General features: G+C 39.0%; 2 protein-coding genes and 1 pseudogene across 5 annotated transcripts in view; 1 reads left to right on the forward strand and 2 right to left on the reverse strand.

Annotated features, from left to right (window-relative positions):
- CD274 (CD274 molecule) overlaps nt 1-4,669 on the reverse strand; it is a 19,031-nt gene extending 14,362 nt beyond the window's left edge. For 2 of the 4 annotated variants that reach the window (XM_019664727.1, XM_019664726.1), the window contains exon 1: nt 4,569-4,665. The gene's annotated coding sequence lies outside the window, so the exon portion shown is untranslated. Of the gene's footprint in view, nt 1-2,254; nt 2,296-4,568 lie in introns of those variants that run through there. The other 2 variants (XM_019664723.1, XM_019664725.1) reach the window with 2 other exon arrangements.
- A 13,666-nt stretch (nt 4,670-18,335) lies between these two features.
- Nucleotides 18,336-60,472, forward strand: PLGRKT (plasminogen receptor with a C-terminal lysine). The gene is made up of 5 exons (XM_019664715.1): nt 18,336-18,554; nt 21,803-21,889; nt 57,077-57,207; nt 57,774-57,883; nt 60,087-60,472. The coding sequence occupies exons 2-5, from the start codon at nt 21,809-21,811 to the stop codon at nt 60,206-60,208; spliced, it is 444 nt and encodes a 147-aa protein (XP_019520260.1). The 5' UTR covers nt 18,336-18,554; nt 21,803-21,808; the 3' UTR covers nt 60,209-60,472.
- On the reverse strand, nt 36,890-37,850 carry LOC109394558 (tubulin epsilon chain pseudogene; annotated as a pseudogene).
- Nucleotides 60,473-65,994: the final 5,522 nt, after the last annotated feature.

Consider the following 65,994-nt stretch of genomic DNA (forward strand, 5'->3'; position numbering starts at 1 on the left):
TCTCTTGTGTTATACATACATTTATACACTTTGAGAAGTTAGTTTTCCCTCTTTGCGTCTGTTTGACCTCTGTATACATTTAAAAACTCACAAAGGATCAGCTAATCAATGGTACACCTATAGAAGGCAAAAGATTAATGCTCCTAATACATAGCTCCTAAAAATCAATACGAAAACCACACACAACCCAACAGGAAAATAAGCAAAAGGTTCTAACACACAGTTCAGCGAATAAGAACTACAACTGACATCTAAACACAGGAAAGAATGCTCAATCTAACCAAGGTATTGGTTATAAGGTATGAATTTAAGGCATGAAATTCCATTTTTCACTTATTGGCCAAAATTATAGAGTTCTAATATTTAGGATTTTTGAGGATATGAATAAATGGATTTTCTCATCCACTGTGGTAGGAATATGAAGCTGTATAACCTTTTTTGGAGGGCAACTTGGTAATTTCTATTAAAAATTTAAATGTACAAGTATATGTCATATCAGCTTTCACTTCCTCTTCTAGAAATATGTCCTACAAAAACAAAAACACATACATATAACAATATATATACAGGGATAGCATTGCTAATATTAGTCCCAAACTAAGAATACCCTAGATAACCTAAGTGGTTAATAAATTTTAGTATATTCATACAATGTAATACCATTAGGGACAGAATTAAGTACATATATATGTATTGATTTTGCAGAGGTGTAAAAAGTAAGTTGCAGAACAGTATATGTAGCAGAAATCCACTTTTGTCAAAAATATTTGTGTGTGTTTAAACATGCATGTCCAGAAAAATCCATATCAAGATGCTGATAGTAATTATCTGTAGGAGTGAAATTAGAGGGAGGCTAGGTAGGTTTTCACCCCTCTATAGTGTTTTAAAAGGAAGAAACAACAAGAGAAAAGAAAAAAAGGAGAGATTGTTAAGTGATTTCTTTAGAGTTTTTCTGTGTCCTAAATTTTCAAACAAATGGATGTTTTACTTTTATTATCATAAAAGCAAAATTTAATGAACCAACTTGCCAAGTTGCAGAGTATTTGGTAGACACAATAGTATAGTGGAAAGAACACCAGAATCCCAAACATCTGAACTGAGGTAGAATAATATTTGTTTATTTTTATGTTTTTCTTCATTATTAAAGCAGTAAACATATTACAGAAAATGAGAAAAGAAGGGAAAAACCACCCACTATTCTATTACTTAAACCCAGGTAATTCTTGGAAACAGTTTTTGTCAAAATGGGGTTAAGGGGCAGGTTGCTACTATCTTGTGGGTAGAGGCCAGGGATGCTGCTAAACATCCTACAATGCAGAGAAAGCCCCACAGCAGACATATTCTGGCCCAAAATGTCAATACTGCTAATGCTGAGAAACCTTGCAACCACTGTGAGCATTTTAGAATATAGTTTTCTTCCAGTCTTTCCCTCCTATGAATCTTTTAAAAAGTAATTATAACCTTGTTATACATTTAACACTCATTTTTTTCATTTACTATTATGACAAATATTTTCCATTTTACTGCATGATATTTGTAACTAACGTATTTAGTAGTCCCATAATGTTTAGCACCTCTACTGTGAGGTATAAAATTGTTTCCAGTTTTTAAAATGTCAAGTGTTTTGTGTATTCAGCAAATATTTGTTAATATATTAACAAATATAGTCTGTGCCAGGCCCCAGACTAGGCCCTCAGGATAGATTTCCCTAAGTGGAATTATTGATCAAGGAGAAAGAACATTTTCCTGGTTCTTGATTCATGTGGGTAATTGGTACCAGTTACACTGGATCTTTATCCAGCACTAGGTATTGTTTTGAAAACATTTTTTTCTAATTTGATTATTTAAAAAGTACAACTTGAAAAAAAATAGTAGCCTATTATTAGCACAAGAAGTAATCAATGGGATTAAGAAATACAAATTAATCATGGGGATGTAACGTAGGGAATATAATTAATAATATGGTATTAACTATGTATAGTGCCAGGTGGGTACTAGACTAGTCAGAGGGATCACTTCTTAAATTATAGAAATGTCTAACCACTATGCTGTACACCTGAAATGAATATAAAATAATAATGAATGTCAGCTGTAATTGAAAAATTAAAAAAAGGGGAGAAAGTCACAGGGAATAAGAGGTTCAAATCTCCAGGCATAAAACAAATAAGTCATGGGGATGTAATGTACAGCATAGGGAATATAGTCAATAATATTGTGATAGCATGGTACAGTGTTAGATGATTGCTGGACTTACCATGGTGATCACTTCTTTAGGTATATAAATGTTGAATAACTATGGTATACACCTGAAATTAATATAGTATTGTATGTTAGCTATATTTTAATTAAAATCTTAAAAAATTTTTTTTACAGTTAAAACTTGAATTTTTCATGTATATTGATTGTTTTAGTTTTTTGTGAATTATCTGATCATTTTTTGGCCTATTTACTGGTTTCTTACCAACCTGTATGAATGAATCCTTCATGTCCATGTCCGTATACATATACAAAAAGGGTTAAATAAAATGAGTCATTATCCTCTTGCTAGTGTAAGGTGCATAATATTTATTTTTCCTTATTGTCTGCGCCATAGATGGGGAGAAGGTTGGCCTTCAGGCCTGTGAGAACACAAAGGTTGTTGAAATGGGGCTGCTGCAGCAGCTCCCTCTGGCTGTCCTTTCTTTGGGCTAGAATTGACATTGCACAATTATAAAATACGAATGTGATATTATAAACACAAATACAATTATTGGGCAGACGACAACTTAACACATTGAGGACCGGTGATGCAGATTTGCGTGTATACATTAAGGGGGAATGTTTCCAGAGGTATCACACTCTCAAGTACTACGCACTACTAGGGTCTTTGGTGAGTATTTCCTGAAAATTTCAGTTCACAAAAATAGTTAGCAAATTTGTTATAAATTTTTAAAGAAACACAGTATAAAAGTTGATTTAAATGGTTTAAACCCCAGGAACATGCATTTAAACAATTTAAATGCCCTGTCCTCAATATTTAAGAAACCCCTAACTCCAAGCAAAGAACTGCTAAATAAATCAGAGGGGCATTAAATCCACTCATGGATCACAAGTAATTTTGCCAATGTGTATCTGAATTTCCAGACAAGAACTGAGACATTCAAAGAGCAAGGAAATATGAACTAGGGAAGAAGTGATGGGTCATTCAGGATGGTGAAGCTGGTTTGTCCCTGGGGGAACCCAGTGTAATACTATGGAGCTCATACTATTCTATCTCCCAAGGGTAGAAAGGATAAGAGGAAGAGACAGGGAAAGAATTCAAGTTTTGTTTCTCAAAAGTAGGAGCAAGGCGTGTCTTGATATCTTCTGGCTTAGGGTTTCCTCTCATTTTTACTCAATGTATATGAACTATGATTTGATTTCAAAAAAATATTCTTAGGGTTTGATAAAGTATCTGCAAGTGAATTGAAAACTGGCCCCATTAATAGATCAAGAGGGTTGATCTATTAAATCTCTACTAAACTATCAAGCTGGACTAAACCCTGTGCCCAAACTCCTTTCCCTCAGCAACCCTGAGACACACTGGTAATTGCCCAGGTGGGGGCCTCAATTCCCCATGGTATCTCTGGGGCTTCCTCTCAGATTGCACTCTAATTGCTGTCCTGTCACCTCTGCCTATCCTCTTCCACTGAAAAAGGCAAATTTTTTTTCTTCAAAGTATCATGGTTCTTAAAAACTGCCAATGTGAACTGGCACAATCTTTCTGGAAGGCAATTTTCAATTTGTATCAAAAGGCCTTTAAAATATTAAGACTCTTTGACTAAGTAGTTATGTTTCTAAGAGTTTACCTGAAGGAAATAATCAGCAATGTCCCAGAGAATTATATGTAATAATGTTCAGTGAATGGCTAAGATGGTGAACCACTATAAATAACCTTTATGCCCAGCATGGGGGATTAATTTTATTTGGCTATCCAACACCATGGAATACTATTTTAGGTGCAAAAAAACAAGGTGGAACAATAATTCTTTAAGTACTCCCTATGATATAAAACAACCCCAAATAGTACTTTGACATAAGCCAAGGTCAATGTGTTTAAGAAATGTCTTAACTTTTTTAATTATTTTTTTATTTTTTTATGTTCTTCTCTTCCTCCTTCAGGACTCCTTTAGGTCCCCAGGGCAGATAGAGCAAGGAACTCAGGTTCCAGTGTCCTGGATCTTACAGCAGGAAAGGACCTTAGGAGATGCAGCAGGTGTGCTGATTTACGCAGAGCACACAGCCAGCGAGGATGGATGTGGATCCAGATGTCCAGAATTCCTGCCTAGAAATCTACCCATAGACCCACTACCAGCCTCAGGATCATATTTATGAACGCTCACAAACATATACTTACAAGATTAACATTACACAAAACTGAATCCCGCCTAGAGAAAAGCCAAACGTGTTATCTATTCACCATCGAGCTTCCCTGCTCTTCTCTCCATCTCAAAGAAAGGGACTACAGACTGTACATTTTTAAAGTGCCGAGGGAGATGGCCAGAGATTCCGACCAGAGGGTGAATCCTAGGGTAAAGAACGCTCCCTACCTGCGGATGGGGAGACTCGCGGAGGCTGGCGAAGCTGCGTCCGGGACTGAGATGAGGACGCGCGGCGCGTGCTCAAATTATGAACTCGCCTCGCTGAAGTGAGGTCCCGCCCACGCCCGGAGAGTCCGGTCCCTGATTAGTTGGCTGATAAGCTTCCTCTTTGTGCCTCTAAGCTTCTGTTTTGGGAAATAGTGGATTTAGGTCCTTGGAATTAAAAAAATCAGATAAAACCAAAAGTGAAACTTAACCCCTGCGGTTTCCCGTAAATGAGCCCTATAAAAGAAAAGCTTCAATCATTAAATCAATGTCTCATGTGTTTTAAACACAGGTTTAAAACAAAGTAACGTCTGAAGTCATCAGAAAGATTTCAGATGTTGGTACTACCTTCTGAATCCAGACACCTTAAATTCTGCCATCAGGTTTCCTCCCTTTTCGATAAAAGCTTTTACAAGAATATAGAACATCTTGACATAACTTGATATAATTCTGCAACATAAATTAGAAAGTAAAAGTACAGGGTAATACGGCTTTGGTTTTTATTCTAGAAAGAAGATGTGTCTATAATAGGAAATACATTTTTAAATGGTCTATTGGAGACTTCCTCAGAGTTCCTCGACATAAAGAAACTTAAATTGCTTCGTCATTAAAAGAACTTCTCATCATGAGTTACACTTAGGAATGCCGGCTTATCTTGGATCCAGTTGGAGTAAGTAGCACATTACATTATGAAGGTTGAGATAACACTTACCAATGGATGGGCTCAAACTGAAACTATGTGACTTACACAGAGGGTGGTGGGATAATTTACTTAAGCATTTCCTACTATTGGCTTCTAGGTGCTTGCCTTTTTCTCCCTTCCCCTCCTTCCTTCTTCCTTCTTTCCTGTAATTTTAAATTGACATGTTGAACTGTTCCTTATTTGCCTTTCCTGCTTATTCATTTCAAAAGCAGGGTAAAATAATGCATAATGAATGAATATGGAGATGCCCATTAGCTTGATTGTGGCATTTGCTTCCCAAGTAAGAATTTTCACATTCTCTGAATGAAATAGGGCCTGATTGGGATCCCCCACAAAAGAGGACTTGCAATTTCCTTGGCTTCCCCTCTTCCTGCCCTAGAGCTTAACAATTGATCAATGCCCTCCCCTGCAGTTTGAGCTTGGAATGTCCTCTCTCCCAGTTCCTGAGTTTGGAATATTCCCTGTCCAGTTCCTTGCTTTAGATAATTACCCTGAAACTTATGCTTGCTTACTGATCACAATACCCCATGTTACTGATCACACTACCCCATGCTTACTCATTACAATCTCTATGGCCTAGCATTGTTTTCAGGTTGCTGTCATCACTGCTCCTGGGTTGATGACCAAGGTAGAGAGCCACATTGCCTGAGGGAAGGCTCTATGCAGACCCCCGGAACCATCACGTGGCCTCTGGAAGAATGTTCAGATTTTCCCTTAAATATCCCAGGCTGGTCTGAGAATGTTATGGCAGTTTTTGGAGGTGTTAACCCGCTGCCTTCTCAGACCACTGGTGCTCTGATAATAAATGCTTATTCCATGACCCAACTCCTGTGTCGGTCTATTGGCTGAGCGGCGCAGGCCGCATGAACCCCGGACTCATTCGGTGTCCAGTTTCAAGGATAGCACATATTTTTATTTTTTAAACTTGAAAAATTACTGAGGATGATAATGCCTTAAAAATCTGGTGGGAACATGAAATTCTCTTTGGCCTCAGTAAAATTGTAATAGAGTTGGAGATTCAGCTCTTTTACCCCTTATTGCAAATCTCTTTTTTGATGCCACATAATGGAATAGAGCAGTGTTTCCCCAAATTTAATTCCTCTGATACTTTCTATTTAATCTATTTCATTTTTCCAAAAATGATGGTCATGACCTGCTAGTGTGGTCATGACTATCAAGTCAGGAAAAACTGACTCTAGAGCTACCTATCATTAATTAGCTAAGTAATCCTCAGCAAATAATTTACTAAATAGTCAAGACTAAGTAATATCCTCTTAGATGGTCTCTATGTTTTTTTTTAAACTGGGGGGATATTTCGTTTTGTTTGTTTTATCAATGCAATGTTCGGTTCTACACAATGATTAATAGGAAATGCAGGAGGCAAATGGAATTTGCCTTTCTCTAAAGTTGTTGATGGGAATGGAAGATTTTGGGGGCTCAGTGATTTACATATTAGTAATCTGAGGATTTCTGATCTTGTTCATCTCACCCACATGTTTCCACCCTTCAGCCATTCATTTTCCTATACAGTTTATCAAGCTTCTTAATGAAGTTTTTGATATACTCTAGAAATAGAAAAACTGGATGTGTTCAGAAAAAGAGATTTTTATCCCTTAAAAAATATATGGAAATCAAAATTGCCGGGGGGAGGAGGGGCATTAGTCCTGAAACCTTGTGTGGGTTTTGTGATTTGGGCAAAGTGGGTGGAAAAGTGCTGAGATAGGAGAAGAGCAGTTGGAAGCCAGAGCTAAAGAACTAGACATGCTGATCATTTCTAGTATCGCTATTTCCCATTTATGCCCCTCTTATTTTGTTCATTGTTAGGGGTATAAACTCATTACTGCTGATGGTGATGTTTCTGAGTGTTTCTCAGTGTCACTTGCATCATAAGTGACTTGTGGTGGGTGGTTAAATAAGATTTCATGGCTCTAACATGACCTGTTGAATCCAGTTCTCTGGAGGCCTATATTTCAACACCAACCTAAGGTGATTCATGAGCACACTGAAGTTTTAAAAATTGATTGTGTAATGTTTAAAGAAAGAATGAACCAGTTCTTTGCAAGTGCAGTAATAACTCCCCTTTCTCCATCTAATTTGGCTGATTGGTATCAATACCACCCTTCACTCTTCCTCTGCCCATTCCACTTCCACTTTTGCCTCTAAAACAAGAGAGATGATCCTTGTCTGTCCTGATCTTAGAAGGAGGATAGATTGCAGGGTTTTACAACTGGGGCTAAGGTGATGCTAGCAATTTTCCAATGAAGAAGCAATTTCCAGTAAACATTCTTAATCATCAAAAACAGGATACAATAAAGATACTTAAAACAAAAAAATATTGACAAACTGCTTTGTATAAAATGCATTATTATTATTATATAAAGACAATACCCAGATTTGTCCCCATGTTCTAGTTTTGATTGTGTAGGTTTGTCAACTACTGCCCTATGTTATACCCATTTCTATCTTTCTGTCCCTATCCACCGACTCCCATGTTCTGTTTCCTCTACCTTTGCCGTCACTTCATACCCCCATAGGCTTCACGGAGTGGAATACTTTGCCCTGGTTATACAATACAACTGTTTAAGATACAGGAGTAATTAACATGTGTGGATGGCCAGGGGATAGCAGTTGTCATCACTTAACACCCATGCTCAGATGCCTCTTTCATTTACACTGTATTTATTTGTCTCCTTCCTTCCTATCCTGAGCTGGGGAAAAGCTGGCCAGGTGAAGAGCTCTTATCTTCAAAGGGCAGCTCCTAGGCTATGGGTAGTTTTAAACAAAGATGAGGCCTCCAACAATGCCCCCTGTCCTCAAGGAATTCATAAACCCAGACATAAATAATTATGAGTTGGAAGTCCAAGATGGTGGAGTAGATAAACACTGTGCCTGTTTCCTTCCATGACCAAATTAAAATTACAACTAAATTATAGAAAAATCAACCTGGAGAACCATCTGTAGAATGGCCAAACAGAAGTTTTATAAAGAAGCAGCCACATTGAGGCTGGTAGATGGGGCAGAGACGCGAAATGGGCTGGTCCCAAACCTCCATGTGGTAGTTGAAAACTGGGAGGGATATCTCAGCCATGGAGGTTCCCTCTCAGAAGAGTGAGGGGTCCCAGCTCCACACTGGCCTCCCCAGTCCAGAGTACTGGTGCTGGGAAGAGAAGCCCACATAACATCTGGCTGAGAAAAACAGTGAGAATTCTGACTATTTGGGTGGGATGGAAGGCAGCAGGAAACCCAGGCTTTCTCTTAAAGGGCCTGCGCACAAACTCTCTCACTCCCAGGCACTCACCTTGGGCTCCAGCAGAGGAACAGTAACTCAGGGGTTATCAAATATATATGGGATCGGGGGGGGGGGGCATTCCAAGTTGTATTCCTTCCGCATGAGGGCTGGAGGACAGTCAGCATTTTCCCTGTGACGGGTTCTACTGCCATATAGTTGGCAAGCAGGTGCCATCTTTCCTGCATTAAGCCCTCCCCCTATGCTTACAGCCAAATCTGAATGTGATTGGTCTCGTGAGCTCCACTGCTGACTCACTGAGGAATCCTACTCCACCCAACACCCGAGGCACTTTCTCTAAAAGCAACCAGCCCCACCCACAATACAGTCTTTCTTAGAAAACTCTCAAGAGTACAACAGACCCCAGGCCGGCATTGACTGGCCTCGGTGTGCTCTGAGGCTTTTGCTGAGTAGCTTCAGGCTCAGTGGTAGCACCAAATAAGAATCTACATTAACCTGGTGACCACAACTCTTCCCACAGATCACTTTGTAGCTCCTACCAGGTAGTCCCCAGCCAGTCACAGGCAGTGGGTGATCTAGACCTGCACCAGAGCCCCTCCCAAGAGGACCCAGAACTGATACACTTGGAGGTTGGCTTCAGACCCCAGCAGAACACCGCCCAATTAGCCCCACAAGCGACATTCATGAAGGGTGGTCTCAATAGGCACAAAAGCCTGCTGGGGCAAATCCCACTGAGTGGAGTAACCCCCCGCACAGCAGGCTGTAAGCTGTGGATGTGGCCAAACCCCAAAGTCATGTGGCCAAACCCCAAAGCCAATCAGCCTGAGAGTCAATCTCACCCACTGATGTGCCAATAGCAACGAAGGATCAACTGTAACAGCAGGACACACACAATCCACACAAGGGATACTCCTGTAGCACCTGGCTCAGGTGATCAGGGAGACTGAGCCACTGGGCCCCAAAGGGTACCTATGACATAAGGCCACCTGACCAAAACTGGGGAAATGTAACAGATCTACCTAATACATAGAAACAAACGGAGAGGCCGTCAAAATGAGGAAACAAAGAAATACATCCCAAATAAAAGAACAGGAGAAAACTCCAGAAAAAGAACTAAACAAAATGAAGGCAACTAACCTACCAGATACAGAGTTCAAAACAATGATTATCAGGATGCTCAAGGAACATAGTGAGAACTTCAACAAAGAGATAGCAAGCATAAAAAAGGACATAAAAATCATGAAAAAGAACTAATCAGAGTGAAGAATACAATAATGAAGAATGCATTAGAAGCAATCACTAGCCGAATAAATGAAGCAGAGGGTTAAATCAACGATTTGGAAGACAATGTAACAGAAAAAACATCCAATTGGAACAGCAAAAACAAAAATCCAAAAAAATGAGGATAGTTTAAGAGACCTCTGGGACAACATCAAGTGTAACAACATTTGCATCATAGGGGTAACAGAAGGAGAAGAGAGAGAGCAAGGGATTGAAAATCCATTTGAAGAAATGATAACTGAAAAGTTTCCTAACCTGGCAAAGGACATAGATATACAAGGCCAGGAAACACAGAGTGTCCCAAACAAGATAAACCCGAACAGGCCCACATCAAGACACATTATTATTAAAATGCCAAGGTTAAAGACAAAGAGAGGATTCTAAAAGCAGCAAGAGAAAGACAACTAGTAATTTATAAGGGAGCTCCCATAAGATTGTCAGCTGATTTCTCAACAGAAACTTTGCTGGCCAGAAGGGATTGGCACAAAATATTCAATATGATGAAAAGCAAGGACCTACAACCAAGATTACTACACCCAGCTAAGCTGTCATTTAGAATAAAAGGACAGATAAAGAGCTGCTCAGACAAGGAAAAAGCTAAAGAAGTTTATCACCACCAAACCAGTATTACAAGAAATGTTAGAGGAACTTCTTTAAGATGAAAAAAAAAAGATCAAAATTATGAATAATAAAATGGCAATAACTACATATCTATCCACAATCACTTTAGATGTAAATGGATTAAATGTTCCACTCAAAAGACATAGGAGGGCTGAATAGATAAGAAGACAAGAACCTTACATATGCTGCCTACAAGAGGCTCACTTCAGATTGAAAGACACACACAGATGAAGTGTAAAGGGATGGGAAAAGATATTTCATGAAAATGGAAATGAAAACAAATAAACAAACAAACAAAAAGCTGGGGTAGCAACACTTATACCAGACAAAACAGACTTTAAAACAAAGGCTATAACAAGAGACAAAGAAGGACCCAGTAATCCCACTTCAGGGTATTTATCTGAAGAAACCCAAACCCTAATTCGAGGGGATGTGTGCATCCATGCTTGGATGTTCATTACAGCATTGTTTACAATGGCCAAGATGTGGAGGCAGCCTACATGTCTGTCAATGGAAGAATGGATAAAGAGGAGGTGGTACATATATACAATGGAATATTTCTTGGCCAGGGAAGGGAATGGGTTCTTGCCATCTGTAGCCACATTGATGGACCTGGGGGGAATTGTGCTGAATGGAGTGTCAGACAGAGAAAGACAGATGCAATGAGGTTTTTTTTTTTTGTATATGGAATCTAAAGAACAAAATAAGCAAACAAAACAGAAACGAACTCATAGATACAGAGAACATTTTGGTGGTTGCCAGATGGGAGGCGGGTTGGGGATGAGTGAAAAAGGGGAAGGGATTAAGTACAAATTGGTTGCTACACAGTAACAACCATGGGGATGTAGGGTATAGCATAATGAATGTAGTCAAGAATATTGTAATAACTATGTATGGTATCAGATGGGTACTAGACTTGTTGGGGTGACAGATGGGAGCAGGTTGGGGGCAGGGTGTAAAAGATGAAGGGAATAAGAAGTACAAAAGTACAAACTGCTAGTTATAAAATAGTTATGGGGATGTAAAGTAAAGCATAGGGAATATAATCAATAATATGGTAATAACTATGTATAGTGCCAGGTGTGTACTGGTCGGGGGATAATTTCTTAAATTATACAAATGTCTAACCACTATGCTGTACACCTGAAATTAATATAAAATAATATTGAATGTCAACTGTAATTGAAGAATTAAAAAGGGGGGTAAAGGTGAAGGAGAATAAGAGGTTCAAATCTCCAGGCATAAAACAAATACGTTATGGGTATATAATGTACAGCATAGGGAGTATAGTCAATAATATTGTGATAGAGTGGTACAGTGTCAGATGATTGCTGGACTTATCATGGTGATTACTTCTTTAGGTATATAAATGTTGAATAACTATGGTGTACACCTGAAACTAATATAATGTTGTATATTAGCTATATTTTAATAGAAATCTTTAGAAAATAATAATAATTATGACTTGGATAAATGCTGTGGGAATTTGAGAACACTCTATGGTAAATAATTTAAATTCAAGGAATCTCAATAAATGAACTAAAGGCCATTAAAATAGAGTCTGCAATTGACAGATACCCTTTCGGAGGATTCTGGGAAATATTTTATTGATTTAATATCCTAAAACTAAAAATACCTAATGTGGAAAAATGAAACAGTCCCCTTGTGAGTCATTTCACTGTTTTAAGCTTGTGAATTAGTTCAAATACCTCTTGTGGAACTGCCTCCAAAAGTATCATTTTACACTCACACATGGTTTTAAACCAAGAACAATATGAGTTCTGAAAGTCTAAAAGATCTTCAAAACCCCTACCTTGAATGGAACAATTGAGTAAGTGGTTATTTAAAGACCAATTACATAATCGCATCCAGGTGAATGGACTTGAGAACCTAAGTAATTTGCCACTCATGATTATAGACGCATCATAAAAGAATGAGTTGTTTTTTCTTTTCCACATCTTTTCCTGAAAGGATATCAAGGCCTTCCTGCTCTAAGAGAGAGAGAGTTCAAGCATAAACTAATAAACAGAAATTTCTGAAAAGTCCTATTTAAAATAAAAAAGAAAAGAAAGGTGGGACAATATGGTAGAATGGCTGGACGTGAGGCTTGTTTAGTTACGGTGGCCAGGGGAGGCCTCTCTAAGAGGTGGTATTTGAGAAATCAATTATGAAGACAACCATGCAGAGATCTGCAGAAAGAGCATTCCTGGCAGAAGGGTCAACAGGTGCCAAGACAATAGGGAGGGAACAGTTAGCAGTTTCTAAGGATGGAGAGCAGGTCACTGTGGCTGGAGAGTAAAGGGAGGGGTGATGGGTCAGATCATGTCATGAAGGGCCTTGAGGACCAAGAGAAGAGGGTTGGACTCTAATTGCAGTGAAAAACCACTAGATGAGTTAAAGCAGTTACTTGGTGGATGTTCCAAAAATGTCACTCTGGCTGTGGTCTGAAGAATCGAGTATAGAAGGGCCAGCATGGAAGGTGGGAGACCTTTAGGAGCTGTTGCTATAAACCACTTTTTGGAAGTAGAACTAACATGACTTGATGATGGATATTAGTAGTAAGGGAGTAAAGGGAATCAAGGATGATATATGTGTTTTAATACGTTATTCCAGAGTAGGATATTATAGCCAGAGTTTCAGGCTTTCACAATATTTATGAGTTCTTTAAATTAAGGAAGTCTAAAAATGAAACAAAAACTCTCTTGATCCTGTTTCTGGAACTTGCTGTTAATCAGGCTGCAACATGGCTGGTCCAGTTCACTTTCTAGCAAAAGCTGAAGAAATTCACAGGGATCCACGGATGAGAGAAGGTTTTCAGTTATGCCTAGAGCATTCTTTTGACGAGGTTCGCAGAGGGACAGCCTCAGAGGCTGACAAATGCCATCAGCTAAGGCATTAAGGGGTATGTGTGAACTCTGGGGATGAACTATTTTACTTTCTTACAGAATATGGCAGAGTTGAGAGTTAAGAGGAAAAGTGTGGGTTTTATTCTTGCTTGTGCATGAACAAACCAAGCAAAAACATGTGAATTAGAGACTAGAGTTATAGGCATCTATAGACAGGTGAAGGCCCCCAACCCAGAAATTCCTGCTGATTTTGTGCTAATTGGAGATGACAAAGCAAAAGAGCAGACCATAGCAGCATGTTAAGAGATAGGATAGTGACACCCTGGCTTCAAACATTAAGGTAGACATGGGAAGTCAGAAGAATTGTGGGCATGTTTCTATCCCTTAACATCCCCCAAACCCAAACCCAATAATCCAATAAGCAGTTTCCCCAAGCCCAGTGAGAGCTAGCCTAGATTTGGGTTGGAAAAAGGTAATCCTAGTTTGCTTCTGGTGTAGTAGGGTTGGTCTCAAGCAAAATCATTGGGTATCCATCACATATCACACTGTACTTCATGTACAGTCCCCATTTGCTTCATTTTGTTAAAGGGGATAATTAATGCTGTAACCAACCACACAAATTTTAGCTCAGTTAATATATCCTTTTTCATGTGTTCTTGGAGGGCAAAAGGAAGATGGGGGGTTGGCATGGGGTAGAATAAACTCTAACATTGACACACTCATTCCCAGGTTTGCTTCGGAGAACCTGGACGGCCATTGCCAGGACAAGCTGTACAGTACTTCCAGGGATGTTTGCCATAAAAGGAGGAGAAAAAGAATAAATACTGAGGTCTGGGTATGGTCTTTTGGTGTCCCTGGCTGGCACAAAAAGATGTTGTGTCTTGTGAACAGTTGTGAGAGGGAATACATAACAAGGTAGTTCGTTTCATTCATCAGAGTTCAGGGACTGTTTTCCATTTTTTAAAAAAGGCATTCAGGGTAGGAGACCAGGCTGAATTTCTTAGGGGTGCAGGAGGCTGGGAGTCACAAGCTGAGAATAGAGTCATGTGAGTTGCATGGGCTGTAGAGGAGGAAGTTCACAGAGTGCTAGTCTAGTGGTATGGAGGCCTCAAGGTTGAAAAGGAGGAGAAATAGAAGCAGTTACTCTGAGTGGAAAAAATTTGGAATGAGAGAAATATCTAGGGAAGATTTTCTTGTTCAATATGCTGCATAGAACATTTGCAGAGACTCCTTAGGAAAGCTTAAATATTATTCTTCAATGCTTCAGCAGTCAGTTTCTGTTTTCTTAGAATGCTATTACATGCTTGGACCGAACCATGTGAAGCCTCAGTTTTATTTAGGTTACACTCTGAAATATAATACTCCCCTGCTCGAGAAAAGCTTTCCTTGACATCGCTGCCCCCCTTAAATTACTGTCATCTCTGATTCTTCCATTTCAATGGCAAACCTCAACAAACTGTAGCATCACTTTTTTTCACCTATTAAATTAACAAAACAAAATGCAATAATTATGGTAAAGGTACAAATAGCAGTAATAGTAAAACCTATAGCACTTTTTTTAAACATAGCATTTTTAATGTCAGAACTTTGTATTGGTGATTTACATATATGTATTAGCTCATTTCAATTTTACAACAATCCTATGAGAAAGATGCTATTATTGCCCCTATTTTAGAGATATGGATACTGAAGCACCGAGTTTAAGTAACTGATGTAAGCTTACTCATCTAGGAAGTGGCACAACTGAATTTCACACACAGTACTCTGTTCCAGTGTCTGTGCTAACTACTGTATAAGTGTATGGTGAAATTAGTATCCTTATTTACTCCTTGTGGTATTGTTTATTTGTTTAACCTCAAAAAGTTAAATATAGAGCTACCATATGACTCAGTAATTCCACTCCTATATATATATATATATATATATACCCAAGAGAACTGAAAACATATGTAAAAAACTTGTCCGCCAATGTTCATAGCAGCATTATTCACAAGTGCAAGAAAATTGGGAACAATCCAGATGTCCACCAATTTTGAATGGGTAAACGAAATGTATTACGTCCACACATTAGAAAATTATTCAGGCATAAACAGGAATGAAGTCCTGAAACATGCTATAACTTGGATGAAACCTGAAAACCTTACGTTATGTGAAAGAAGCCAGATACGAAAGGCCATATATTTATGATTCTTTTTATATGAAATGTCTAGAATAGGTGAATATATTGAGACAAAAAGCAGATTAGTAGTTGCCCAAGGCTAGGGGAATAGGGAAGAATGGGGTGACCGCTAAGGGTACAGGGTTTCTTTTGGGGGTGATGAAAATGTTATGGAATTAGAAGTGATCATTTTACAACATTTTGAATATACTAAAAGACACTAAATTACACACTTTAAAATGGTGAATTTTATGGTATGTGAATTACATTTCAATTAAAAAATTTTTAGGCAGGAAGAGAACAAGATCTCAAGTCCTCTGCTATCATATTACACTGCCACATGGTGTCACTGTTGAGGAATGGACAAAGTCCAGACAAGGCTTGTAGAAGCTCAGTGATGCTCTGATGGTTCAGATTGCGCCCAGGCTACAAGTGTGTTCCATGATTTAAGTGTAAGTTTAAAATTCAGACCATGTTCCCAGATTGTGGGCAAAGCCATTCCACAATATTAACACTGCAGGGCTTCTAGCTTCAGCTCCACACACTGTGCAACAACTTGTCCTCCATCACAGACTGAAGTTTTTGGCTAACTCTAGTTCCCATATTAATGGAGAAATTCACACTCCTGCCAAAGCATCTGTCAAAAAGTAATACCTCTTAAACTTTCAAAAACTTTGTTTTTCAAAAAACTACTTTACTGATACACAGGAAAATATTGAATAATTTTCCTTTCCTGAGGTAGGAGACTTTCAATGAGTTGAGGATTTTACATCAATTCCCTCTAAAATAATTTATACTATTTAATCCAATATTTCCAGGCAAAATATTAAAATGCTATATGTACGAAGATGGTCATATGATGTTATTGACAGTAGCAAAAAAAAAAATCAGAAATACCCAACAATGGAAATTTTACTAATATTTCCTGACAGTCTTACACCTGTTAAAAATGGTACATATGAATGCCATTTCATATTTAACAACATGAAAATCCTTGTATCATGATGCAAAATGATAAAAAAGCACCTATTTGTATGTATGTGTAAAAACATACACACATACATTCACAAATTCATACAATTAGAATAATGCACATACCAGTAAATGTTACATTCATTTGATAATGAAATAAATTCTTTTAATCCTCTTACCCCACAGTCTATAAAATGTGTTCAATATCTATACCAAGATTTATCTCAATTACCAGGCTATAGATATATATATATATTCTCATGGTCACTTTTCTCATTTATACTTTAAAATTGTGAACAATATCACCCAAACAAGAGTATTTATAACGTATGTGAACAACTAAACCATCAAGTTGAGGTTAAGAACCATCAAGTTGAAAGTCTTGGTGTAATTAACAGTGAGAAGCCCATACCATCTCTAGGCTAAAGAGCAAGGGAGGAAAACATTTCCAGAGCTCCGTGAACTAGAGCCACTGTAGCCCTGGCCAAGAGCTACAGTTGTGGAGGGTCACAGCCACTGCCAGATCCTCAACCCAAAACAGAGAAGAATGGATAAAACATACCCTGCCTCTCTTTCCTCTTACCTCCAATCTCCTGTGGATGCCTCCATTGTTTAAACCTAAATGGAAACCCGCAGAGAGCCCAGGTGATGTTTTCCAAAAAGGTCAGCTTCTGAGGTCAAGAATAGAGCTGGGAAGGGAGGAAGGTGGATACAAGGGAAGGCAAATAGAAAACCCGGGCAGTCTACCTGCTTTGCCACCTAGGATTTATTCTTGCCCTTTGCTCAGATGAAGAGAAGCTCATCCCTTACACATGTGAGAATCACAGAGTCCTACCAACCACCATATTGCTTTGAGGTGATTTCAATTTGGGCATACTGTGACCTAGAAACTAAATATAATATTTGTTTCCACCAGTACTCTTCATACTAAGTAACAGGGAAAGAGGGGCAGGGAAAAAAATAATCAGTCAATGTTTTATATACAGAGTTATAATAGTCCTTGCCCCTACAGCTTGTTGCTAGGCTAAAATTGATAATCACAGCTTCCGACTTCATTCACTTATGTTTCCCTTGCCCTATGCAGTACCTTGGTACATTATGATTTTTTACCTGGTCTGGTGATGCAACACTTTAATTTCTGCGTGGTCTGAAATTTAAGTGGTCCTGACTTTATCAGGTTACTGCAGTTATCCAATGGTCATTATTATTGCAGATGGGAATATTAAGACGTGCCAAGTGAATCTCTGGATGTCATGCACAGCTCTCCTTGTCCTCCTATAGCTGGAACCCAATTCCCCGTCCATAATTGGGATGTTTTCCTAATTCTATCACTTTGAGGTACCAAAATAATCAGGGGGCAATTTCAGTTTCCAATTCAATAGAAACATAGCTGGACCCTCTAGTGGAAGCATTTCTTCCGTTTGAACTAGGACTTCCGAAAAATGACAAACCCAAGGTTGTAGACAAGGTGTGCTGGATATTTTCCATTTGTGTTTGCCCCTAGGAAATTGACCTTTATAGACTGCATGCATGGACCTGTCTCCTCCCTCTTTTGGCTTCCTGTCCACTCTCAACATTAAACCTATTCTGCAAGTAGAAAAGCCCTTAAAAATGTTTATAACTGGATTATATGTCTAACCTCTCATGGGACACATTCTCTTCCCCGAAACAGAACCAGCAATGGTGGTTAATAATCATTTCTGGAGAATGGCAGCTCATTCAAGTTTCATTAAAGTCTATCGAGGCTTGGCGCGGAGCAGAAGCATGGATTCTTACACACGTAGGTTACTGATAAAGCTCACTGTGGCCTTTAACTGAACATGTCGTTCTGCTTCCTCTTCCTCCTCAAAATCTCACAGCTGAGTCGCTGCGGTTTTGAATGTGCCCTTTTGACCCGCCCCTCCCAGGCTCCTGGTAGAAAAACACCGTAGGCTTAGGTGAGGAGAGCGGGCTCTTTAAAAAAAGTCAAGGGCTGCGCTGATTGGCTGAGGATCGGAATCCACTGTCACGGCTAGCTAATCTGGGAGGCGAGGCCGGGTTCCTGACGCTGTCTAAAGGATCCCAAGCCTGAAGGCCTCTGCCACCATTACCCAGTCCTCGCGTCTCCGCCGCCCGCTACCGAGTGAGTGAGCACCAGCCATGGGGGGCCGGGCCGGAAGCAGGCGGGTGGAGAGGGCGGGTCCGCGCGGCTGCAGCTGCGGCTCCGGGCTCCGGGCTCGGGTGCCGGGCGTGCAGGGCCGCGCTGGGCGCATGCTCCTTGTGAGCGCACGCCCTTGGCCTTCCTGCTCGTAGTGCTGACAAGTATCACCAACCTCTGTTCGGAAAGAGGCCGTTGGTTCCAGTGGCAAGGTCTCATGGCCTTTCCCGTAACATTGTAATCGAGTTGGGAAAGGAGACAGCATTGTCAACGGAAATCAGCATACTATGCAGGAAATACCCAAGTTACAGTAATTGGGTCCTGGGAATGCGGGTGGAGTTAAATTAGGGAAAGGCTCCCGGAAGCTGTAGGTTTCGGTTGGAATTTGCAGGGGAAGTGAGCTAGTTTGAATGGAATACGACATCTTGAAAATGTTAGTAACTATGCAACCAGTCATAAATGTACAATAGATAGTCAATGTGTAATTTGGTCAGGAATGAGTCAGCGCAGAAATTTGGAGGACAGAGATGAATCATAGGATATCCAGGTTCTCAGGGGTGACCGGAGGAAGGCTGCCAGGAACTTGCAGCCCCAACACTCCTTAGAAATACCCCATTCCCATTGTAATGTATAGCACAGCTGAGGCAAGACTGCAGCATTAAAGAGCACTTTTTAAGGTCTCAGGAGTAATCAAAGGAGAAGTGAAGGCAGCAGGGACTCAAATCAGCATTCTCAGTTCTTTGAGACACAATAGCGTCTAAATTGCGACATTTGTCACCAACAATAAAAGTGTTGAAATTTTCAAAAGACTTAGCTTATACAATAGAGTGAATTCAAAGCTATCCTATTGCAAGATCACTTCTTGCTTCTTTTGTTTTTTTCCAGATTTACTGGGAAATAATTGACATACATCACCATATACATTTAAGGTGTACAGCCTGATGTATTGACTCACATGTACTGTGAAATGACTACTACAATAGGTTCAGCTAACATCTACCATCTCATACAGGTGCAATAAAAAGAAAAGAAAGGAGAGAACAGTTTTTCTCCTTGTGATGAGAACTATTAGGATTAACTCTTAATAACTTCCCTACTTACCATACAGCAGTATTAACTATAGTCATCATTTCTGATATATATTTTGCGAGTGGGAGAGAGAAGACTGAGACTATTCTGGACACCCTAAGGAACCTCCCAGACTTTGGAAAACGGCTTTGTTAGTAGGGGGAAGATTGAAAATACTAAACTCCAGTGTGTAGTTTACAAGGTGTGGTGCACTCATTTTCAGGTGTGATCTCCCCTGAGGACCACAGGGAAGCTCTACTCCCTGGTTGGGCTTCTACCTTTAACCCTTGGGAACATTCCCTAACACATCCAAACTACAATCCAGACCCAAGAGAGCAAGGCCCAGAAAGAGATAAGCCTAAATCCTAATTTTTCAGTTACTGTTCCCTAGATGGCTGACATGAGGACTCTTCCTGCACTTCAGGGGAGATCCCACCCCTGAATAAATAGGAGCACTATAAGAGACATAGCTCTGTGACACACACACACACACACACACACACACACACACACACACACACACACAGAGAGAGAGAGAGAGAGAGAGAGAAAGAGAATGAATGGGATTAGAGGACAATTGTTTTCCTTATAAATGTTTGCAGTATATGTAAAACTTCAATTATCCACTCCTATATGCAGAAGAAAAATAAGAACTGGCAAGTGGCCTGAGCTATGTTTCTCTTATGTCACTTATTGCTTTCTGCACACTTTTATGGGAAAGAGACACCATGGAGACTGCCAAGATGGATAATATATTGCTTCTGCCTTTCTGGTCTGGGGCTGTCTGAATTTGTAGAAAGGAGAAAACTTATGCTAATCTCCCCACTCTCAGTGGGTGGCCTCCGGCTCCTGTCACAGGATGGAGTGGGGGCAGTGGCAGAGAGGGAGAGAAACCTCATGACCTCCCAGGCCTATCCAGGGCCTCTTCTTGCTGGTGAGTGATTTGGCCTCCTGTGCCCAACACTAAAGCTGACTCTGATCAGAGGCCCTAGTAATTCCAGGGTGCATCTTTGGGCCAGAATCCATGAAAGCCGCTGATCTGGCTTGTAGTTCCCACTCACCTGGAACGCCATTAACAGGGCTGACCCATTCCACCTGGCATGACAATGTGCTCGCCCCCTTCCCAATTAGCCAGAACCCAAATTTTCCTGAGAAGGATATGGAAAATACGAGCTTCCTACAGAATACTGTGAACCATGAGTAGAAAGCATTAAGACTGGCCACTCTGACACAAGGTTCACACCCTACTCAACAGCCTACCAAAGAGAATCAGCGACACTGTTGAGGAGGGCAGAGCAGTTGTTAACTTTTGAGTTTTGCATTCTTTTGAAAGTAAAAGCAACAAATGAAGGTCTTCTATACCTACCGGATTGGATTAAGAACAAAAAAATGGAGTTCTGGCCCATCTAGAGTTGACAGCCCACTTAAGAACTTCATAAGTAAGATAAATAAGATAGGCAGCACCATATATTCATTTAAAAATTGTATTTCTCAGGATATTTAATTATCCTTGTTTTCCCCTTTTGAGAATGCCAGTAGTAGCTTGAGGAGAACAAAGGTGAGGCTAGAGGAGGATGGCCAAGGGATGTCAGCAGTGGGTGGATGGAAATAGCGCATGTGTAGGAGAGGGGCAGGGATTACAGGAAGAGAATTGATACAGTGACCTTGAGAAATCTGAAGCTTCCTAAACCACAATGCAAGGAGCACAGAGAAACCTGTCCTCTAGGTGCACAATGCATCTTCTCAGAAACAAAGTTTCTCTCATCTAACTGGACAGAAGGATGGAGAGTGTCCACCCTGGCCCTCACAAAAGAGAGGGTTTTTTCCATTTGTTTGTTTTCAAGTATTCAGTTCTTCAATATTTACAGTAGGAAGCAAAATCAGGAGACATGGGGAATATGCTTATAGAGCAGAGGATTTTGGAAGTCATCCAGTTCAATCAGCGGGCTTTGGGCAAGTAAATGATAGCCAGGCCAGTTAAATTTGCCCAAGATCAGACAGCTAGTTAGGAGCGAGGACTAGAATCCTTGCTGTGTTGCCAGGTCAGAGATTTTTTTTTTTTTTTTAACATTGCCATAACCTCACAATAGCCCAACTCAGAGCATATGAGGATGCATGTAGAACATATTGTTTTAATTAAGCTTCTTTGACTTTTTACATTTTAGGTCACGATGGGGTTTATATTTTCAAAATCTATGAATGAAAACATGAAAAACCAACAGGAGTTCATGCTTATGAATGCTCGACTTCAGGTACATTTTTAAATAGTTAAGCTTTTATGCTGTTACATTGGTTAAGGTTTCTAATACGTGTTCCAGCAGTATGTTCTCTTTGACCCCAAAAGGTAAAATGCTCTTAGGGTTCCATCCTCAAAGCCAAGATGAAATGGATTATTAATTATCTAGTAAATGGGCTCGTTTAAATCTCCAATGCAGATACTTGTGTAAAAATCGCCATCCTATAAAGGAACAACTGCTTAGAGTGTAGGATAGGCAGAATGCTGCCCCCCCTCCCCCAAAAGATACCTACATCCTGATCCCCTGTGAATGCGTTTTCCTTACATGGCAAAAGGGACTTTGCAATGGGGTTAAGTTAAGGAACTTGAGATGGAGAAGATCCTGAATTATCTGGATGGGCCCAATGTAATCACAAAGGTCCTTATAAAGGAAAGAGGGAGGCCAAAGGGCTGTGGGGGTTGGGTGGGTGGGGGGGAGAGATTTGCAAATGCTATGCTGCTGGCTTTGAAGATGGAGCAGTAAAGGACCACGAGCCAAGAATTCAGGCGGCCTCTAGAAAATGGAAAAGGATACAGATTCTCTCCTAGAGCCTCCAGAAGGAACTCAGTCCCAGCAGCTCATTTTGGACTTCTGACCTCCAGAACCATAAGATAATAAATCTATGTTGTTTTAAGCCACTGAGTTTGATAATCTGTTACATAGCAATAGGAAATTTAAATAAACAGTATGTAAACTTGACACTGGATTTATACATAGGTTGGATAGGAAAGATCAAAGCAAAGAAGAAAACTGTTTAATTGTCTAATATACATGGTCAAAATTATTTTAAAATGTATGTCAAAATCAAATGTTAAAAGTTTCACAGGCATTATCTTCCTAAGATTTCAAACAAAGGTCTCTGGGCCTCTGTCATTCATTATGGCCCTAGGATAGAAAGATCTACTCTGAGGCAGTCTAATGAGTGGTTAAAAGTGAGGACTGAAGCCAGATTGCCTGGGTTTGAATCCCATCTCTACTCCTGACTAACTGTATGACTCGTGCCTCAGTCTCCTAATCTATAAACTGGAGGTGATAGTAACCCTTTTAGAGGGTTGTTCTGAGGAGTAAAGGTGGTAGAATATAGAAAGTATATAGAACAATGCCTCAAGTCTTTAGAATAATGTCTCTCTGTTAGTTTTGCTGTTGTTATTATTGCTATTAAAGAGTGATAAGAGTGTCTTATGCAGGATAATGATGTCTTTTGGGGGAATGGAACAACTGAAAGAATGGGCAACTGAATTATTGTAACAGAACAAAGTGACCTAGGGGAGACCAAACATTAGGCATATAAACCAGCCAAGAATGTCACATACTCAGAGAGTCCTTGCCTAAGACCTTCGGAAACTACATGGCTTTTACTCTTACATCATTCCCTGTGAAGTCAGAGCCTGTGAAGGATCTGGGATTTTACCCTATTTGCAAGCTAACAAACCAGCCTGTTACTATTTCATGGACGCTGGCAGAACACAGGAGACACCTATGTTAGAGACAGAGGACTTGATTACTCATAGCACAGCAAGCAGCGTAAGCATGAGGCTGGTGTCAACTCCCCATGCCCTTCAAGTCCCACAGAGGGGACAAAGATGGGTTTAAATTGGTGCTGTGCCTTCAGTGGATTTGTGGCACCATTGAGGAACACTGGGCTTGGAGAACCTACTGCTTTTCTAGCGAATGGTGAGCTGGTGGGATTGGGGAGGGTTACCTACTTTCTCAAAGTTGTTCACTGCAAGCACAACCCAGAGAAATGGCCTGAGCAATGAGCAGTCTGGGCACTGCATTCTTGGCCGACCCAGCAAGAATGTGCTGGGACATTCGGGGCCTCTGGCGAATTGCCCCACCTGCCACCCTGCCCCTCAGCCCAAATGACCAGAGCTTTGAGAACAGCCCTGACTTCTGCGACCACCATAGCTGACGCTGAGGTCAAACCGTCAGGAGCACTATCAGCAACATCAGTTTTCAGCTTAGCTGAATCAAAGGTGAAGCCGGCCCAGGCATTTCAGAGAATCTCTGTGAATCGAAGGCCCTGTTGAGCCAGTAGCTTTGCTTCAGGTGGCAGAGTGGGGGATAAAGTTTTTCCCAAAGGGTTAGCTACTACTTTATGCAAATTTGCGATGTCAGTAGGGCCAGGCCATCCATGCCCTCAAATACATTTTAATTTGACCAGCAAATGGGCACTTTCCTTATAGTTGTCTTGTCCTAGACAGCCCACCCCAAAATGGGGATGTCAAGCCTGAGAGACACAAGACCTCCATGGGTCAGGTGTTCATTTTTAACAAGAACTCAGTAGTAAACAAACAGCTGCCTTACATTTTTGAAGGGGGCATGTTACAGGTTGAATTTTGACACACATCCCCACCAAATTCATATGTTAAAGTTCCAACTCCCACTACCTTAGAATGTGACCTTATTTGGAGACAGAATCTTTACAGTGGTAATTAAGTGACAATGAGATCATTAGGGTGGGCCCTAATCCAACATGGCTTGTGTCCTTATCAAAGGTGGAAATTTGGACACAGCAACACTCGTATAGGAAGAACACCATGTGAATATGAAATTGGCCATTTACAAACCAAGGAGAGAGGCCTGAACAGATCCTTCCCTCAAAGCCCTCGCAAGGAACCAACTCTGTTGACACCTTAATTTTGGACTTCCAGCCTCCAGAACTGAGACAATACATTTCCTTTGCTTAAGCTATTAAGTTTTGTGGTACCGTACTTTGCTACGGCAGCTCTAGAAACTAATATAGGATGTAGGTGGTGCTTGTGTCCGGCAGGTGGCGCTGCTGTACTTAGCAATGGCCTCTGGAGACTGGCTGTGATTTTTGTTTTTTTTTTCTCTGGGATTCTATATTGTTTCTATTAGAACAGCTGGAAGGGGTCAGGGAATCCCTGAATGGAGAGTGTCCTCTCAGCACTATGAATATTGGGTTGTCGGAAAAGTCATGACGTATTTTTTCTGTTTTTCGTTGCAAAAATGCGTCATGACTTTTCCGACAACCCAATACAATATAAGCAGGTAACACATCCATTTCATTATACATTTATACACAGGGGACACAACTGCAGTATCCTAAAGCAGCTCAAAAGCCACTTTAGTTTCCTTTCCTTACTGCAAACTTTGTTCGAACCCCATCAGTTGAATTCCGGTGATTTTTCTTCTGTATGGGAACACAGACCAAAGAGTTTAACAGAGGTGCTTCAGGGGTTATTTTTACAGTTTCAGGAATTATGCTGTCTCTCAGCTGGGGGAAACTGGGGAGTACAAAGGGGTGAGGGCAGCTTTTTGTCCTGTGGCTCCTTATCGCAGAATTGCTGCTGCTTCCTCCCCTGGGCACCCCTGGCCTCTAGAGAGCACTGGGGTTCAGGGGCATCATTCTTTTAGCCTCTGCTGGTGCTATTGCTCTGCCCTGTGTCCATGTTAAGAAATGTCCAAAACTGTAGAGAATTTTTATGAGTTTAGTTGAGCCAAATTGATGACATATGCCAGGAAACAAAATCGCAACAGATTGAGAAAATGCTCCAGAGAATGACAGTTTTGCAGCTTATTTTATATATTAAAATAAGAGGCAAGTAAGGAGAGTTATGTGCAATCCATTGGTAATAGATTAAAGAGTGGTAAAAAGCAAAGCAGGGATATCTCTGGGATTAGATAAAAAAAGTTAAAATGGAAAAACACATACTTCTTTTACATTGTTGGGCACAAGATAGTTAATAATTAACATTGCAGCACACAGAGATGGTATGCGTGGAACAAGATAACAGTGAGGGGCTCTGTGGCTTCATGCTCTGGTGCAGCGGCTGTGCCGTGAGGGGCTATAAAAGATTATTCTGAAATTTCAAAGGCATGTTATCTGAGATGCAAAAAGATAATAGAAAGAAACTACAGGCTTAGGATGTGACTACCCACCATGACCCACTTTTAGTTAGGAATTTTTTTGTTCAGACCATCCTGTGTGGTTACTTTCGGTCTCTGAGTTTGTAGGGCCCACCATGCAGGCTCCCCTGAGCTTGTCAGGGTTAGTATGAGGCCCCTTTTTCATCCACATATGTATCCTCAGCACTTTGGGCCAGCCTGGTGCTTAGCTCACCCTCCAGCCGTAAGGGACCAAGTAGACTTGGGTACCTCCACCCCACAGAGTCATAAACATTTCAATCCCTCCTCTCCCCTCCCTGATGTTCCCCAGCACACCCAGCCTTCTTCCCTGAAGCAGCTGAAGTTGGGGGAGAGATGGAGGGAGAGAACAGCTCGGTGCCAGTAAGCAAGCCTTTGCATCTACTCTCAGTCTCAAGGGGCCTCCCACCACTAGGTTCTGATGTTTTCAGTCTGCCCAAAGTTCTGTAACCTCAATGCTGACACCATTGTTTCAGCTTTGTGGATGCCCTGACCCATCCGCTGCAGCCATATTGCCTATCTCTTGTCGGGTGTGTGGCTTGCTGCCCCACTGTCATGGTAACATGCTTCCTTCTCCCACCCCAGAGGAGCATATGCCACAGCCAAAGCACCAGCTGGATGGCCTGTTTCGACCCTATCTTTTGTTGCTCAGCCTCATTTAACACATAGGACAGTGAGAGACCCTTATTCTACCCTCCCACCCTCACCACCACCTAGGCGAGAGCATTTCCTACCAGATTTCAGAGCGTCTTCTCACATCCAATAACCTGCCAGTGAGGGCTCTTGTCCTTCCTCTTTCAGAATGCCGTGTCTCTATCAGCATCCTATCTTTGTCACCAAAACAGGCAGGCCCTGTGAAGGGTCTGGGATTTTTCCCTGTTTGCAAGTTAACCAATTAGCCCGTTAGTGTTTCATGGATGCTGGCAGCATGAAAATGAGGTATTTTCTATGCACCCCAAACCCCATGGAAGAGATGGAGGTGTGCCTACTAGGACACCGAGGTGGATGCAGTGGGTTTCTGACTTAATCGAGGAACAGTGAGCTGTGGAATCTACTACTTTTATGATGAGTGGTCAACAAGTGGAAGAGATATTATTTCATCCCTCAAACACAAGCCTGAGAAATGGCCCAGGTGACGAGAAGTCAGGGGCTGCGTTCATGGCCTACCCAGCAAGAAAGTACAAGAGTGCTCAGGGCCAGTGTCGATTGATTCTCCCAACATATGTGTCGGTTAAGATGATTAGTTTTTCCTTGTTGATCGTATACTTTATTACTTATCTTCTAATTTCAAGCAAGGAGACAAAGAATATATATAATAGAACATCATGGTTGAAGCAGCTTTCCAACCCTAAAGCGACTTGAGTCCTGATCCTAACTGGGGAAGCCTAAGGAGAAACACACTCCTCCACAGCCGTTTTGGGAGATTGACTTGGTCCTTGAATGTTCCCCATTCAAAGGAATTAAACTTCGAGCATCATTCTTAGGGTTTAGAGCTATTCTTCTTTTTGAAAAACAAAAAAGCATCATGAAATATTTGATACATACACGAGAATATATTTATAAATTTTGAAGCATAATAAAATGAACACCAATGACCCCCATCACTAAATTGAAGAATTATGTTCTCACAATACCCCTGAAGCGACCTATGGGTTCCTCCTGACATGTTAAGTGAACACAAGCAACTAAAGCTGGGCTGAAATTCACCTCATGTCGCAGAGCCCCGAGGACTGAGCAGGACTCTACAAATGGAAGGAATGGGCCACTAAGGTGGAAGACAACATGTCTTTGTAAGTTCTTCAAAGGGAAGATTTTTTAAAATCCTGATTGAAATACCATGCCTACTAATATCTCTAACATACTATGATCTTTGGCTCTTTTCCTCAATAGATGGCCCCTCAATAAAAAGGGTAAATAGAAGAAATAAAGCAAGAAAATACAGTGTTTGCTTTATAAAGAGTCTTGTAACAAAGAACCCAAAACGTAGAGTAGGTAGTGAAGAGGAGAGGAAAGCAGCCAACTCTATATCTGTAGGTAGGAGGATAAGCAACTGGGAGTTGGCTTAAGAACTAGAAGTATCAGGGGACTTAGCCAGGAAGTGCCTTGAAAAAAAGAGGTAGAATTATCAACACAAGTTCACCGACAATGGGGGCTACAAGGAAGGCTTGTATTTACAATCATCTTGTGCTTGGATTTACAGTCATCTTCCCATTCCCCACTATCTGTTCTTAGCCTCCCTGTAGCTCTCCCCTATAAATCATTCTCCTAAGTTTCATTTTTTTATTGTGGTAAAATACACATAATATAAAATTCACCATTTTAAGGTGTACAATTTAGTGACATTTAGTACATTTACATTGCTGTGCAACCATTACTACTATTTAACTCCATAATATTTTCATCACCCCAAAAGGAAACTCCGTCCCCATTAAGTAGTCACTTCCCACCTTCCCACTTCCCCCAGCCCCTGGCAACCGCTACGCTGCTTTCTGCCTCTGTGGATTTGCCTATTCTGGACATCTCATATAAATGAATCATATCACATATGGTCTTTTGCATCTGACTTCTTTCACATTGCATAATCTTTCCAGGATTCATCTATATTGTAGCATGTATCAGTATTTCATTCCTATTTATGGCTAAATAACATTACGTTGTATGATACACCACATTTTATTTATCCATTCATTGGTTCATGGACATTACAGTTTTTGGTTTTTTTTTTTTCACCTTTGGCTATTGAGAATATTGCTGCTATGGAAATTCTTGTACAAGTTTTTGTTCGAACATTTGCTTTTCAGTTCTTTTGAGTATATACATACCTAGAAGTGGAATTGCTAGATCATATGATATTTTTATGTTGAACTAACTGAGGAAACCACCAAAAATGTTCAAGATGATGCCAACCTGTGGGACTTTCTCTACCAAAGTTGGAATAGATGGAAATATTTAACTGTATCATGAAGAGTTAGGTCTAAATTCAAAGAATATAATGAGTTACTTGATTTTTAAAGAGACTATTAAAAACATTCAGTAAGTCTCTTTAAATGTGGGATAAGACATTAACATGTCTGGAATCACTTACAGGAGTTAATGAAAATAACCCTTAAGACTTAATTTTCTGTACACTATATTTAGGAATGGTAGGAAATGAAAGTAAAATAACAAAGGTCATTAATTATTAATGATAGTAATAATAATTACTATTTAAAGGTACCACAGGCACTTACTTCTATAAAGGTAAACAAATAACAAAGAAAGGTCAGACACCAAGTCAATTCTTTGCTTCCTAGCCCTTGCAAGTTTCCAGGACCCTTTCTTTTCTTTTTTTTTCAATTAAAGTTTATTGGGGTAGCAATTGTTAGTTAAGTTACATATGTTTCAGGTGTACAATTCTGTAATACATCATCTATATATCACATTGTGTGTTCACCACCCAGAGTCAGTTCTCCTTCCATCACCATATATTTGATCCTGTTTACCCTCCTCTACCACCCTCCTCTCCCCTTACTCTCTGGTAACCACTGAACGATTGTCTGTGTCTATGACTTTTTGTTTTTTTGTTTGTCTTGCTCCTTTATTGCTTTTGTTTTATATCCCACATATGTGAAATCATATGGTCCAGGACCTTTTCTACACTCAATTCTCCAAGGGGAACACACTGGTTTTAGATTTGTTCACAAATTTAAATGAGATCAATAAATCCAATTGTAGCCTGTCAGAAAGATTTTCTTTTTCTCCTTCAACTATAATTTTATTTTCATAAATCTGATCAGTAAATTTTAATTCATTTTTAGTTCTCGATGGCTTGAGCCAAGGTGGGGGGTGTCACTTATTTATTAACTGATACAGCATTTACTGAATGCCTAGTATATATAGAGTTTGGGGCACAAAACTATTAATTAAAAAGTGATCCTATAGCTTTAATAATTATTTTTGTTTTCTCTATAAATCTTCATAATAAATACATACACACTCACCCTCCTTATTCCAAAAAGAATTCCCAGTAGACTAGCTGTTAAAATCTTTAGACTTCTCCCATGTGTCTGTTTCTACTTCATTTTCTTCTCTAAGATAATTAAGAATGTAGGGCAGCAGAGAGAGGAGGATTTTAGACAGAAATAGTAGCCTCTATAAACATGATTAATATGTAACATAAGGAGAACATTCCAAAGTGTCATTATTCTTGAATAAATGTACTAAATGGAGAATAATTATGAATCCACATTTTAAGAAATGTTTTAGTTGAAATAATTTTAGATTTGCAGGAAAGTTGCAAACTAGTACAGAGAGTTTACATATACCCTTTGTCTAGCTTCCTCCGATGTTAAACAATTTACAATGATCAATACCAGGAAATTAGTATTAGTACAATACTATTAACTAAATTATTAACGTTTTTAAAATTTCATCAATTTTTCTCTTAATGTCCCTTTTATGTTCCAGGATCCAACCCAAGATCTTGCATTGCATTTAATTGTTATCTCCTCCACTCTGTGACAAGTTCCTGATTCTTTCCTTGGCTTTCATGATAAGTACTTTTGATAAGTACTGGTCAGTTATTTGATCGTTCTCTCACTTTGGATTTTTCCAATGTTTTATCATGATTAGATTGAGGTTGTGCATTTTTAACATATTATTCCTAAACCACAGAATGCTGTTGTATCTTTGCAACTGCATCATATCAGAGAACATTTGATGATATGTCTTATTTCTGGTGATGTTAACCTTGATCTCTTGACTAAGGTGGTTTCCACCAGGTTTCTCTCGTTACATAAACTTACTTTTCTTTTCTAACTGATAAAATATCTTTGGGTAGACACTTTGAGACTGTTGATATCTTGCTTCTCCTTAATCTTTTGCCCACTCAATTTAGCATCCATTGGTGGGTTCTTACATGCAACAATGATTACTATGATGTTTGCCTAACTGTGATTTATCTCCTTCATTTCATCTATATTTGTTTATTGGAAAAGCTGTTCCTTCTCTGTATATTTATTTATTCAATTATTTATATAAATATGGTTTCATGGACATTTTATTCTATGGGTTATAATCTAGTACCATCATTATTTATTTTATGGCTTAAGTGTTGTTTTGGCTATTGGGAACTCCTTCCAGTTGGCTCCCATGTCCTTTTGACATACCCCATTTTTTTTTAATACTTGCTTAAGATCATAAGATATTCCATATATATTGCTCCTGCCCCAGGCCTGGAATTAACCACTTATTCAAGGAGTCCTGGTTCATTTTGTTGGAGAATGGTATCAAGATCTGGGCTCTAGGTGTTCCTAGATCCTCTCACCAAGGATATGTACATATACTAACCCATGCATGTGCATATACTTATACTTATTTCTGTATCTACCTATAAGTATCTGTATTCTAAACCATGAGTTCATACTGATATGTATGGTTCCAATCCAGCATAACATTTAATTCGAGCCTTTCCCCTTTCTTTATTTGCGAGTTTTTTCTCAGACAGTGAGAAACCTTTCCTAGAGGCCACCTGACTTTCTTGGCTCATGTCCCTTTACTCCCTCTTTATACCAGTAGTGTAGCATCTTCATGTCTCTCGAATGCTGACTCTCTTGCCTCCATTTTTCACTTATAAGGACCCTTGTGATTACATTGGGCCCATCTGGATAATCTCAGATAATCTCCGTATCTCAAAATCCTTAACTTAATCACACTTTCACAGTCCCTTTTTGCCATGTTAGGTAATATAGCCATAGGTTCAGGACATGGACTTTGAGGGGGGAGGGCGGGAGGGAGGCATTATTCTGCCTACCACAGGTACTTATTATTTCCAATATTTTGCTATTGCAAACAGTGCTACAATGAATAAAATTTTATACTGCTGGAGGTCTGTCTTCAGGGTAGATTTTTAGAAGTGGGATTGCTGGGTCAAAGGCAGGTATCTATGTAGTTTTGTTAGATAGTGCCACATTTCCCTCCCGAAAGGTTGTACTATTTTGAGAGTGCCTATTTTCCCAAAGTCTCACCAACAGAGTTTGTCTTACTTTTTAGTTTTTGCCAGTCTATTAGGCAAGAAATGTTATCTTGGTCTTGTTTTAATTTACATTTCTTTATGAGTGAACTTGAACATTTTCTCAGGTGTTTGAGGGCGATTTATGTATCTTGTTTTTGTGAACTGTCTGTTCATTGTTTTTTTTTTGTTGTTGTTGTTTTTGTCCTATCCCTCAATTTTAAGAGTTTTTTATACATTAAGGATACTGACCTCTTGTCTGCATAATATATTGCCAAAACTTCCTCCCAGATTGTCATTTGTCTTTGACTTTGTTTATGATGATTTTTTTGCATTGAAAATTTAAAAAAATGTTTATGTATTCAAATTAACAATCCTTTATTTTATTGCCTCTGCATTTTGAGTCTTTATTTAGAAAGCCTTTCCCTGTACCAAAGTTAAAGAGGTAGTTACCATGTCTTCTTATACTACTCATATAGTTTCATTTATTTACATTTAGATCTCTAATTCATTTGGGGTTTGTTCTTGTATATGGTGTGAGATATGGATTTAATCTTATCTTTTCCCAAAGGACTACCTAGTAGTAGCTACAACACTTATTAAAAAGTCCATCTTTATCCCCAGTGATTTGAGATGTCACCTTTACTAAGCTTGTATATGTACCTGCTATTCAAATGACCAATTGGTCTCTTCATGTACCAGAACCAGACTATTGTAATTATAGATGCTTTTTAGTATGTTTTGATGCCTAATTAAGCTAATACATACCATTGTAGTTTATCTTTTCAGTGTTTCCTTTTCAATGTTTATTGCATGTTTGCTTTTTCATAGAAACTTTAGTTCAACTTGTCCAACTCTATAAAATAGTTTGCCGATTTTTTTCCTGGGTTCGCATGCATTTATAAGTTTATTAGGAAGAACTGTTGAGTCATCCTATCCAAGAATGGATGTTTTTCCATTTGTTTGAGTGCATTTTTATGTATTTCAGGAGTTCATCAATGAATTACAGACTAAACCAGTTTTTTTGTGTGTGTGTATAAAAAAGAAAATTTTAAGTTACAGTTTCCTGTAAATGATTATAAAACTATTCTTGCAGTTGAAGTCATTGCATATGTGGCAAGTGACTCTGTTAGCAGTGCATACAATGGAGGGACATTCTTACTCTGCAACGTGCAAGACCGAAGAGTAGGAAGAGAGAGAATAGCAGAACTTGCAGGCAGGTTGGGGTGGCACAATGGGAAATCTAGAAGAGAAAACGGGGCCCAGACTGCTGCCTGCTGGATTTAAGGCCAGGGTATGACTGCTGAGGACTATGACTCATTCTCCTTGTGTGCACTGGGAGGTCCACAGGCATTAGGATCAGACACACCTGGGGCCAACTCTGGCTCCATCACTTACAGGTAGTGTGACCTTGAATAAATGTCATAGGCTCTCTGAGTCTCAGCTTCATCGCTAAGATGGGGAGAAGGATACCCAAGTACTAGCTTGTATGGCAGAAGAGAAGCTCAATAAATGTTCCTTTCTTTCCCATTTATCTACTTTCTTCTCTCTTATTTGCTCAGAGTCACTACTTTATTCTTTCCTTCATCTCTAATTTCATTCTCCATTTTCCATTCTTCATCATTTTTTATCTTTCCCCATCTCTGCATCTTCAATGCTGGGGTCAGGCATGTGCTTTTCTAGTTCTCTTTCCCCTCTGCCTTGCAGGATGTTTAGCACTTCAGATAATCACTCCTGGTAATGAGACCAGGGGGCCAATTAGCCTGTCAGCCCCACAGCCTCTCACTGGCACTCCTGATCCCACTGGGAAGGCTCAGCCCGGAGACACTAAGAGACTTTTATTTCCAAGTGTCCCCTCTAGAGCCATGGCAGAACCTAATAAGTCATTCCAAAAGGTTCTTGTGACCTGACCCAGAGGACATAGATGTATTCCTATGTGCCCACCTTAGTACAAAAAGTAATTGTTTCCTGTTCATTCCTTTTGCACATATGATATTTCAGGATTGTTATGAGTTTTTTCCCCAGGAAATTTCAGAACAAAAAAAATCTGAGTTTAAAATGAATTCACTAAATATCAATTTACTTGTGATGTACGTGGGATACTGCAAAGGAATCTGTACACATTTAGGAAGGTAGTGAGTAGACATTGTCCTGAAGATCCAGAGTAATTTGGGGGAACATAGTTCCTCTCTCTTAGGAACCATGTATTTAAATTTGGGTGACTATAATAGCAACTTATTTATTTTTTCTCTTTATTATAAATAGTAATTTAAAGTATGCTTTTATTATACTCATTGAATAAAAATATTTCCTGTTTCCAGTTGTTCTTGTCAAGAGATTTGACACCTATTCCAATACTTAGCATTTACTTCACAGCTAGTATTGATTTGTACATAACCATAATTTCTCATTAAAATGTAAAAAACCAGCAATTTAAAACTTGCCATCTTTAATACTTTCTAAGACTTTTGGCTCGAATTCACACCAGAACTCTGAAACCATTCTCTCACACAGAATCAAGTCATTAGTATATATAAATCGGGTCTCCGCTTTGTCAGTTATGCTCTGTTTGACCTACTGTCCTGTTGCTGCTAGATCTGTCATTCTCTGCCCTTCTCTGGCCTGCATCCTGGGGATCTGACCCTCAGCCCAGCATCTCCCAGGCTCCCTTACCCTCTGGCTTCAGGTTGAACTCAGCCAGTGCGAGGCATCAGCCTGGAGGGTGGGAAGACAGTGAGTTTAGGTATGTGGCTCTGGAGTTGGCAGTGGGTTCCTAGAGCCATTGCTCTTTTCAGCCTTGTCTCTACACAGCTCCATCTCTCACAGGCTCTGGTTAACACTGTGTCCTCCCCTTTCCCCTTTTAGCCTAGGAGTGTTAATGGTTTCCTGCTGTTTATCAGCCCCTTGGGGCCTCACTACCCCTTGTGGTTTATTTTAAACCCTGCCCACAAAGAGTACAGTCGCTTAAGTAAATTCTTCTCAGTTAAACTCTTTGGAGGGAGTGTGTTTTTTATCTCCTGTCCACACCATGCAAACAAAATGATGGGAATGTTCATGTTGTTGTTATGACCAGCTAGCTAACATTTAAAAGATATCTGCATTTATCATTACCACTGAAAATACACTTTTTAATTAATATGCATTAAACTGTAATAATACTTCTGGCGATTACAGAGTTAGTGTGATGCTCTCAAAACTATATGAGATACATGCTAAAATTACAAATTGAGATTTTGTGTCCGACTTTGTTCTAAGTTCAATTGAACTCAATTGAGCTCTCTGACTAGTTGATCATTTCTTTCTTTTCCAATTCCCACCTTGGGTGTGTACATCATATGAAATGCGAAGAGTCTATGCTGACCAAAGAGAAAAGACCTAGAACTCAAACATGTTACATGGACTTTACAACAGAGCAGCTGCTCCTTTCATAAAATTGACGTCCCCTTCCAGAAACAGATATTGTAACTACAGAGAGTTACAAAACCACAACTTATGTACATACCTAGCGCAAAGTTAAGCTAATAAATACTAGCTTCCACATACCTAGTTTTTTCAGCCATATAGCAATAATATAACATCAAGCTGAAGCAAGTAATGCTGATTTATTTCATCTATGAGGGGTACATATTGGTCACTAGGTAAGAGGCTCTGAAAAAAGAAATGACGATAAAATATTCTTGTTCATTTGTGAGCTTATTGAACAGGAGCCATTTCTAATCTTTCTCTGGGGTACAGGCCATAGCACTGTACTACATATGAACCACTGTAATTTCCTACTGTGGATCTGTATTCCAAATGCCATGCAACAGACAACCACGTTCAAGTTTCAGTGTGAAAAATTTCAGTTTTATCGAGAAGCCTAATCTAAAATATAATTTTTCCAGCCCTTCCTACATTTAAACTTATTGTTTAAATTATTATTTCTTTATGTTTTTGGTGAGCTTTTGTTCTTTTCCATGTTTGAGTTTATAGTAATGTCCATGGCACAGAGTAGATGATAGAGCACTAAAATTTATACTTGAAAATGAAGCCTTAAATGTTCATATCAATCACACACCAAAAGAAAGAGATGCAATCAACTCTAGCAATAGCAAATTTTCTTTCCTTTCAAAAAAATAAGGTTTTAAAGTCAAAACATCATTTTTTTGTTTGTTTAAAAATATGGAATGGACATTTGTTATTACAAAATTAACTGGTTTCGTAACAAAGCATTATACTTAAAAATAATTTACTACAAGTATATGTTAAAATAAATGTAAATTGATTCTTTTGAGTGTAAACAAGTGGTTATCCAAAGAAGAAACAAATTTTCCATAATAGCTGTGATAAAACTTATCCCTGAAGTTAGTATTACACAGAAATATTTATACTGTGTTCTCTAACTCCCTGTATTTATTTATTAATTTTTTAAAAGGTGTTAATTGGGGAATCAGGGAAGGGGAACAGACAAGTTACTGTCCTTTCGTTCTTCAGACTAGTTGTGGAGGACATCGCTTCACTGGCCTATGTTGGTATTATCATTGTGCTCTTCCTGGGTGAGGCAGATCCATTGCCGGCCACTGGACGGCCGCTGACGGCGGCTTTTGGCAGCTCACGCCGGCTGCCAGCCCCTCGCTGTAGCTTATGGCATCCACTGCAGCTTCACTGCAGCCTACGCCGTCGCCAGTGACTCATGGCAGCCCAGCTCCAGGTTGAGCTGTTGTTCAGCATCTTAGCTGTAGAGGTCGCAGCGTCCCTCATGTGGGATCTGAACCAGGGCTCTGCTGCTCAGAGCTGGCATCCCAAGCCAACCCTTAACCAATGCGCTACTTGGCCGGCCCTCCCTGTACTTACTTTTAAAGAAAAATAAATTTAAACAAACTATAAAAATATAAATTATAAATAAATAGAAAAATATATCTGTACAAGATTTTTATTGAATACATGATTATCTTATATAAATGCCTAATTATGAGATAATAAATAAAATGCTGAAGAACTCTGTTCTCTCAATTATAAAAAATAGGGATTTTTCTGAAGACAACTGTTGGAAGTGAAGGTACACTAAGACTTTACTAATTTCACACGACAAACTGTGATTAAATGGAACCACTCTTTCACATAAAAATACTTCTAGCATGAAAAACACAGACTGGGCTTTCTGAATCAAAAAAATTATGAAACAAAGGTACGATGACAAAAACAATGTGAAATGAAGAAAAAGTATATTTTGGGTTTCTTCCTAAAGCAGCTAAGCTTAATCTAGGTAAATCTTCCACGGGCATGCTTTCGGTGGCATCCAGTTGGTAATCTTCCTGTATGAGTGCTAATAAAGATGACACAGCTTCTGGGAAACAGCTTTCCTCCATCCCTTCAATTTGTAGATAGTGATGAAGATGAGCCTTTTTTGTATAGAGCCTCGTGAATCTCTAAGTTCCATGAAGGCGGGCTTCACATATGGATATGTGTTATTTGCTAAAGCTAAAAATGAATGGGAATGGTCCGCAGGAGGTCCACTGAACACAGGCTGGTTTCCAGCCATCTTGATTCCAGGAGACAAACCACAGAGATGGTTTTCATCTTTCAGTATTTCTATGAAGATCTGAAATCTGGACATTTCCTTTAACCATGAAGGGCACAGGTGAAGTAGAAACTAGATTTGGGGTCAGCTCCAATTAGCTGATGATGTTTAGTGAAGGCATCTGAAAACATCTGATCCAACTTTCAAGGAGGAATGTTAACATCTGCCAGTGTATACAGAGGTGTTAGGCTTGACACAAGATAATGCAGTTGAGGAAAAGGAACTAAGTTCATGCTGATTCCATTAATGTCCCTATTAAGGGAATCTTCAAAGCTCGCAGAGCTTGTTAGGTTAAGCAGCAAATTTGCCACAATGTTGTTCAATGCATCAAAGGACTTCTCCTGCCGCTTTTTAAAAGCCCCAGCACTCAAAGTAACCAGATTCTTTGGCTTTATAGTTGTACCCAAATTTCCAGAATTCACCATGAGGTCAATTTTTCTAATGATGTCAAATAAAGACAGAAGGATTAAATTGAAGTCACGAGTCTGGGAATTCATCCTTAAGCACTTTTAAAAGAAATGTGCCAAGTCCAGATCTGTTCCTCTACCCATGAAATATTTTAAAAACGCTACAAACAACCACAGTGCTCTGCGGACTTTCTGAAATCTGTTCTTGATGAAGACTGCCAAAAATTTGGTGGCCCAAAGCCCAATTATTCCCTGAGCCAGAAACTGATAAGTGATGAGCTGCTTGCTATCAAATCCATCTCTCAAGGTCCCTGCAGAATGTCATTTACTACCCCTTCCTCCAGGTCAATCAAGACAGCCTGCTATCCACATTTCTAAAGAAGCCGCTTATTACCTCACCATAAATTCCTTTCTGGTTCACTGTGGCATGCTCCCTTGGTGCCAAATCCCAAAAGCAGCATCTGAAATAGTTTCTGCACTGGCTGACCTGCACGACCCCCAACTGGGTCATGCTGCAGGGAGGTACCCCCAAGGGCACTCGGGAGCCTGCACCAGCCTTCGCATCAAACATCATTTTGAAATTCTTTTTTTTTTTTTTATTGTTAGTTTCAGGTGTACAGAACAATGCAATAGTTACCCTTTTCACCCTCACAAAGTAACAACCCCCTCCCCCCATCCAGTGCCCTCCCACCCCCGATATCATGCTTATCTATTACAATTCCATTGAATCCGTCATTTTGAAATTCTAAGCTGATTATTTTATGATCTATCTAACTTGGTTTCTAGGGTTTTTGATGGTAAAGCCTCCCAATACCCCACTTCTCCTATACTTGTCCTTAATCTTAGGCATGAATTTGCAAAGCAATGCTATAGAATGTTTCTGGGAAAATATGTTAGAATTACATTATTCCGCTGCCTAGCACTGTACTTGACATGTCGGCATTTCTATTTGTTGCTTGTTAATGTTTATGTAAAGGATGGAACCCCAAAGAGAATATCCTGATACTGACTTATTTATTCAGTGCTTATTGAGCAATGACAGCATGCCAGGCCCTGTGCTAGTCAATGAGCATATAAAGATGAAAAGACAAAGTTGAGTAGTTTTATAATATTTATATATTCTGAAATGGTTCACATTATTTCATGTAGTGCTTGTCTTGGAAGAAGAAATGGTTGGATCATTTTCAATAAAGAAAATCTTTGTCTTCTCTTTGAATCTATTTGGTAAATTAATGATGTCAATTTAAGTTCATGGTTAGGTTCAGTTCAAGGATATTTACTAATGACAAATTAGAAGAAAAATGTGAGCCATTAAATTTTGGGTTTATTACATTAATGATAATATAATTATATAATTTAAGATTTGAATTTTTGTTATGTATGGGAATGTTCACTTGATTCTTAAATCATTGTACATGGCTTGGATGCCAAATTATATAGTATAAAATATTTATTTTCAGTTATGTACCCAAAAATAAAAATATTAATTTGAAGCTGTATTTGTTTTGAGGAAAATTTGAACATGAAAATTTCAAAGCTTAAGAAATTATATTGGAATGGGTGGTTATGGGTGATTTTCCTCTCTTGAAAACCCTTTCTGCAATTATCTATATCTTTATAATATGTACAAACAAACAAAAGCATAGTGAGAGCTACAGCTGTAGACCCAATACCTTATTAACAAGGGTTTTGGTAAAAGTTTTTTTTTTTGGTTTTTTTTGCACATATTATTATAAAAATCAATACCACCATAAGAGATGATTAATATTTAAGTATTTACATAGTTAAAGGCTTTGGAAAATTAAAGGCAAAGAAAATTCTATTAACCTAACCAAGATTAAAAAAAAATACTGTTAAAATTTATTCCCTTCCAAGAAACACTTTGTTGGTATGCCTCTTTAATAAAGACATCAATTAGAACATTCATTTGCAAGAACTGTCACTTTCAAGAAATAGAAACGCAAAACACAACTATGAAGAAAAACCTGCCTGTTGTGATAGATAAAAAGAAGAATGAATAATGTTCAGAAACAAGTGGTGTACAGTAAATGAGAATGGCAGTGGTTTTGTATAATGTATTTCATTAGACAAAAAACTACTGCCACTGAACACCATAACATGATTTGGTACGCTCACATTCCATTCTCTCTCTCTCTCTCTCTCTCTCTCTCTCTCTCTCTCTCTTAAATAAATATACATGTTTAAATGAATATATACATGTTAAAATATGATATAATTTTGCCTAAAATTTATAATGTGAAAGGAAGTATTTTAGATGTGGCCCTCTCCAGTGGAAGGATCCCAAAAGCACATCTATTTGCTTTATGACCCTCACTTTCTATCATGGGGTAAGGAGGGGCAGTGAGAAAAAAAATGCCAGCATGTTCATAGCTTTATCAAACTGAAAAGTTAGAGCATCTGAGTAGTAATCACTTCAAAATCAAATTGTGGTCTTATGGACTTCACCAAGGGAAATCAAATGTGCTACAAAGAGGGAAGATCATTGCTCACTTTTCTGTTTTCCTTCCTCCAGTGGATACTTTGTGCCACTTTCATGACTTAACAGAGTTAACTTGCACCCCTGGATCATTGTCATAGTTCTTTTAGGCAGTTCAGTCCCTACATCTCTTCTGTGATTAAGAGCCTATCACTTCTGGCGGGTTTCTGGCAAGCTGAAGTTCCATGGCTGGGCAGTCTGTTTCTCACTCTTCCTAAATCGGAGCAGTAAAGCATTTCTGGAGGATAGCCTTCCCCTGCTGCTCCCTTTTTGGGGGAGGAGATGAGACTGCAACTGCTGCCCTATCAGCTCCCCCACAGTCACAAAGAGAACCTCACACTTGGGGTGGGGACACCTTATTTATTGTCTGCTCCCATCCACTGGATACCCTAATTCTCCCTCGCTATATGCCTTTGGAAGACGTATTCCAGGCCCAGCTTTAAGTCATTAAAATTTTGAAATCTCTGCTACAAAGCACAGATCTCAACTATGCCACCTTTCAAATTCTGTGCTCACAGTTCTGCCCCTTAAATACAAGGAAATCAGATGGAGAAAGAAGTAATCAGGGCTCCCCCCAACTGCCTCAGAACTAAGCATAGATAGAGATGGGGAAGTTCACAGACCTAAGGGGGTATGCTAAGTATAGCTGACACTGGTGCTAGCCAATACGCCCTGTGTCTTTTTGCCCCATTAATTCAGTGAACCCCCGGGCAGCACCTTGGACAACTCCCCCGAAGCTACTGCCCCTCCTCCTCTCCCGGCCCCTGTGCAATTTGTTTAGGCAAATCTCTGCAAGCCCCCTCCATGCCTGGCTGTTACTTCATTCTTGTCTTTGTTTATTCATTATTCATTATTTATTCCACAAATATTTACTGATCACCTATCCGAGGTGGTGGAGATGTGAAATTGAACTAAGTCACCGCACATATAGTGTACATTTTAATGGAGATGACAGACAACACACAAGGAAATATAATGTTAAGAGATAAGCAGTATGATGAACACTAAGGCTGAACATGGGGTTGGGGAAGGCCTCTGTCTGAAGATGTATTTGAGTAGAGATCTGAGTAGAGTGAAGAGAAAGCCACATGCAAGATGAAGCAAATTGCAAGGTAGGTTACTTCATCTTTCCTGGAAGAAAGTACATGAGCTCATCTCCTGATAAGAGTGGCTCATCTGTTGCCACTAAGCAGAAGCCCACAATTTTGTTTTGTAGCCCTCCTGTACATACTTAGCACTAAAATATTTGCTTCTATGGTAGAAGTTTACTCGGTAGAGTAATTAAGAATGGAATTAAATTTTAAACTTTTGGTTAAAACTATAATTTTTTCAATTCTGCTTTGTAGGAGAATATTCTTATTTATACCTTTATTTTTATTATGAAGCATGAACTCTTCAAAATTTAAAACTTTAAGAATGAGAATCAGGGCCGGCCAAGTGGCTCAGTTGGTTGAGCTCGCTCAAGAGTGTGAGCTCTGAGCAACAACGGTTCGATGCCTGGCCTGAGCTGAGCTGCCTCTGAGCTGCCAACAGGTGGCAGGATGTCTCAGCTAAAAAAAAAAGAAGAAGAAAAAATGAGAATCATTTTATGATCCCTCGACTTACTATAAAACAAAGTGCCTAATTTTGGTGAGATAAATTGTTTCAGTCTTTGTTGTACCTTAGAATTATTCAAGCTAGTTTCCATCTGTTACATTAAGACCAATAATGATATAAATGCAACAAAGTAATACTTATTTCTACATAGCCTTCCAGTACAGATTACTCAGAGAGCAAAGTATTTTCCTGCTAGGTTTCTGTCCTTCCTAAAAAACTATTTAATATTTTCTGTTCAGAGATACATTCGGGAATAGGAAAAGGCGGCTCCAATCACTACATTGTTTTCTTCTGCCCTACATTCTCTCTCTTATCCTTTATTCCACTTGTTCTCTTTATGCACCTTGATCCTTCTCTATAATGTTCTTGATTGCCCTCGGATGTCTAGTAGCCCTTGGTTGCCTGTTCATATATATGATGAAGTAGGTTGATTCATGTAAGTAACTGGCATGGATTTCCTCTATAGTCTGTGGGCTTTGTGGAACAAAAGCTAACACAAGAGCTTCTCTTTAGGGTGGATGAGCAAGGCTTAAGAACCCCACAACTGCCAAGAACAAAGCTTTATTTTGGGGTGGAACACGGTGTCATATTCAGGCCTGAGTCATATCCTTGTCTATTACATTATTGAAGTCCAGTATTGCCTCAGTATCACCTCAGTATCACCTCTTCTCTTTGACCCCATCCTCTAGGACAGGAGCTTCCTTCAAGAGATCTTCCACTTTGGAGAAAACCTGACTAGGAACAAACACAGCCACTTCTCTTTGTATGTTGGAAGGGAGGGGTACCACTAACAGTTATGCAGGTAGTTATTTAATTAATTCCCCAAGCTTGGAGCTTCACCAACCTTCTTATAGGCAGAATGGTCCTCCCCTGAGTATGTTTTAGGTTGTAGTTTCTTCTACTTTGGATTTACTGTCATTTTGATAACATCTACTCTCTCTCTTTCAGAAATTCCTCAAATTTTTTGGCTTACTGGAGGCACTATTTTGGATTTATGCTTTTAAAAAATGTCTGTTTATTTTTTATGTAGATAAGCACAAAGCAGAAAAAATGAATAGTCTATAATCTCACTACCTAGTAATTCCTACTTACATTTTCATGATTTTACCATAAATTTTTCATTATAAAAATGAAAGAACTCAGAAACAAAAATTTACATATGTGTAGAAGGAAGACAATACTAGCATAGCTATGGCCCTGACACAATCTTACTTAACATTTCTCCTAGTCTTTTTTTCTGTGCTACATTTTGTTGGTCTACCTAACTGCAATCAATACTCTATGTAAAGTTTTATATCAATACTTTTTGCATTTGATACTGTGTCTAAGTACTTTCCAATGCTGTGGACAGCTTTCACAATGTGGACAGTCATCATTAAGGCTGCAGAATATACCATTGTATTCCATTACTCCCTTCTCCACTGCCCTTCTCTTGGGCAGGGAAACAGACAGCTGGCTTTCCAGACACCCAAGTGCAGTTCAGTCTGAATGGGCTTTAAAGGGCTTTGTTTTCTTTCTTTATAAAAAATTATAAATATTTGAGTAGTTAGTATGTGCACATCACACAAAATTCTGAAAGAACAAGAGGGTATATGGTGAAAACTTCCTTCCACCCCTGTCCCCAGCCATCTAGTTCATCTCCTCAGATGCAATTACACTACCAGTTTTTTTTAACAGTCTTCAGAGACAGTATATACATAGTGAGGCATATATGAATACAATTATGTGTGTGTGTGTATGTGTGTGTGTGTGTCTACACAAGTGACAAATGATAGTATATTATACACTATTCTACACCTTGCTTTTTTCATCTAACAATATACCATACAGATTTTTCCACATCAGAATATATAGCTGCACAGGAAAGATGATGATGATAAGAAGAACAGAAAAAGCAACTAGTTTTTGAGTATTGACTCTGCTCAAAAGTGGAATTGCTAAATAAAAGGATAGGTACATTTTAAATTTTAATAGATGTTTCTAAATTCAGCTATAAGGCTGTATTATTTCTACATGCTATTCTCATTAATAATGAAGTCCTCAAGACAACCCCATGAGGTACATACTATTATTTTCCATATTTTACAGATGAGGAAGCTGAGATACAGAGAGATTAAGTGACCTTCCCAAGGGCACAATGTTAATAAGTGGTGGCATCAGGACTCAAGTGTAGGCAGTCTGATTGCTCACACTCTTAACCCCTCTCACTTGAGCAACCATCGCCACCTTTCATTTCCAGAACATTGTCATCTTCCCCAACTGAAACTCTAACCCATCAAATACTAACCGTCCACTCCCCTCTCCCAACAGCCCCTGGCAGCCACCATTCTACTTTCTGCCTCTATGAATTTGACTACTATACATGCTCATTGAAGTGGAATTATATAATAGTTGTTCTTTTGTGATTGCCTTATTTCATTTAGTATAATGTTCTCAAGTTTCTAATGTTCCATCGTATGTATATGCCACATTTTGTTTATTCATTCAACTGTTGATGAACATTTGGGTTGCTTCCACCTTTGGCTGCTATGAACATGGGTGTACAAATTATCTAATTGAGTCCCTGCTTTCATTGCTTTAGGGTATATTCTCAGAAGTGGGATTACTGGGTCATATGGTAATTGTTTAATTTTTTTGAGGAATTTTCACATAATTTTTCACGGCAGCTACTCTATTTTACATTCCCATCAGCAATGCACAAGGGTTCCCATTTCTCCACATCCTTGACCCCTGTCAACACTTGTTACTTTGCTTTCTTTCTTTCTTTCTTTTTTTTTTTTTAGTAAGAGCCATCCTAATTGTTATGAAGTGGTGATTTTTTTGGTATATATATAAGATCTGTTCATCTTTTCCTTCATGTTTCCCCTCTTCCTTGAAAAGGTCTTTTTGCCTCCATAAGGTTATACAAGCAGCCTCCAAATTTTATTCGTAGTATATTTATCATTTCATTTGGTACATTTAGGGCTTTGACTCACCTGGAATTCATTTTCTGTTTGATTTCAAATAGGAAGTGCTATCTTCTTCCAGACTGAGAGTCAATGATGCTAATATTTGACATTCATGAAAGCTCAAGCCTTTCCCTTTCTACCGTCCTCTCATTTCTGTGGCCTCTCCCCACCCGCTGCCCCAATCTAGGGCTGAAACTGAGACACTATTGTTTTTAATACTTCATATCTTAGCTTGCTCGTCAAACACTCTCAAATTGGGCTTTAGTTTTCAGCAAAAGAAGTCAGTGTGGATAAACAGCCCATAATAGAAAATGCACCTCTTATAAAGAAAAAAACATTTGGGAGGATTATAAAAGAAAGTTTTGACATAAAACTCTAATTACATTTATGTCTTTCAATTTGACTTCTCCCTATCTGTGGCTATTCAGTTTGGGTTTTTATTTAGCATTGTATTGAAGGAGGCATGGGTGTCAGTACGGGGATTAAACAACAGCAAATCTAAAATGTATTGGTTATGGCCAGGCTCACCTTTCTGTAGAATTTTAAGATCCATACAAATCAAAACCATAAAGACAGAATGTAAAAGTAACTTTTTTTTCCATTTCAGGAATTACTGGTTATTTTCTTATAATAATATTTTATTTTTGAAATCACATGTGAACATGAATATTGGAAGTATTATTTCCCAGAAGTGGATAACTACATAATGAATTCTTTCCACAATCTACTTTTGTTTTCATAGTTAAATCAGGTTTAAATAAGAAACTTATAATTTAAAGGCTTGCCTAAAATTAATTAGAATTGGAGATGACCTGCCTAGGGATTCTTCCTATTGACAATTATTATACCATATGATTTCACCTACAAGTGGAATCTAAAAAACAAAATAAATGAGACCAAATGCTAACCAAATCCTTCAGTGAATGTGATTTTTTTAAATTAAAATTTATTGGGGTGACAATGGTCAATAAAACTACATATGACCCAGTAATCCCACTTCTGAGAATATACCCTAAAGCAATGAAAGCAGGGACTCAATTAGATAATTTGTGGAGTCTTTAGGGTTTTCTATATAAAGCATCATGTCATCTGCAAAAAGTGACAATTTAACTTCTTCATTCTCAATTCGGATGCCTTTTACTCCTTTCTCTTGCCTGATTGCTCTGGCTAGGACTTCCAATACGACATTGAATAACAGGGGTGATAAGAGACAACCCTGTCTTGTTCCTGAATGTAGAGCAAAAGGCTTCAGTTTTTCACCATTAATTATATTAGCTGAGGGTTTGTCATATATGGCCTTTATTATGTTAGGTATTTTCCTTCTATACCCATTTTATTAAGTATTTTAACCATAAATGGATGTTCTTTCTTGTCAAATGCTTTTTCTGCATCTACTGATATAATCATATGATTTTTGTTTTTTATTTTGTTTATGTGGTGTATCACATTGATCAGTTTGTGTATGTTGAACCATCCTTGTTGCCCCTGGCATGAACCCCACCTGATCATGATGTGTAATCTTCTTAATGCATTGTTGTATTTGAGTTCCTAGAATTTTGTTAGGATTTTTGCATCTGTATTCATCAGAGATACTGGGCTGTGGTTTTCTTTTTTGTGTTATCCTTTACCAGGTTTTGGTATCAGGGTAATGTTGGCCTCATAAAATGAGTTAGGAAGTATTGCCTCTTCTTCAATTTTTTGGAAGAGTTTGAGGAGGACGGGTGTTAGATCCTCTTTAAATGTCTGGTAGAATTCACTAATGATGCCATCTGGTCCTGGACTTTTGCTTTTGGGAAGATTTCAGATGACTGATTCAATTTCCTTACTGTTGATCAGTCTATTTAGATATTCCAGTTCTTCGTGATTCAGCCTAGGAAGGTATATGTTTTTAAGAACTTGCCCATTTCTTCTAGGTTATTGAATTTGGTAGCATATAATATTTATAGTATTCTTGTATGATTCTTTGTATTTCTGTGGTATCCATAGTAACTTCTCTTTCATTTCTGATTTTATTTGTATCTTTTCTCTTTTTATCTTAGTGAATCTAGCCAAGGGTTTGTCAATTTTATTAATCTTTTCAAAGAACCAGCTCTTTGTTGCATTAATTTTTCTATTGTCTTTTTGTTCTCTATTTCATTTAGTGCTGCTCTGATTTTTATTATTTCCTTATTCTGCTGACTTTGGGTTTCATTTGTTCTTATTTTTCTAGTTCTTTAAGGTGTAATGTTAGGTGTTTATCTGGGATTTTTCTTGTTTGTTGAGATAGGCCTGTAATGATATAAATTTCCCTCTTATTACTGCTTTCGCTGCCTCCCAATAATTTTGATAGGATGTAATTTCATTCTCATGTGTTTTTATGTATCTTTTAATCTCTCCTCTTATTTCTTCTGTGACCCAGTCATTCTTTAAAATCATGTTGTTTAATCTTCACATATTTGTAATTTTTCCTTCTTTCTTTCTGCAGATATTCAATTTCAAAGCCTTGTGATCAGAGGATATGCTTGGTATGATTTCAATCTTAAATTTGCTGAGGCTAGTTTCATGTCCCAACATATAATCTATCCTTGAGAATGTGCATTGGAAATTTTTGAGCAGAGGTGCAAGTGGATAAAATGGATATTTTTAAATAATTGATCTTATCATTTTCTATCTATCTTCTAGGCAAATAACAGTAACTTTTATTGAACCCTTGTTCAAGTTCTGCTCTAAACCTTTGCATGTATTTTCTCACTTAACCCTTATAACAACCCTTTAAGATAGGCATTGTCATTTGCCCCATTTTACAGATGAGGAAACCGAGGCACAGGTCGATGCAAGACTCTCCAAAAGCCATGCGATTTGCAAGTGATAGAACCAGGCTTCAAATGCAGGCAGTCTGGCCCCAGTGCCCACAGTATTAACCTCTGGGATTTTGTTACTAGACATAAACCATGGGCTAGACATAGAAGGCTAGCATGGGACTACTGCAGTAACCAAGGTGATAAGGACTTGGATTTCAGGGGAAGCAGCAAGAATGGAGAAAAGGGGAGATTTCAAAAGAAAAGTTGGTAGAATTTCTGGACTAACTAGATACTTGGGGGATTAAGAAGAGGATTATGTTGAAGATGAAACCAAAATTTTCATTCCTCTGGAAGAATCATGGAGCCTCTGAGGAATACAAGGAACTGGCAGGGGAGCTGGTCTGGAGGAAACAGTGAACAAAAGTGTAGGGAGTGTTGAATTCGGGGTAGTGCCAGGAATGCATGTCAGGGGGCTGCCCCTGGCAGCATTGCTCAGTGAGTGGATGGGGCTCTGGATAGAGATGTGGGGACCTTCAGCAAAGAGAAACTTCGAAGTCAGGAAAACAGGTGAATTAGCCAAGAAAGGGAAAGGGAAAAAAGTAAAGGAAAAAGGCTCCAAGTCTAGGTAACCACTGGGGACAGGAGACAAGAGAAAAAAGCAAGACAAAGGGGTTAACACATACCAATGCCTGCAGTGCACCAGCCTTTTGCAAATATAGCATCTTATTTAGAAAAGCAACCCTGTAATGTAACCATGTTGTTCCTAGAGATAGAAATTGAAGTCAAGAGATTTAGGGGGCTTGCCCACAATCACATAGCAAGTCTAAGTGACAGAATTAGAATTTGAACCCAGTCCATGTGACTCCAAAATCTGTCTCTTTCTATAAGTAAAAAAGTGTGGAAAGGTGGACATTCTTGGGTGAGAATTGGTGGCTGGGGCCTAGGGGGAGACATGAGGGGCAGGACATGAAGCCCAAAAGGTAAAGTGGAATAGGGTTTTTAAAGGCTATGTCATATTTAGGAACATTTTATTTTATTTTTATTTATTTATTTTTTTGGCTGAGCCATCCTGCCACCTGTTGGCAGCTCAGCGGCAGCTCAGCTCAGGCTGGGAATTGAACTGGCAACTCTGTTCCTCAGAGTTCGCACTCTTGAGCGAGCTCTTAACCAACTGAGCCAGTTAACCGGCCCTAGTTAGTGAACATTTTAAAGCAGGAAAGTAACATGAAATTGCTTTTGAGACAGAAATATCAATATAAATAAATATAAAGAGAACGGTATAAAGATGGACTGGAGGGAGAAGAAACTAGGAACAGAAAAGACAGGTTGGCAGTAATGCAGTGCTTTGTTGATGGGTAATGATCCGAGCTGGAGCTGGAGCAGGGACAGCAGGAACGAGACTGGATTCGAGAGATATGCAGAGACATTGTGGCTCTCCATCTCCCAGTGGAGATGTCCAGAAGGCAGTTGGAAATAGATCTACCATTGAAGAGTTCTAGGATGGAGATTTAGAATTCAAAAGTCATCAGCAAGAGGTGGTAGTTGGAGCCTGGAAGATGATGATATCACCAGGAACTGAGAAGACCAAGAGGAAATGACTGAGATGGAAATTCTGGGGGAAATTAAACAAATATAGAATTTGAAGGACTTTCTCTGGATAAGGTTCCAGTGCTCATCTGTTCTTAGGAGTTGCCTTTTCCCTTTGTATCCCATTTATGAAAGGGGAGCAGGCCTTGACCTTTCAGAACTTCCTTAGCGTCCTCTGTCCTCACCTTGAGCACAGATACTAGTTTCCTTATAGAACCACAGGTTGGACTTGTTCTCTCCCAGAGCCCTTGGCCTGGAGCCTGGAACCCATGCTTGTGCAACAGGGTAGGAGAGGGCCTATCTCAAGAAATGTTTAGAACGTCTGCAGGCCATGGTCATTACTGGATGTGGTGGTTCTTCCAGTTATCTGAGGAATTAGATACAGCAATGAGGAAGAGGTCACAGGGGCCTTGGAAGGCTCACATTCAGAGAGTGGAGGGCACTGAAATCACTTCAGGGTTGGTGGCATGAAATGCTGGGGAGAACTTGGAGACAGTGAGTGTAGAGGCTCTTTCAAAAAGACTTAAACAGAATAATTCAGGTTAGTCTGTACTCCAGGTCAATGAGAGCTCATTATGTAGTGTCCTTATAAAATTCTTGCACTTTATCCTTATTTTCCATATTGACTTGATTACTGCAAGTATAGTTATAGTAGACTGTAAGCTTAGGCTTTGGAACAGGCATACCTGGGTTTGAACCACAGATCTGCCATTTAATAACAGGCCACAGTGAAAATCACTCCAACTCTGATCCTCAGTTTCCTCAACTGTAAACTGAAATAATACCTTTTGTGGCAGGTAATACTGATTGGATCATTCAACTTCCTTATAGCATACCTGCCTACACAACAGAAGCTGGAAAGCCAAAGGCAAATTTCCCAGACTCGCTTGCAGCTGTGTTTTACATCTGACCTGGTTCTGCCAAGTAGGCATCCTGAAGGAAACTTGGGAGGTAGATGTGGGCAGTGTAAAGCTTCAAGAAAACATTGTGTCTTCTTATAACCATTGTAGTGGAGATGATTAGTATTTTAGGAGTGTGGAGGGCGAGTTTCAATATTTGGTCCTGAGCATCTGTGACAGGAAGCAGCAGCTGTGGGGTTCCCCTAGGAGAGTTCCATGTTCTGGCTGAGCATTTCTCCTGGCTTTGTTGTTCCTGATAATATGGAAAGCAAATGAACATTATGGCTCCCCTCAAAATTCTTAAGTTGCCAAATAACCTGCAATAATTCTCATTTTGTTTAAACTAAATGAGAGGAGTAGGCTCCATTGTCTTCAACTCATAGACCAACCTCACAGTTTTGTAGGAAAATCTGTGTGTAAACTAGTACAGTACTTAGCACCTGGTTGGCACATTATTAGTGTATTAGCTGCCATAATAGAGTAGAAACAAGCATCCTGCCATTTCTTAAGGACTTTCTAATTTTATTTTTTGAAGCACATGTTTGCTTCTAAAATTCTTAGTTCAAAGTATTGTAGAACAGAGGTTTTAGCTTTGTGTACAGTTAGGACTGACATAGTGCAACATTAATTATCAAACTAAGAAACATGTACTTTTTAAAATGAGGAAATCCAGGATAAAAGAAAATACTCATATTTTTGTTTTTACTTTAGTTGTGGAACTGTCTTCAACTTCAGTTAATAGTGTTTATAATATACCACTGTTAGGAGCTGTGTCTGTGAAGAATTTAGGTAATGATTGAGATCAATGGCCTTTTGTTCTTTCCCAGGCTCTGTTCATTTTGTCAGCATCCTCTGATCTTGTTGGGGAAATTTCATATATGACTATTTTGGAATCCATAACTTAATATAAAAGGTTTTTGCCAAACTCTAATTCTTTTTTACTTAGCGTAACCTTATTATTTACAAACGTATGAGAGTAAGAATGAATCTAATTGTGTTGTAATAGTTATTGGAAGATATGTAACAAGATGACGTAACCAAAGCTTTTAAGCTTTTGAATAATACTACTTATTTTGTTCATATTCAACTATTTTCATGTCATTGATTTTAAAATAGCTTTTTTTTTTTGATTGGGAAACAGTGTGTTTTTCCAGGACCCATCAGCTCCAAGTCAAGTAGTTGTTTCATTTTAGTTGTGGAGGGCACATCTTAGTGGCCCCTGAGGGAATCGAACCGGCAACCTTGGTGTTATGAGCACTGTGCTCTAACCAATTGAGCTAACCAGCCACCCCTAAAATAGCCTTTTTAAAAAAGCTTCAATTTACTATTCATTTTCCCTTTCAGATTCTTCCCAAATTGCTTAATGGCTGTTGAGCGTTTAAAATATCTGAAAAGCAAGTTAAAATTAAATGCCACTTGTCACAACTTGCATTATGGTTGCTTTTTAAAAGTGATCTTAGTTTATGTTTTGTTTACCTGAAATTCTGATTTACTTTTAGTTTAGAAGGTATCAATAATGGTTATGTAAATTTAACAATGGCATAGACATATATAAAATATTCTCATTTCTGATAAAAACAAAACCTCTTTTGTGGCAGACACATAGAAATAACTTGTTAGTATTGTCCAATTAAGCAAATAGAAAGACAATTTTTCTATTACATGTGAACACATTATGCAAAAACTAAAAGACTGTTGGAAACTAAACACACAGAAGTAAACTGATTTTTTTCTCAAGGCTCACCTAATTATTTCTCAAATACACTAAAGGCTCCAATTTTAAAAAAAACTTCAATGAAGGTAATTTATAGGACAATGTCATTGCCTTTTTTGTACTCTGAAAATATTTTGTGTCCAAGTGAAATTTAATCGTTTTATTATATTAAGGGGAAACTTATATAGTCTATGGAACTTTGTGTAATTGTCCCTCCTGGAGCTCAAGAGACTGATAAATTACTGAAATCAGTAATTTTGTGGCTGTCCTTAATATTTTTAAACAAAGAAATTGAAGAATCAAAATACACAGGAAAGAACACATGTAACAGTTTTATAAAGGTGGTTACAATGTGGTCACTCCTACTATGTACAATTACTTTTAATAAGCTAGCTCCATTTTATTATGTTCTCTTTAAAATTAATTGTGGTTTGGGCTGGCCAAGTGGCTCGTTGGTTAAGAGTTGGCTTGGGAATGGGAGCTCTGAGCAGCAGGGCCGCCGGTTCAGATCCCACATCGGCCAGTGACGCTGTGCCCTATACAGCTAAGATGGTGAACAACAGCTCGACTTGGAGCTGGGCTGCCATGAGTCGCCGGTGTCGGCGTCGGCTGCAGTGGAGCTGCAGTGGGCTCCCATAATCTATCATGAGTGGCCAGCAGCTGACATGAGCTGCCATAAACAGCTGTCCAGTGGCCGGCGACCGACTGCCTCACCTGGGAAGAGCGCAATGATAATACCAACATAGGCCAGTGAAGTGATGTCCTCCACAACTAGACTTAAGAACAAAAGGACAGCAACTTGTCTGTTCCCCTTCACCGATTCCCCAACGCTGTTCCCCTCCCCCAATTCCCCAATAAAAATCTTAAAAAAAAAATTGTGGTTTTGTAGTTGTTAAGCTAATTTCAGATAAGCTTGTAAGATCATTAGAGTTTGAAGTCATAATCAGGAACATTTAAATTTCAAATTGTTCAATAAAGCAATATGAAAAGTAATAGAGATGGGAAAATTATTTCTATAGAAAGGTCTAAAATTTTTAAAAAATAGAATAAAGAATTTTATATTTATGATTTGGGTTAGAGATGATTAAGGAAACTTGTACATTTCCCTTTTGCTTATTTTTTCTTAGTTCTTAATCTTTGGGGAAGAAGGTTGAAAATGAATGTACATTTAGTTAAATGATGCCTATTATTGGTAAATTAATTATTGCATTAATATAATTATCCCTTTATGGCTATTGAAAAAGTTTGGTAATAAAATTTACCAATTTGAATTTTAAAATGTGTTTGATCTAGACATGTGACTTTAAACACAATTTTATAAAGTATGGAGTAATTAACAAAGCTAATTTGTAATTAACATTACAGCTTAGTGATGTTCTTCATCAAGATTTTTTTGCCATGGAGAGAATGTGCATTGATATTTGTTAACCCTATGCTCAAAAGTTTTTGCAGATACACAGTCTTGTTGGTTTTCACAATGTATCTATGATATACGGAGATGACTGCCTCTATTCTCATCATTAGGAGACTATAGATCCAGAATATAAGATTTGTTCATAACCATTTAAAAAAAATACACTTAAATTTTAGAATAGTTTTAGATTTATAGAAAAGAAATACAGAGTTTCTGAATTACCTTATACTTAATATACTCTACAGTTAGTATCTGACATTACCATGGTATAGTAGTCACAACTCAGACACTAACATTGGTATATTACTATTAAGTAAATTCCACATCCATATTTCATTAGTGTTTTCCAAATGTCCTTTTGCTGTCCCAGAATCCTGTCCAAGGTGTCACATTACATTTAGTCTTCTTGTCTCCTTTGTATTCTCTGGACTGTAACAGTTTGTCAGATTTTCCATGTTTTTGATGACTTTGTGAGGTTTGAGGAGTGCTGGTCAGGGAGTCTGTAAAACGTCCCTCAATTTGGGTTTGTCTCATGGTTAGATTGGGGTTATGGGTTATTGGGTGGAAGACCACAGAGGTGAAGTGCCCTTCTTCTCACATTACATCCAGAGTACCTGCTATCAATGTGTCTCTCATCACTAACATTAACCTTGATCACTTGGTCAAGGTCGTGTTTGCCAGGTTCCTCCACCATGATATTAGTTACTCTCTCCTCCTTCTCTCTCAGACTATACTCCTTGGAAGCAAGTAACAGCAAAGCCCACCATCAAGGAGTAGGAATTAAATTTCACCTCCTTGAACGTGGTGGGGTAGTATCTACACAAATGATTTGGAATTCTTCTGTATAAGATATTTGTTTCCTGTATTTATATCAGTATGGACTCACAGATATTTATTTTATACTTTGGGTCGTAATCCAAGACTATGTTATGCATTTGCTGCTCAAATTGTTTCAATTTTAGGAATTGGGGGCTTCTTTAGGTTGGCTCCTGTGTCCCTCTGACATGCCCCCCCCCTTTTTTATAACATTACTTTCTGGCACCACAAAATGCTCTCGCTCATTTTGTATATTTCCTGTCCCAGTCTTAGGTCAGCCATTTCTCCAAGGAGCCCTGGTTCCTTTTAGTGGAGGGTAATATTATAAACCAAAATCGGGGTGCTGGATGTGCTCATTGCTGCAAGGGTATCATCACTTCTATGTCCTCTCAGGGGAGAGCTAGGAAACATATGCACTTCCACTAACTGTGTATATCTATAATTTTATATTTGTCTAGCTGAACCTATATTAAGCTAAATATGAGTTCATACGGATGTCACTGCCTCTTGTCCAATATACCATGGTTTATTCTAGTGTTCTCCCCTTGCTGTTCTGTAATCTCCCTTTCTAATAGTAAGAAACCCAACTCCCACCATCCGCCATGAATTTGTTTGTTCATCTCCAGTTACACATGTAAAGTAGTTTCAGAATTGTTAACCCATACCCTGTGAGAAATAACTTTAGCAACTAGAGTACAATATGTATGTACAGTTCCTTTTGTCTTTAGCCTTACAGTTTCCAGTCGAAATATCATTTTCCAAAGTTAGCTCAGTTCTTTTTCCTCTATCCCCTTCAGTGAAGTTATGTCATACATTTATAATATAGTTAGATTATTTTTGTCACAGTCCACATTCAGTCCTGTGTATCTTCTGGGTGATTTGCATACAGTAAGGTTCACTCTGTGCTGTAAAGTTTTAAGGGGTTTGACAAATGCAGAGAGTCATGTATCCGTGACAGTACCATACATGTTAGTCCCACCACCCTTACCTGTTCACAATTGTTTGAGAGTTCCCAGAGGATTACTTTTCACACTATTTCAGCCTGATCTTTGGTGGGAAAAAACCCTAGGTTGTGAATTCTTTCATCTCAGGCAGTGGTTCTCAATCCTAGCTGCATATTGGAATTACCTGGCAACCTTTTAAAAATCCTGATGACTGGTCTTGGTTTCATTGGTCCTTCCTGGTTTAATTGTCTGAGGTAGGAGCCTGGGCATTGGGGCTTTGATAAGCTCCCCAGATGCTCACAATGTGCAGCCAAGATCAGAGCCCTGTGGGTTCATCTTGGGTTCATCTGTGTCATGATTGGATTTAGTTGCCTTTTGATAACAAAACAAATAATTAATTGATTCACCTACATCAATTTGGGGGGGGCATATTATCAACTATCATGTAAGATTTTTGAGTAAGTAATAGAGTAAGAATGAATTTTACATACTAAATAATGATGTATGCAAAAACACTATTTTTTACTCTCAGTTCAAAATGAACTTCAATTTCTGCTGCTGACAGCAAATTTAATTTTGATAAGTCAAAGTGACTCAATTAATTCTAGTGTAAAACTCATTTCTTTGTAGATAAAGAGTTGAATTCAGCTTGGCCCCCTCTCTTTCTCTGTCCCTATTTTTTCTGGACTGATCTAGGGTTGGGGCCAGGAGATTGCAGGTGGCATGAGCATTGGAGAAGGCACATCTGGTTGGAGGACGCTTTTCTGCTGTTGTTTTCTGTTTGATCAACCTGGGCAGTACCAAGTGACTTTCTCTGAGGGTATCTGACCATTTTCAAGCTGGTTTGGCCACCTCTCTGTGTTGCTGATCCTCTGAGATACCTTCTTCACCTAGCCCGTAGCATATGGTCTCTACCCAAGTGTCTATTATGGGGCCCCTGGGCCCTAGACTTCGGTGACTCCCTAGTAAGCCACTTGCTTTGAATTCTTAGTTACCTTCTGCAACCCTCTCCAGGTTGACATGAAAACCTTATAGACTTTTTCCATACCCTGTGGCAGTTGAGGGAGACTGAGGTGGCCTTTCTCAGGCCTGTGCTAAGCCTAGATCTGCCCTGCAACCATTTCTACTGTACTTTAGTTTTCCCTTCCCAGAATTCTCAACAGGAGGTAGGACCACAAGCGCTCTCAGTCTGGGGATCCCCAAACCCAAATCCATCACATCCCCTGGAGCTTCAACTCCTAAGAGGGGCCAAGGAGCCAAGCCCCATCTTTATATCTAAAAACTCATTCTCTTCTCCCAGTTCCTTCCTACGGTAGAAAAAAGGCATGGAGGGGAAACTGAGTCACATTATTACTCATTCCTCCTCACCCTATGTTTTGCATCATGAATTCTATGCTTGCTATCCTCTATGTTTTGCTAATAATACATCATCCCAAGATTTTCAAATTAAAAACAAAAACTTTTCTCTCTTAATCTAATTCTCTCAAAATAATGCTTGGGGTTTCAAAAATACATTCAGAAATCCAGTCTCCCATGTTCTGGGCTGTATCCGCTTTCTACTCCAATGCCGGGAAAGGCACTGACTAAAGTGGTAAAGGACTTGAAGCACAAAGGAAATGGTGGCAAAGAAAAATCTCTATTGATGTCTCAGAATCCTCCTCCTCTACCATCATGGAGCGATATGGCCCTGATATTCCAAATCAATTTCAATTTGGAGTTGGATGGATTTGGAAGACAAAATGATCTCAGTGAAAGTTGTAATAAAGACCAATAGGAACTATCTGCATTTAAAGACACATAGATCTTTCCTCCCATGTGATATATTAAGTGAACATATATTTTAGGCTTGGATAAAAGCTCCAGACCACATGTGTCCCAATACCTCAGGACACAGAAAAAGAGTATCATATCTATTCTGTGCATATTCCAGGAAGATTTCACTGCCAGTGACAGTTGGGGATAGCTGTCCAGAGGGACTTTTGTAAAAGTCTATTGAGGATTAAAAAAAAAAATGAATCAAAGCAATTGAAGAATGGAAATCCACTGGAAAAGCAGACTATTAACTCTGTGCTCAGATTCAAAAGATGAGTAAACCACATTTTGTCTTTTGTTTGTCCTCAGCTGGAAAGGCAGCTAATAATGCAGAATGAAATGAGAGAAAGACAAATGGCCATTCAGATTGCTTGGTCTCGGGAATTCCTAAAATATTTTGGAACATTTTTCGGCATTGCAGCCATCTCTTTAACAGCTGGGTATGTTTGTTATTTACTTTAAATTTTTAAAAAATAATTTACTTCTTTTGCTTTCGCCATTATATTACTATTAAGTTGGCCAAGATAGGACTTGGTCCAAATAGTGTATGTAAACAAAGTAACCCATTATAGCTTAGTCCTTGGAGTAACTGTAGATACAGGGTAGTAATAGTTAATTCTGCCTTTAGTTTCTTAGATTTCTTCTGCCCATTTCTCTGTTTCATAAGATAGAGGACTGACTTGGCCCCGAGATATAAGGAGGCTTCTACAAGTTCATTTTCACAGTCCCTAAAGGACAGATATCAATACTTAACCATTTATAAAATGAGTAATCTGAGACTCAACATCAAATAAAAATGTGCAAGTCATAGATGCTGTCCTTGAGAACTGCAGATTCTGGTGAGGGGTTATGGGTAAGAAAATCCTATTTTCAAAGATGCAAATGAATTAAGTAACTTTTGAAATGAAGGACGTTCTTTCAAAAATCAGGGAAAAATTTTTTTCATTGAGTATAGAGATATGTGTTTACATTTCTTGATATTCATTCTTCTTTATTCTTGAATCAGAGCAATAAAAAGGAAGAAGCCAGCCTTCCTCTTCCCTATCGTTCCATTAAGCTTTGTCCTTACCTACCAGTATGACTTGGGCTATGGAACCCTTATACAAAGAATGAAAGGTAAGTCTTTGATAAACCAGAGTCTCTGATTCATCTGGCTAAAGTATCCCTTCCTTATAATCCCTTGATTTATGAAGATTCTGATAAGACCCTCTCCCTGAGCTCTCAGTGACCAACATTTCTGCTCCCTCGCACGCTGTGATATGCTGGAGCCAGCTCATACCAGCTCACAAAAAAACCCAAAAAACTGTCACATTTTCAGGAATTTTGTAAGCTGGCTGTTAAATACAGTAATTATTAAAAGTTAAATTATATAAACTTACAATGAAATAAACTGCAAAAAATAAACATTAAATTATATTTAAAACAATGGTGAAAATACTCAGAATGCATCAGTTTCTAATTATTTTACTATCACCTATACTCTTAAGTTGTGAATACTGTTGGATCTGTATGATAGAAATGCAGATACAATATACAGACACAATAAAATACAGATACAACTCTGACTTCAGTGACATCCCACTGGTACCCTGATGTTGACTGTGGTGGGAATATTTGTACCATGGAAAATTGCAAATGCCAAATCAAGTCTTGACTTATGTTTTTTTTGTTGACTGTCTAGACCAGAGGTTGGAAAACTATGACCTGTGGAGTGGCCAACTGTTTTTGAAAATAAAATTTTATTGGAACATAGACATGCCCATTCATTTCTGAATTATCTTTGGCTGCTTTCCTATTATCATGACAGAGATGAAAGGCCTCAAAAGCCTAAAATATTTACTCCCTGGCCCTTTAAAAATGTTTGCCAACCCATGGTGTAGACTTAAGATAGTGATGAAGGATATGTTAATAATGCAGATTATGCTTCAAAGTGTGTTGTGTCCATAGCTATTACATTGTGGATAGCATAAAAAATTGAGGAAATATTCTCTCAGTATTTAAAAACTGTTGTCTGATTCAGCAAAGCTCTTCACATCATTCTCAACTATATCTCATTGTTTATATGGACATTAGAATTCTCAATGCCTCATAAAAATTAATATGTAGTATTAAGATTTGTCAACTCTATTACACAGCATTCATTTGAACATATTACTAATGGAGAATGCATTTGTTTCTAGGAACATTTTGACTGTATGTTTTGGAAGTAATTTTATTACAGGTCCGTCAGAATATACAGAATATAAAATTTTAAACCTTTAGGCATGTTGTGGGAATTTCTTATTAAAAAAAATACAACTTTAGAATCCACCAGGAAACTTTCCATATTAGAAAGTTTAGGTTATAACATTTAGCCCTGTTAACTAGTGATAACTCCAAGATATACAATCCCTGTTAGACTGAATTTATCATCAGCCATTCTGTAAACACACACTGAGCTTTGCCATACGTGAGACACTCTCACATGGAAACATCTAGTCTGTCATCAGTGGCCTGCCTAATTACAGACAAGCTATAATGATCTTTACTTACTGTAAGACTGAGAATGAAGTGTTTGCAGATGGTTGAAATGCTGTTACAATTCAAAAATTGTAGTCTGCCCTGTTGAATTTGGAGTATAAATTATGTGCCAAAAGAGGAGAACTTAAGAAAACATTTATTTGGCTTCATTTCCAAAGTTTATGAAATGTCAATGTGTATTATAATTTTTAAATTAATTTTTCTAATTCTTCAACAATAAAAGTTGACAAAGAAATTACTAGCTGTTATCTGAAAGAGGAATTATTTATTCCTCTTGTGTATATATATATATACAGACTAAAGAACATTTAATATTTATTTCAGGTATTTATAAGTAGTTTCAGGTCAAAGATTAGCTTTCCTGAAAATTTAGAATTTTGAGTAAACCTTATTTTCTCTCATGTCACTTAAGATATGTTAAGGGGCAATAGGAAGCAGACTATATATGTAATTTCTCTGCCTCAAACCCCTCCAAACACAACTAATACTTATTATTCTGACTTTCCTTCAAGGAAAAAAAAAATATATATATTACTTGGTATGCTTTTTCTTTGACATTTTAAAATGCTGTCTTTTGTCAAATAAAATCCCTGCCATCTGATTTATCTCTTTCTGTGAGTCTTCAGAATTCATCACTGTGTTTCCTTCTCCTGAGGACAATGGGTGAAAAATTTAACTGTAAAACTTGGGGACACCCCTCCACAGTGTTATAGCTTGTCACTGGTGCATAGCAAGTAGGCCTTCTCACAAAATGCTGGTACCCCTTTGTCACCTTGTATATGTCTGTACTTTATTTAAGGTGAAGCTGAGAACATACTGGAAACAGAAAAGAGCAAGTTGCAGCTGCCAAAAGGAATGATTACTTTTGAAACCCTTGAAAAATCCAGAAGGGAACAAAGTAAATTCTTCATAGACAAATGAAATCATGTTTACACACTGAATCTTAAAACACAGAATTGTTGACTTGAATCATGGTTTTTACAACTTTTTCAATGCTCAAGATTTTGATATGGATTTTATTTTAAAATGTTAAAATGCAAGATCTGTTTTGTTAAGCTATTTTAAAATAAAATTTATAACTATCAACAAAAAATGGAGGTACTCTAACTTTCAGATTTCCTATGTATGTATATTACAAATATCTAAGTGCTAAATTAATAAACCACATTGTTTCAAATTCCTGAAAGCAAAGGTCCTGCTGCTCTCATTTCTCTGTCTCACATGCTTTCCTCATCACATTTGTCTCTCACAGAGACTCCTTTTATTTGGATTTGTCAATTGTGTCCTGTCTCCAAATGGTAGAAACAACTGATATTAATGACTAACATGTATATTGTGCTTACTATGGCCAGGCACTGTTCTGAGTCTGTTGTATATGTCCTTATAGTCATCCCAACAATCTCATGAGGCAGGCATCATTTTATGGATGGGGAAACTGAGACACAGTGAGGACCTGCGTCTCAGTTCAGATAGAACTGGGACTTGAACCTAGTCAGTTTGGCTCCAGTGTCTGTGCTCTAAAAGGCCTTGAAAAAGTCCGTCAAGCATTCTTGACATGCAAAGACAGATGTGAAAGATAAAAGGCAAAAGCATTTAAATACTGACTCAGAGCACAGTTGCTACAGAAGTGGGAAGGAGGGGAGGTTGATTAGGATACCCATCTTTTCATTTCCACTCACCAGGAAACCTATACTCATAGGTAATCTGATTTATACCCATTCATATAGCTGCAAACACTACATATAATACACTAATTCCGAAGATACTGATTCTTACTATCGTCAGGCACTGTTGTAAGCACTGGAGTTACATGAGTGAATGTGTAGACAAGGCCACTGCATCCCAGGCAGAGGAATAAGTTCTAGTGAGGGGTAAACTAGGGAGAGGAACAAATAAACAAAATCATTTCTGATGGTGACAAATGCTTCAGCAGAAATGAAACAGGATAAGAGAATGAGTAGAACGATGTTGGTGGGGAGACTACTTCAGACCTGGGATAGAAAGGACTGCTTCTGTGCAGAGGTGACATGTGAGCTGAGAACCGAGTAATGAATGAGTCGGGCCTAAGAAGAGTAGGTATGGGGACAGGGAAGGGATCTCTAGGCAAAGGGAAGAGCCAAAGGAAAGGCTCTGGGACTTGCCAAAGAATAGAAAGAAGGCCAAGGACAACAGAAGATGAAATCTGAAGGGGGGAAGCAAGCATGGATACAATAGCTGGTACCCTGAAGCAGCTCACGACATATGAACACAGGGCTTTGATACAACTATATTGGGTCGTTGGGAAAGTCATGATGCATTTTTGCATTGAAAAACATAGAAAAATACATCATGACTTTCCCAACGACCCAACAGTTGAAGAGACCTGGGCCAGTTCTTGAAGGATGTGTTCAAGTTCTCCATGAAGATGAGGTGAAGAGGAAGTGCAGCCTGAGCTGCAGAAGGAGACTGATTAAAGGCAGAACCCCGAGTGCCACGTTGCTTGCCGGTTATTAGATTTGCCTGGGGCAGGGGATTCCTTACCTGGGGAACTTGTTAAGAATGAGCCTGATGGCACAGCTCAACTCCTGAAGGCCCTTGGGTGCAAAACCAAGACTTTTGCACTCTATCCTAGAGGTACTAAAATTACAAATCAATCAAGTTTGTTTGGTGTTCCACCTAACGTAGTTTGTGTTTGGGGGTAATGCTAAAGGATCCTTTATGGTGTAGTACTTAACTGCACTTTGTAAAAGACTATAGTAGTGCACCAAATCTATGCAAAACAGTTTTAGTGACAAACACTAAAACTATCGTCAAGATGTTGAAGAGGAAAGGAAGACCCTTAGAAACGGTCTAGTCCAGGGGTCGGCAAACTTTTGAGATGGAAGAGCCACCAGGGGTCAGCAAACTGCGGCTTGCGAGCCACATGCGGCTCTTTGGGTATGTACATGTGGCTCTGAAGTAAAACTGAAAATGAAAATAAAACTATCATAGTTTCATTTATAAAATTTTTAAAGGATATTATTCACATAATGGTGATTATATAAAAATATATTTATGGCTCTCGAATAATTTTTAAATTGTTGTGAGGGACAGGGTTCGGCAGACTTTTGAAACAGAACGTACTCAAAGAGTCACATGTGGCCCGCGAGCTGCAGTTTGCCAACCCTGGTCTAGTCTAAGCCCCATTTTACAGTTGAAAAAAAGTTCCACATTGGGTAATGGTAGTTTGTACTAAAACCTTGGTGTTTGGTACCCCTGGAAGGATTCTTTCCAATGAAACATGCTACCTGATTCTGAAAACAAAGTCACAAAGTCAAAATAAAAAATAATTTTTAAAATCTGTCACATATACTCAATTTCATGGCCTTCGATTAAAATGTCTGAAGGTGGGGTTAGAAGGGCATGAGTGAGAAGAGGATGGGGAGGGAGCATACGCAGATCGCAAAACTAATCTACAACCAATGTAATCAGAATATGAGCAATCTGAACTTGATACTATATTTTACAAACTTTAACAATTTTAATACATGCATGTTCTAATGTGATATTCAAGAGACACTAGCGAGAACTTATTTTTTTTCCTGTTCTACTCTTCCTGGAAAGGAACAAACTCTTGTGGGGAAAACATTATTACATAAGGTCTGTTACTCGGGCATAGTATCTCTTGGCCTTGGAGACTCTCTGTTCTGCAAGAGGGTTGGAAAAGCTCTTAGCTTTGGCCTTGTGGACACCTAAAGGAGATTTCAGAAGTACCCTGGACACTTCCAACTGTCCAAATTGCAGAGAGTAGTTTCTAATAGTCAGGGATGACTAGCTACCATTTCTGCAGATTTGGTAGCTAGTCTACCAAACTCCTACAGGTAACTTTAGGTCAGTCATGGATTTATGAAGATTGCAGCAGTGCTTCAGCTGCAGGTGCACCAGAAATCCAAGAATGGTTAGGGGCAAAGGAGGAGGAGTGAGAAATGACTAGAAAATAAAAAGCCCAAGGAAGAGTAGTTTTCATGAAGGGATGATGCTGATTCAATGCCTCTCACAGTAAATTTGCCCAAGAACGACTGCCAGCATTCAGTCACTGGATTGGATGGGGGAGTTGAACCCCCCTAGGGAACCAAGTCACCCATAAGACTGGTTACTCCTCAAAGACTGGATACTTTTCCTGTGCTAGCTTGTTCCTCTGCTATTTGGATGAAAGGAAGGACTGTAACTAGAGCCAACACAAATTCAGCATGATCACTGATAAAAGCAACTAGAAACCTACATTTCACTGATAATCAGTGGAGTCGCTGAGTCTGAGGTCTGACATTTCTGGCTCACAATTCCTCAGTCCACAAGTGTCATTGGGTTGAATGATGGACTGCTAACCTCAGTTTATTTCTTTTCTTGGAGGACTTCCTTTGTGAGCAGCAGCACGCTGTGGATGTTTTCTGCTCTGCTTGGACATGAGGGACAAGTAGACCATGAGCCGCAGTTCATTAGGGCATTTCATTTGGTGTGAGGAGAACAGAGTTCAGGGTGTGTCTACATGAAGTCATGTCCTAGGGAAGACTGGCAATCTGGGATTCTACCTCGGTGAGGGTTTCAAAAAACTGGAACGCACAGATGTTCAATGTATGTGAAAGTCAATGGATTAGAGATATTAGTGGACACTGCAATGTGATGAGGGAGGTTTGTGAAAGGCAATCAGGCTGTCAGGATGATATGGTTGGGCTTTGAGGAATGCAGCTGACTGCTTTTCCTTATCCTCCCACCATTGCCACACCATTCATTTTCTGCTGATGAAGATCTGACTTAAGAAGAAAGAGCATCAACTCTATGCACCAAAATGATTTTGAAAAGTACAAAGACAGTGAGAGAGAGACACAGAGAGAGAGACACACACACACACACAGAGACAGAGAGAGATAGAAAAAAACACTAACAACACCATATGGACCCTGAGATGCTCAACAGTTACACATCTTCTCAAAATACTCCAGAGAAAACTTGGCCTCTGCAATGCTTTTCTCTTAAGCTTCAAAGAACCAACAATTCTGAAATGAGCCCAACTAATGCTACCTATTTCAAACCAGCAAGAATATAAGACACCTGGTTTTCAGTACAATTTGTGCCTCTAGATAGTTACTTCTCTGAATTCAATAGCCAAGAGAAACACAGGGTACTAGACTGACCATCCAGCCAGCTTCCTTGTCCGAACTAGAGGCAAAGGTCAAGCGGCCACCTTAGGAAACAGCCTGGAAGGTTAACGAGGCAGGCAAAGGGGGCTCTGTTCGGCTTCTGAATTTTATAAATTCTCTTCAGCAATTCTAGCAGAGACATCGGTTTCCAACTAGAATAGGGATGAGTTAGGAAAAGGAAAACTTCAAATAGCCAGCATACACGCCTCCTTTGCTCTACCCCTCCAAATGGATTTAGCAACACGTTATCCAGAAAAGAAGAGGGAGAGTGAAAGAAATGATTGTTAACAGTTATCAGACGAATACATAGATTTCGACTTTTTGAGACAAAATTACTCTTAAATTGTATGGTAAGACCATTGACTTTATAGGCCAGGTCCTTTTATTTACAATTTGGGTATAGAGGATTTCACTAAAGAGTATTCATGCCGATGGAGAAAGGTACTCCAGTGAGTTGTTCAGGGAATGCCAGTGAGCAGAGAGCAGGATGTCAAGGCGAAATCAAACACACCCGCAGACACGGACTACAGAAGGGTGGATAGCAACAGAGGAAGAGATGTGGGGAGGATTAAAAGAGTAAAGGGCGTCAAACATATGGTAACAGAGGGAGACTAGACTTCGGGTGGGGCACACAGAATGCAATATGGAAATAAGGTAGTATAGAATTATACACTTGAAACTCACATACTGTTAGTAACCAACGTCACCCCAACAATTTAAGTTACAAAAAATTGGCTCGAACATTGAGACAAGTAACAAAATGTAGTTCCCCTTCCATAATACACATTTTTCACTATATTAGTTACTATGTCCTGATATTACTGACATGAGCTATTTACAATACATTTCAAGGACTGCATAACGCATTTATACCGAAAACTGCTTATTTAGGAATTTTAAAAGTTTTTTTTTTTTTTGAAGTTTTTTATGTTGGGGAATTGGGGGATGGGAATAGCACTGGGGAACCGGGGAGAGGGGAACACACAAGCTGCTGTCATTTTGTTCCCCAGTCTAGTTGTGGAGGACGTTGCTTCCCTGGCCCAAGCCGGCACCATCATTGCACTCTTCCCGGGCAAGGCAGATCACTGGCCGGGTCTGGACGGCCGCTCAATGCAGCTGCTGGCTGCTCACGCTGGCTACTGGCTACAACAGCAGCCCATGGCAACCCACTGCCACAGGGCTGCAGCCTACGCCGACGCCGGCAACCCACGGCAGCCCGGCTCCAGGCCGAGCTGCCATTCAGCATCCCAGCTGCGGAGGGCAGCGTCACTGGCCCCCACATGTGGGTTCCAAACCGGGGCCCTCTGGCGTCCTAAGCCAGCTCCTAACCATCGCGCCACTGGGCCAGCCTTATTTAGGAATGTTAACGTGTTTCATTTTTACAGGATTGGATTAAGGAACGAATTCAAGGGAATTATTCCCCAAATCTTATACCACATCCTTTGGGCAGTGGCCATGTGGGAGTTTACCAACTGTTTGGCACACGGCAGTCAACCAGGGATTTTTAAAGGTCCTGATGCCTGGTTTGCACACAGGGCATACTGGTTCAAT

The sequence above is a fragment of the Hipposideros armiger genome, unplaced genomic scaffold, assembly GCF_001890085.2.
Source record: "Hipposideros armiger isolate ML-2016 unplaced genomic scaffold, ASM189008v1 scaffold_429, whole genome shotgun sequence".
Classification (NCBI taxonomy): Eukaryota; Metazoa; Chordata; class Mammalia; order Chiroptera; family Hipposideridae; genus Hipposideros; species Hipposideros armiger.

Excerpts from the sequence above, each read along its gene's own strand:
- PLGRKT (XM_019664715.1), top strand. The coding sequence starts at position 21,809 with ATGGGGTTTATATTTTCAAAATCTATGAATGAAAACATGAAAAACCAA. Across the intron at positions 21,890-57,076 it reads TTATGAATGCTCGACTTCAG|CTGGAAAGGCAGCTAATAAT; the intron begins GTACATTTTTAA and ends GTTTGTCCTCAG. Across the intron at positions 57,884-60,086 it reads CCTTATACAAAGAATGAAAG|GTGAAGCTGAGAACATACTG; the intron begins GTAAGTCTTTGA and ends ACTTTATTTAAG.